This window comes from Amblyraja radiata, chromosome 29, assembly GCF_010909765.2.
Source record: "Amblyraja radiata isolate CabotCenter1 chromosome 29, sAmbRad1.1.pri, whole genome shotgun sequence".
Taxonomy (NCBI): domain Eukaryota; kingdom Metazoa; phylum Chordata; class Chondrichthyes; order Rajiformes; family Rajidae; genus Amblyraja; species Amblyraja radiata.
Window position 1 is genome coordinate 5,441,957 of NC_045984.1, and position 72,089 is coordinate 5,514,045.

General features: G+C 47.3%; 1 long non-coding RNA gene across 1 annotated transcript; it reads right to left on the reverse strand.

Moving 5' to 3' along the window:
• Window positions 1-9,248: 9,248 nt before the first annotated feature.
• Window positions 9,249-35,758, reverse strand: LOC116989265. Its single transcript, XR_004416202.1, has 3 exons — window positions 35,581-35,758; window positions 13,999-14,158; window positions 9,249-9,334 (listed from the first exon to the last, which is right to left on the reverse strand). It is a non-coding gene; the product is annotated as an uncharacterized LOC116989265 (long non-coding RNA).
• Between the last annotated feature and the right edge of the window lie 36,331 nt (window positions 35,759-72,089).

Consider the following 72,089-nt stretch of genomic DNA (forward strand, 5'->3'; position numbering starts at 1 on the left):
TAGTCCCACTTGCCTGCGTTTGGCCCATAGCCCTGTCCCACGGTACGAGTTCATTCCAAGAGCTCTCCCGAGTTTAAAAAAAATCAAACTCATGGTAAGCACGGAGAATGAACGTAGCGGGCACGTCGGAGCTCGGGGACGTCTCTTAGCGGCTCGTAACGCTAACGGCAGGAACACGGGAAGACTCGCTAACGGCACGTAAGCACGGGAAGACTCATGAAGATTTTTCAATGTTGAAAAATGTCCACGAGAGCCCCGAGTACCGACGAGTGGCCATTACCGTAAATCTCCGGATTCGAATCAGGGCAAACTCGGGAGAGCTCTTGGAATGAACTCGTACCGTGGGACAGGGCTTTAAACCTGTTCTATCCTTGTACCTGTCTAATTGCTTCTTAAACGTTGTAATAGTCTCTGCCTCAAATACCTCTTCCAGCAGCTCGTGCTATATATCCACCACCCCTCAGATTCCTATAAAATCTTTATGTAACATGGTACTCTGTAAACAATATAATAAACGAGAAAAAAAAGTTCAGTGTGTGTGTTTAAAAAAGTTCAAGTCTGTGTAGTTGAGCTTGTCATGTTTAGTAGCCTGATGGCTGCAGGGAAGAAGCTGTTCCTGAACCTGGACGTTACAGTTTTCGGGCTCCTGTATCTTCTTCCCGATGGCAGGAGTGAAATGAGTGTGTGGCCAGGGTGGTGTGGGGCTCTGATGATCCTGGCTGCCTTTTTGAGGCAGGAAATCCTGTTAATCCCGTCGATGGTGGGGAGGTCAGGACTCGTGATGGAATGGGCAGTGTTCCCACTTGTAACGGAAGATTTTTATATCGTTCAAGAGATTACTCCGTCTAGCCACTTAAGAGACAACATGGCCTTAGGAGAATGTCATATTACGCATGTGAGCTCTCCGTGAGACTTTCAGAGCTTCTCGTAAGATAAATCTTCATAACATAGTCTTTTGATTAATAGTTTCTTTATTGTTGAAGAAAAACAGTAAGATATTCATCTGACCTTCTTCTCTGACGTACACTTTAATCTTCGTCAAACTCCAGCATATCGCTCTTAAACGTTGGAAAACGCCTTGTGTCTCGGCAAAACTCTACATGGTCGAAGGGTGTTCCTACAGCCATGTAACTCTAAAAATAAACTAATACTAAGCTTTTTCGCAGCAAACACGCCCCTGACTGCGTAATAAATCCCACCCACATAATTACGGGCAGACTAATATTTAAACACAAATGCCATAATTAATGACACACAAAATAAGCCAAATGACCACTACACCACATTTTGCAGTTTTCTTCGCTCCTCTAATCCTCTCATGATTTTTTTTAACACCTCTATAAGATCATCCTTCATCCTTCTACACTACAAGGTGACTGGTGCCTGGTCTCTGGTGTTGAATGAAACAAATTGGCTGTGGACTGCGTTCTGTGATGGTGGGAATCTCAGGAGGACCACCGACAATTTATGTATGCTGTTTGAGTTTGAACTAGGAGTAGATTTTGTTCTTACAGTGGCACATAGAATCATGAGAGGAATGCATGGCGTGGAAGCACAGGATGGGGGAAATCAAGAAACCAAGGACATGGGTTTAACATGAGAGGGGATAAATGTAATAGGAACGTGAGGGGCATCTTTTCCACACAGAGGGTGGCGGGTATATAGAATGAGCAGATAAAGATGGTGGGTATGTGGAATGAGCTGCCAAAGGAGGCGGTTGAGGCAGGTACTATAACAGTTAAAAATACAGTTGGACATGTACATACTGTAGATAGGAAAGGTTTAGAGGTTTAGTTTAGTTTAGAGATACAGCGCGGAAACAGGTGCCCACCGAGTCCGCAACGACGAGTGATCCCCGCACATTAACACTATCCTACACACACTAGAGACAATTTTCCTGCAAACCTGTACGTCTTTGGAGTGTGGGAGGAAACCGAAGATCTCTGAGAAAACCCACGTGGTCACGGGGAGAACGTACAAACTCCGTACAGACAGCACCCGTAGTCGGGATCGAACCTGGGTCTCCGGCTCTGCAAGAGCTGTATGGCAGCAACTCTACTGTTGCTCCACCATGGCTGCCCTAGGAGTATGGGCCAAACGTGGGAAAATGGGACCAGCTTAGATGGGGGAACCTAGATCATGCTTCATCACTCTATTACTTTGATCACTCCACGGGTTCCTATTAAATCTTTCCCCCCTCACCTTTAACCCATGTCCTCTGGATTCATTCCCTGAATATAGTTGGAAACATGTTTAGTTTTTAACAATAATCCAGACGTTTTACGGTCACAGTTAAAACATATTATTCCAAAAGTTTCTAATTACATAAATTTAAAGTTGCTAATTCTCAAGGTGGGATTTGAACCCATGTCTGTACAAAAAAGGCTACTTAAAAATATTAAATTATTGAAAGAAAACTAAAACAATTGAAGCAAACAAACCAACTTGCATGCACTTAAAAACAGTTAAGTACATCTAAATAAACCAAATGAAATACAATTCTGCGGGCAGCTGTTACTACCTAGTGATTCTATTTGGGCCATTGGACTTGTGCCAGTCAACCTGGCACGATCAGTGGGCAGGTTTCATAGCTGAGGCAATGGGCAATCTGCTGAAGCCCACGCCATCTGCGAGATGCCCACTGGCATGTCGTTCTGAGGCCGACACATACTGGAAGTGGAGGCTGGATTTTAGCCGATGCTCAGGAAACCCCAAGCTCCGACCCAATTATAGTCAGCTTACAGCACGGAAACAGGCCCTTAGGCATACGGAGTCACGTTCATGCTCATGTTCATGTTTTCGGAGCAGAATCAGGCCACTCGGCCCATCAAGTCTACTCCGCCATTCAATCATGGCTGATCTATCTATCTTTCCCTCTCAACCCCATTGGCGGGGAGAAGGCAGGAGAATAGGAAACAGGGGAAAAGATAGGTCATAAATAAAGATAGATAAAAGATCATAAAGATAGATTAAAGTTCATGTTCATAAATTATAGGAGCAGAATTAGGCTATGTTGTCCAAGGAGTCTACTCTGTCGTTCATTCAGGGCTGATCTATCTTTCCCTCTCAACCCCATTCCCCTGTTTCTCCCCATAACCTCTGACACCTGTACTACAAAAGAATCTATCAACCTCCACCTTAAATATATCCGTTGACCTGACCTCCACTGCCTTCTGTGCGATGACTTCCACAGATTCACCACCCTCTGACTAAAGAAATTCCTCCTCATCTCCTTTCTAAAGGTGCGTCCTTTTATTCTGAGGCTGTGTCCTCTGGTCCTGCTCTACTTTCCTCTCACACTCCAAAGACGTACAGGTTTGTAGGGTTAATTGGCTTTGATTAAGATTGTACATTGTCCCTAGTGTGTGGCATAGTGCTAGTGTACGGGGGTCACTGGTTGGCGTGGACCCGGTGGGCTGAAGGACGTGTTTCTGCGCTGTATATCTAAACTGAACTAAACTAGAAAACTCTCCCCAAATTCTACCACTCATCTACACACAGGGGCAATTTACACAGGTCAGTAAACATACTAACGCACATCTTTGGGAAGTGGGAAGAGCCTGGATCATGTGGAGGAAATCCATCAATTCACAAGTAGAATGTGTAAACTTTGGACGGCACCCAAAGCTAGGATTGAACCTTGGACTCTGGAGATGGTAGGCAGTGACTCTCCTGGCTGTTCCGCGATGGCACCATTCAATGATAAAAGTGGCAGATCCATCTTCTTTTAAGCAGACCATCAAGGCCATGTTTTAACATGTTTTATATGTTGAACAGTTTTCTGAGGGGATACAATCCATACATAAAGTCTTTCTAGATTAATTTAGTTTAGTTTATAGATACAGCACGGAAACAGACCCTTTGGTCCACCGAGTCCACAGCGACCAGCAATTCCCGCACAAATACACTATCCTACACACACTAGGGACTATTTACACTTCTACCAGGTATACAAACCCAAGCCAATTAACCTACAAACCTGTGTGTCTTTGGAGTGTGGGAGGAAACCGACGATCTCGGAGAAAACCCACGCAGGTCACGAGGAGAACGTACAGACTCCATACAGACAGCACCCGTAGTCGGGATCGAACCCGGGTCTCTGGCGCTGCAAGCGCTATAAGGCAGCAACTCTACCGCTGTGCCACAGTTTAATTTAGTTTAGTTTAGTTTAGTTTAGTTTATTATCGATTAGTTTTGTTTCGTCTAGAGACACAGTATGGAAACAAGAACTCTGGGGCACGGAGTTATACTGACCATTGATCGCCCATTCCCACTCGTTCTAGGTTAGTACACTTCATCATCCACTCCCTACACACTAGGCGTAATTTTAGAGGCCATTTAACCAACCAACCTGCATTTCTCTGGGATGTGGGAGGAAACAAGAGCGCCCGGAGAAAACCCAGGTAGTCACAGGAAGAACTGGCGCTGTGAAGTAGAACATTCTAGAACTTGAAGCATATTTTTTCTCTCAGAGGGTCATGTGTTCTTGGACTCTTGCTCAGAGTCAGGTAAACGGAGTCCCTGAATGTTTTAAAAGGCAAGAATTTATACTAGAAAAATTGTCACCAGTTCAACATTCACCCCAGAGGGTCCTTTCCCTCTCAGTTAAAGAGAAACGAGAGGGACAAGCTGAACTGGTGAGACTAATCACTAAGGGTATCATGGGAAAAAACAAAACATGAACCCTTGGAATTTGTGTCAAATATATTCACTAAAACTAAAAAAGATGGTGGGTGTCGCATCATCATTGACTTAACTTCACTAAATATGCTTTGTTAAGTATGTACATTTCAAAATGGAAACGTTTGTTACTGCCAAACAACTGATTTCCAAAGGATACTTCATGGCAAGCATTGACCTCAAAGATGCTTACTATTCAGTACCCATTCACAAGGATCATCGCAGATACCTGAAATTTACCTGGATGGGGCAGATATGGCCCAACCATGGACTACTTGGGCTTCACAATTAACTCAGCCCACATGTCTGTGACTTTGCCAAAAGACAAAACAACTGAATTGGCACAATCATGCAACAATTTAATGGTCAACGAGCGACCAACTATTCGACAAGTAGCAAGCGTAATTGGGGAAATGGTAGCAGCATTTCCGGCTACACAATTTGGACCTTTGCACTATCAAAACTTACAAAGAGCAAAGGTACAGGCACTAAAACGACATGCAGGTCATGACCGGATCATGAAATTACCCACTGAAGCAATATCAGAACTACAGTGGGGGGCAGAAACCGTTTGGCATAGTTTCAGCCCTATCATCATCATTAACCCTACTTTAGTTATCCAAACAGATGCCAGTGCTCAAGGCTGGGGAGCGACTAACTCCATATCCAGCACAGATGGTAGATGGACTAACCTAGAGTCATCATTACTACTTACACTGGGAATTAACTATCTAGAGATGTTGGGTGCCTTTTATGGTTTAAAAGCATATGCATCCAATATGCATCACTTGCATGTATGGTTACAAATAGACAATACTACGGTGGTGGCCTACATTAACCATATGGGCGGCATAAAATCGATATCATGCAACAAATTGGTCAACACAATTTGGCAATGGTGTGTCGAAAGACATATTTGACTATCAGCAACTTACCTGCCAGGTAAGCTAAATACAGTGGCAGACACCAGGTCACGCAAATTTAATGACAACACCGAATGGATGTTAAATCCCAAAGTGTTTGCAAAGATTATTAAACAAAATGGCACGCCAGATATCAACTTATTTGCATTAAGGCTAAATCACCAGGTACCTATGTATGTCGCTTGGGAACCAGACCCTGAGGCAGCAGCGGTAGATGCGTTCGTGCTGGATTGGGGAAATTTCTTCTTCAATGCATTTCCTCCCTTCTGCCTCATCAGCCGTGTACTACGCACAATACAAATGGACTCTGCTTCAGGTATTTTGATAGTACCCGACTGGCCTACACAGCCATGGTTCCCATTACTCCACGACATCCCTCCGAACATCCACAAGAAAACAGTACTTGTCCAGCATCAAAAAGTGGGAGAAGTACTGCTTGGATACAGGGACCACCTACACAACTGCTACAGTTACCAACGTACTGGAATTCCTGGCGAACCTTCACCACGATGAAGGACTCAGCTACAGTGCCATCAACGCAGCTAGAAGTGCCCTGTCTGTCTATTTAAAACAAGCTCCAGGACAACAGGCCATGGGGTCCCACCCGCTGGTGGTCAAACTAATGAAGGGTATTTACAACTCTAACCCCCCTAGACCAAGGTACACCCATATATGGGATGTCAGTGTGGTCCTGACATACCTCAGGGGATTGCCACCAGCCAGATCCCTCAACCTGGAACAATCTATGCTCAAAACACATGTTGATGGCACTTGTATCTGCACAGAGGGTCCAGTCACTACACCTATTGCGACTGGACAACATGATCACAGCTCCAGACCAGATCTCTTTCATTATCCAGGGACTGATCAAACAGAGCAGACCAGGAACACCTAATCCAGTCGTGGAATTCCGGGCTTACTCACCAGAACCACGGTTATGTGCCATGACCCACCTACTGTCCTACATAGACACAACCAAAAATATTCGAGGGAGTGAAAAAGCCTTATGGGTCAGTCATAAAAAACCTTATGGTCGGGTGACGAGCCAAACCATTTCGAGATGGCTCAAGCAGGTGCTAAAAGCTGCTGGGATAAACACTAACATGTACAAATCTCACTCCACCAGGGCAGCATCCACGTCGACGGCTAAAAGAATGGACGTGCCTATAGACCACATCCTAGCTACAGCAGGATGGTCGGGGGAAAGAACGTTCAGAACTTTTTATAATAAGCCATTGGCAAAACCTGCTTTATTTGCAGAATTTTTTTTACAGACTGCAAATATTTAATTTAAGCCCAGGGGAGCAATTTAATTTCTTTGTTGTTATTGTTAAAAAATACCATTGTGTTTTTCTACAAACAGATTCATTGGTTGATTACGATAACACACTTCCTCCCTCAAGGACTTCGGCAGTGAGTGAAGTAATAACTGTTACACGGTTTGAAATCACAGAGCTTTAAAATCTTCACGTAGTCACTAAAGTGATTCCGAAGTAAAATAGTAAGATTAAACGAGAAATTACCAGTTTGAAGTTTGATCTGTATTTTATGAGGAGTTACGATGAGGGATTACGTGACCTCCGCTCCCACTCTCAATAATATGGGTCAAACTGATAACTGATGTCTCCTTTTCTTTACTATGTTTATTTCAATAACTGTGTCTATCTGTGATTCCACACCGCTGCTTTGAAGTATGCCGCGCATGCGTGCTGAGCGGGCTCTTCACGTAATCCCTCATCGTAACTCCTCATAAAATACAGATTAAACTTCAAACTGGTAAGTTCTCGTTTAATCTTACTATTATACAGCCACCAATAATCAATGAGCTAACTGATATTTCTGGGCATTTTAGTTTAGTTTAGGGATACCGCTGGAAACCGGCCCTTTGGCCCACCGAGTCCACGACATCGCCCAAACACTAGTTCTCTGCTGTCCCACACTAGGGGCCATTGAGAGAAGCTAATTCACAAATAAACCTGCACGTCTTTGAGATGTGGGAGGAAACCAAAGCACCCGAGGAAACCCACGCTGTCACGGGAAGAACGTGCAAACTCCACGCAGACAGCCACCGTGGTCAGGTTCGAACCTGCGTCTCTGGCATTGTAAGGCGCCAACTCTACCGTTGCGCCACCGTGCCGCCCCATTGCCACCTTCGCGATGATAGGATGAAATATTCTATGTGGGCGGAGATTATTTTATTTTACAGTGTTTTACAAGGGGCGGCACGGTGGCGCAGCGGTAGAGTTGCTGCCTTACAGCGCCAGAGACCTGGGTTTGATCCTGACTACGGGTGCTGTCTGTGTAGAGTTTGTATGTTCTCCCCGTGACCTGCGTGGGTTCTCTCCGGGATCTTCGGTTTTACTCCCACACTCCAAAGACGTACAGGTTTGTAGGCTAAATGTCTTGGTATAAATGTGCAGGATAGTGTTAATGTGTGGGGATCGCTGTCCAGTGCGGACTCGGTGGGCCTGTTTCCGCACTGTATCTCTAAACTAAACTAAACTAAACTAAACTAAATACTCAACACACCGGTTAAAATAGCAGAGAAATGTTACTCAAACCCATTGGACATTCTTGGGCATTCAGTATCAATGGCAACCTCTAACCTTCAACACTGCAACCTGCCTGATCGCTGTTCCTTTCTGGAACACATCCATTAAGGTTAGACCAAACATCTGTTCACTTCCAAACTCTGGGAGGCGGACAACCATTTTTTAAAAATTAAATGTGTCCTTTATCCCACCTTGGTTAGACTTTATGCATCTCCACATAAAAAAAAAGCAAAGAGCACCGGCATACGGAATGCCTCCAAGAATGCGGCAATATTAATTTCCAACTCCCCAGCGTGACGTATGCCATTGGCGACACATTCTACATGGCGCAGTTTAACCCTCCCTCCCTTCAAAGCTCACTGCCAGACGGAAAATGCCCAATGAATATAAATGCTCACGTTGGCAGTGGTACAGACACAGGTTTGCAACTGTCAGGGCAGTGTAGAGATGCGGAGGAGGTAAAGGCGGGCCGACAGGGGGGAATGTCACATGCTGTTGACACAAGCACTTAAGTGTCTCTGTTGCCAAGCAACTGTGAACCCTGCTGGGTCAAGTGCGCTGGAATCACTTGGGGCCGAGATGTAAACAGGCCTGTAGGCCCAGAATGCGAACAGCAGGCAGACCTGAAAGCAGGCACGCTGTGTGGCAAGGTCACGTCTACCCCTTTGAACAAAGCGGAACGGCATGAATAAAGATGAGCTGGGTATAAACCACACTGCTCAATAAATGTCTATCAATAACGTGCTCAACTACGAACATCTGAACTAAGTCTGAGATGACAACCACTGCACAATTCCCGTGGCTAACTAGAAATTCCGAGTGAGCATAATTAGTATTTCCCTGAACTAAGGTTGCAAAATATACCTGTAAGGCACTATGTTTCAGTATGACTCCGGGGACTAAACAGTAAGTTAACAGCAAGTTAAAAACAAGGGCAGCGTTTGAGATTCACACATAAAACTTTGAGTAAATTTAGTCTCACCCAGGGATGTCTTCAAGAAAGTATCAGTTTCGTGATATTTAATTACGCAAAAGTTTTCATCATAATGCCATAAGATGTAACATGAATCACCAGTGTTTGATAAGTTTCTCACCTTTTACCTTTCTCAAAATGAATTCCAACTCTTCTCAACAAAGGGTATCTTCTTCCTTTGAGGTTGAAGCCAACTTGCTTTCACTCTACAGTAGAAACAAAGAACTGCAGATGTTAGTTAATACCCAAAAGGACACAAAGTGCTGGAGTAACTCAGCAGGTCAGGCAGCATTTCTGGAAAACATAGATAGGTGACGTTTTGGGTCAAGACCCTTCTTCAGACTGGAAAAGGTGACGTTTTGAGTCAAGACCGTTCTTCAGACTGGGATAGTCTGAAGAAGGGTCTCTATCCGAACCCCTGTCACCTCTCCATGTTCTCCAGAGATGTTGACTGGCCTGCTGAGTTACTCCAGCACTCTGTGCCCTATCGTATTCACTCTATCTCTAAGGAGTAGAAGATGCATGAATACGTTGAAGGCAGCTCCGACGGCCACAACCTGGACAGAGGTCTTGGTCGAACAGTGAGGGGGGTCTGAGGCAAATAGGGACCAGGGCCTGTTGTGTCTCGAATGTAGAATGCAGACGGATGTGCCTGTTGACACACACAGACTCACACACACACTGGGTTAACGTATGATGAGCGTTTGACGGCACTGGCCTGTATTCACTGCCGTGAGCAATTTTGGGAACCATATCTGAGGAAGGATGTGCTGACTCTGGAGAGGGTCCAGAGGAGGTTTACAAGAATGATCCCAGGAATGTGGGTTAACCTATGATGAGTGTTTGTCGGCACTGGGCCTGTACTCGCTGGAATTTAGAAGAATAAGGGGGGACCTCATTGAAACTTACAGAATAGTGAAAGGCTTGGATAGAGTGGATGTGGAGAGGATCTTTTTCCACCCGTGGGAGAGTCTAGGACCAGAGATCATAGCCTCAGAATAAAAGGACGTGCCTTTAAAAAAGAGATGAGGAGAAATTTATTTATTCAGAGGGTGGTGAATATGTGGAATTCATTACTGTGGAGGCCAATTCAATGGATATTTATAAGGCGGAGATTGACAGATTATTCTTTTTGTACAGGTGTCAGGTTAGGGGGAGAAAGCAGCAGAGTGGGGGTGAGGGGGAAAGATAGATTAGCCATGAATGAATGGCAGAGTAGATTTGATGGGCTGAATGGCCTAATTCTGCTCCTTAAACCTATAAACTTTTCAGACTGAGCACCAGGAAGATGCCCTTTGTGTTGAGTAGCAACAGGGAGGGGAGAGGTCCTCTGTGTTCTGGCTCACTGTAGGTGCCGACTAATGGTGGTGACCACTCCATCATGGGTACTGACCTCCACACCATCGAAGGGATCTGTAGGAGGCACTACCACAAAAAGGCAGCCAGCATCGTCAGAGACCCACAGCTGCCTGGGCACACTCTCATTTCACTCCTGCCATCAGAAAGAACATACAGGAGCCTGAAAATTGCAACATCCAGGTTCACGAACAGCTTCTTCCCAACAAACATCAGGCTATTGAACACTACAAACTCCAAACTACAAACTGCCTTGATTGCAGGAGGTGAAGGAGATGAGGGGGAAGAAGGTGAGGAAGAGGAAGGTGAGGAAGAAGAGTCAAGAGTGTATTATTGTCATATGTCCCAGATAGAACAATGACATTCTTACGTACAGCAGCACAACTGAATATGTAAACATAGAAGAAGAGGGAGAGAAAGAGAAAAAGAGAGAGTGAAAGAGAGAGAGGGAGAGGGAAAGGGGGAGAGCGAGAGAGCGAGAGAGAGAGAGAGAGAGAGAGAGAGAGAGAGAGAGAGAGAGAGAGAGAGAGAGAGAGAGAGAGAGAGAGAGAGAGAGAGAGAGAGAGATGCCTCCCAGTTAGTTGTGTTCTCCTGGTGCAGGTTCGATGAAGACTGAGCCACTGGGACTACCCCGAGACCACCAGAGCCACAGTATGGTCAAGACTGAGCTTCAGGAAGAAGCCCTGTGCAGCCGGCGTCTCTACCTGAGGCTAAGACTGAGTGGACAGGGCAAGCCTGAGACGCCAGAACCTCTTCCTGCCCACAGACAGGGTAACCAAGATACAGCCAGCGTCGCCTCTCCAAGCCCAAAGCTGATCGGTCAGGAAGAAACCTGTACTGTCAGCGCCTCCTCTCAAGGCAATGGTGGACTGCGATCGCCACGGCTCCTCCTTCAAAGACCAGGACTGAGCTACCGGGACAAGCCCAAAATCACCAGCACCCCCACACATCCACCCTGACGGTGACGGACAGCGCCCCCATGTGGTCATGGACTTTCTTTCCACTGTAAATAGAATAAACCATGTGAGTTCACCTACTGCGAGTGTCAGTGTGTCCCTGACGCCACAGCCTCTATGACCCAAAGAACGCCGATCTTGGGCAGCACTGGGTGCGGGCAACAACTGACCCCTCCCTCAGTTTTCCAGGAGATATCTAACCTACAAACATGTCCAGCCTCCAACTCCCCCCTCGTCCAAAAGGCCCCTTGCAAAGATCCCTCAAACAGACTGATCTGGCACTAAGGCCCTAGGAAGGTTCTAAACTCTTGGGAGGTTGGTGTGGCACAGTAGCGCAGTGGTACAGTTGCTGCCTCACTGCGCCAGAGACCCGGATTCCATCCTGACTACGGGTGCTTGTCTGTACGGAGTTTGTACGCCCTCCTTGTGCCCTGCGTGGTTTTTCTGTGGGTGCTCCAGTTTCCTCCCACACTCCAAAACAATACAGGTCTGTAGGTTAATTGGCTTTGGCAATGGTTGTAAATTGTCCCGAGTGTGTAGTATAGTGCCAGTGTACGGGGCGATCGCTGGCCAGCGTGGACTCCGTGGGCCGAAGGGCCTGTTTCCACACTGTATCTCTAAACTAAACTGAACTAAACTTTTCGTTTAGATGAAATGAAGTCAGCTCATTAGAGTGCCTAATAAGTAGGGTTGCCAACTGTCGGGCCATCCTGTATATTGGGCTAAATTGGTTTGTCCCATACGGGACCGACCTTGTCCCATATTTGACGGCTACTAGCGGGTGCTTCTCAACTTACGATGGGGTTACGTTCCCGATCAATCCATCGTAAATCGAGAATATCGTAAGTCGAAAATGCATTGAATTCACCCAACCTACCATCACCAGAGTGTTCTGGTTTGGACCATCAGGCGTTTGTGGGTTTTCATTCTCTGGGTTAGATCCCCCGACCCCCCCCCCCCCCCGACCCCTACATCTCTCTCCTCTTCAGTCCTCTGCATCTGGGAGTGTTTTTAATTTCCACGTTTTAATTATGAAATCTCTTTGGCGTCTGTCAACCGCCCAGCTCCGGCACTGCAAGTGCTGTAAGGCAGCAACCCTACCTCTGCGCCACCGTGCCGTGCAGTGGAATAACTAGTATGAATGAATGATCAATGGTCAGTATGGACTCAATGGGCCAAAGGGCCTTTCACCATGCTGTATCTATAAACCTAAAAACTAAAACTAAGCAATTTTTTAATTACAGGATTGTACCGGACTCAGTAAAGGCAATGGCTACTATTCTGGCATCTAATTGGGTGGATTACTGCCTCATTTAAACATGGAACTTAGATCAGTACAGCACAAGAACAGGCCCTTCGACCCACATTGGCTATGTTGAACCTTATCTACCTGCACATAATTCATATCCCTCCATTACCATGCATATCCACACACCTATATCCAAAAGCCTCTTAAAGTACACTATTGGATCTGCCTCCACCATCAACCCTGGCAGTGCACTCACCACCCTCTGTGTAAAAATAAACAGTCTTCCCCCGCACATCTCCTTTAAACTTTGTCCCTCTCATCTTAAACCTAGAATCAGTCTGTCTCGTCCTTTCCCTTTGGTGTTTTTCAGTATGTGCTAAATGTATGTTTTATGTTGGGGTCGGGGTGGGGGGGGGTAAACTTATTTAAATCTCTTACCCCGACGGAGATGCGATTTATTTCCGTGTCGGATCTCCGTCCGCACTGCGGCCTAACATCGCGGAGTTTGCGGCCTCTGCTGAAGGCCGACTTCGGGAGCTCCAAACGCGTGAGCCTGCGGACAACATCGTGGAGCTGGCGATGCCTGTCCGGGATTGACCTTAGAGCTCCAACCGAGGGAGCCTGCAGACTTTAACATTGTGGAGCTTGCGGCCCCTGGTTAAAGACCGACTTTGGGAGCTCCAAGCTGTTGCGGCACAATGACGCATTGGTAGTTGCTGCCTCACAGCCCGGGTTAGATCCTGATTACAGGTGCTGTCTGTGAGGAATTTGTACGTTCTCCCCGTGACTGCCTGGGTTTTCTCCCACACTCTAAAGACTTGCAGGTTTGTAGGTTAATTGGTTTTGGTTAAAAATTATAAATCTTCCCCAGTGTGTACGATAGTGCAAGTATATGCGGATCACTGGTTAGAAACATAGAAACATAGAAAATAGGTGCAGGAGGAGGCCATTCGGCCCTTCGAGCCAGCACTGCCATTCATTGTGATCATGGCTGATTGTCCCCTATCAATAACCCGTGCCTGCCTTCTCCCCACATCCCTTGACTCCACTAGCCCCGAGAGTATCTAACTCTCTCTTAAATGGTTGGCGCGGACTTGATGGGCCGAAGGGCCTGTCTCCGCGCTGTATCTCTAAACTAAACTCTACGAGGAACTGATGGGAATGCTTCACGAGCTGGCATTGGCTTGATGGGCCAAATGGCCTCCTTGTGTGCCAAAACAGTTTGACGATTCTTTAACTTAAATGCATGATAAGTAATACGACGCCGTGCCAAACACAGACGTAGAATACATTTCAAAGTGGGTCGTACCGTCCTCTTTCCCCGCATCGAATACTGTGCCTAATATTGGACATCAAGATAAAAGAGAAAAATTCACGACGAACGCAGTTGTGTACATGTCCTCAGGTGGATGTCTGCTGATCAGAGGCTTTGGCGTAGAGCGTAGATTAAAGAAACTGGGATCTTCATCCTTGACAAAATGGCAACCAAGGAAAGATAAGACATTAAAAATAGCTTAAGTGAGGAAAAACCCAGGGAAATACTTCAGATGAATTGAAAACCTGCCCAATCTGTGAGAGCCAATTTTTTGATTGACGTAGATTAGTTTAGTTTGTTTAGTTTATAGCCATGTGAAACCGAGGTACAGTGAAAAGCTTTTGTTGCGTGCTAACCAGCCAATGGAAAGACAATACATGATTACAATTGACCCATTCGCAGTGTACAGATACATGATAAGGGGATAACGTTTAGTTCAAGGTAAAGCCAGTAAAGTCCGATCAAAGTGTTTAAGAACGGTTTCAGCCCGAAACGTAGCTTATTTCCTCTGCTCCATAGATGCTGCCGCACCCGCTGAGTTTCTCCAGCACTTTTGTCTACCAAAGTCCGATCAAAGATAGTCCAAGGGCCCCCGATGAGGTAGATAGTAGTTCAGGACTGCTCTCTGGTTGCAGTAAGATGGTTCAGTTGCCTGATAACAGCTGGGAAGAAACTGTCCTTGAATCTGGAGGAGTGCATTTTCACACTTCTGTACCTCTTCACCCGATGGGAGAGTGAAGAAGAGGGAGTGGCTGGGGTGCGACTTATCCTTGATTATGTTGCTGGCTTGTAAGGAGAAATCTCAGGTTGAAAAAGACTCAACAAAAGTACTTAAGGCTGAAAATCTTTGGGATTGTTTGTGTGGAAGAAATTGTGTGTCGTGAGATGTGTAGGAAGGAACTGCAGATGCTGGTTTAAACCGAAGATAGACATTTAAAGCTGGAGTAACTCAGCGGGACAGGCAGCATCTCTGGAGAGAAGGAATGGGTGACGTTTCGGTAGGTAGTTAGGGTGGCAAGGAAGGAATGTATGTAGCATGCTAGCCTTTATTAACCAGGGGAAGAATATGAACTGAGATGTTATGCTGCAATTTAAATTAAAAGATTTGTTAACAATATTCGGAATACTATGAGAAGGGGTTTTAGAAGAAGGTCCCGACCAGAAACGTCACACATTCCTTCTCTCTAGAGATGCTGCCTGTCCCGCTGAGTTACTCCAGCTTTTTGTGTGTGTTTTGTGTATCTTGGGAGAGGCTTACAACTGCGGTCATATCAAAGCATCATGCAGCTGATCGAGTACTTTTGTGATTGGCAAGAACTGTAGGCTTTTGTTTCGTGGTTAGCTGTAGGATGCTCCACGTCTGTACTGACAAGTGGCACATCTACCTGCTGTGTCAGGGAGCTGCCAGCAGGAGGAGCTATGAGGATTGTCGGTCTAAGGGCAGCACAGTGGAGCAGCAGCAGAATTATGTCCTTACAGCGCCATCGATCTGGGTTCGATCCAGACTACTGGTGCTGTCTGTATGGAGTTTGTACGTTCTCCCTGTGACCACGTGGGTTTTCTCCGGTTGCTCCGATTTTCTCCCACACTCAAAGCCGTACAGGTTTGTAGGTCAATTGGTTTTGGTAAGTTGTAAAAATGTCCCTTGTGGGTGTTGGTTAGTGTAGGGATCACTGGTCGGCGCGGACTCGGTGGGCCGAAGGGCCTGTTTCCGCACTGTATCACGAACCTAAAGTCCAAACACGCTTGAATTTTGTGCTGCTAATTTGGCTGATAACTCAATTTTATCTGAAATGGTCTATTGGAAGATGCTTGCCTGGCCAAATGATCTACTTCCATGAGATGAGAAAATATGAAAAATGAAAAAGCAGGAAGATTTGCAATAAGAAAAATAAAAAAAATTAAATACATTTGTCTTTAAATGATTGTGGTAAAGACAGTCAGAAATGAAATAATTTTAACAAAACATCACAGATGCAAATGGCAAGCAGTATTTGTTTAAAATGTTTAAATTTAATACACCAATAAGTGCCTACATGCACACATTTGTCTTTGATGCAAAATTACAGGCATTGATCAGAACATTTTCCAACACGTTAGCAAATCAAATAATCTTGCTAAAATGGGAAGAGAAACAGATTTAATGATTTAGGTCAATGACCTTTCATTAGAAATAATTTCATCATTTCAGATTTTCAGCTATCACAGCTTTTTTCGTCAATGTTAAAGATTTTAATAACTTCTGTTTCCATCCAATGCAATGGTTTTAGTGAGAAATTTCAAACTAAATCCATTATATCCTGTGAAACAGTACCACTGTTGAAACGAGGAACTGCAGATGCTGATTTACCAAAAAGGATACAAAGTTCTGGATCGAACCCAGCTTGTCTGACAGCATCTCTGGAGAACATGGATAGGTGATGTTTCGGGTCCGGGATCCTTCTTCGGACTGATTGGTGGGGGGTGGTGGGGGTTGGAAGGGAGGAGAGGCAGGATAAAGCATGACTAGTAATAGGTAGACACATGGTTGAGTTGTTGAGGGCGTGGACAAGTTCCAACAAGGTGGTCGAGAAGGTTTTCAATACATTGGCCTTCATTAGTCAGGGTATCGAGTATAGAAGTTGGAATGGTTATATTGCTATTGGAATGGTTATATTGCATTTTGTTAAGCTTGAGAGAATGCAGGGACGATTTGCGAGGATGTGGCATGAACTTGAGGGCACTCGGCTGTAGGGAGCGGTTGAGCAGGCTAGGACTTTATTCACTGGAGTGCAGGAGCATGAGGGGTGATCTTTTAGAGGTGTACAAAGTCAAGAGTGGAATGGATGGAGTATTTTACCCAGAATAGAGGAATCAAAATCAAGAGGACATAGATTTAAGAAGGGAGGGAAAAGATTCAATAAGAACCTGAGGGATCAACTTTTTCACACAGGGAGGTGGACATATAGAACAAGCTGACAGAGTAGGTAGTTGAGGGAGGTGCTCTAAAAAACGTATAGAAACATTTAAACGGGTAAATGGACAGGAAAGGTTGAGTGGGATAGAGGCCAAATACAGGCAGGTGAAACAAGTGGACATGGGACATTTTGGTCAACATAAGGAAAGTTGGGCCAAAGGGCCTGTCTCTGTGCTGAATGACTCAATGACACTATGACATGCTCAAAAGCTCCTCGACTAATTGAAAGATACAGCATAGTAACAGGCCCTTTGGCCCATCGACTCTACGCTGACCATTGATCACCCGTTCACACCAGTTCTATGCTTTCCCACTTTCTCATCCGCTTCCTGCACACGAGGGACAATTTACAGAGGCCAATTACCGACAATCCTGGAAGTCTTTGGGATGTTGAAGGTAATCGGAGGTCACCCACGTGGTCACAGGGAGAAAAGGTGCAAACTCCACACGGACAGCACCTGAGGTCAGAATCGAACCTGGGTCTCTGGTGCTGTGAGGCAGCAACTCCACCAGCTGAGCCACAGTTCCTCAAAGAAATGCAAGCTTTTCCCATTGACTCCAGTGAATCTCTCAGCCATGGCCAACCTGTTAAAGTGTTAGAAAAGCATTCAGGGTAATCTTGAGAGCTTCAAATGCTCACATCAGCAGAGCATAGAACCTCAATGATACCTACCTGACCATCCTCCAGGGACTTCCATCTCTGTCTTTTGGAAGAGTATGTAATTTCTGAGGAAGAATTGGAGGAACAGGAACTTATATTTTGCTTGGGAAGCTTACAACCCAGCGGTATGAATATTGATTTCTCTAATCTCAAGTAACGCCTGCATTTCTGCTCTCTCCATCCCCTCCTCACCCTTGTTGTCCTGTTAGTTTCACTGTTTGGATCCCCTCGCTATCACCTCCTCCTCAGCCAACAATGGACCATTGCGTTTAAGAAAGAACTGCAGATGCTGGAAAAAAAGGTCGACAAAAATGCTGGAGAAACTCAGTGGGTAAGGCAGCATCTATGGGGCGAAGGAATAGGTGACGTTTCGGGTCGAAACCCTTCTTCAGACTATGGACCAATGGACCATTGTGGGCTCATTGGCCATCGGTGCTGACTTTGATTTAGTTTAGTTTAGTTTAGTTTAGAGATACAGCGTGAAAACAGACCCTTCGCCTACCCCCCCCCCCCCCCCCCCCCCCCCCCCCCCCCCCGTACATTAGCCACCCACAAACCTCTATGTCTTTGGAGTGTGGGAGGAAACCGGAGCACCTGGAGAAAACCCACGTGGTCACAGGGAGAACGTACAAATTTCGTCAGGATCGAACCTGGGTCTCTAGTGCTGTAAGGCAGTAACTCTACCGCTGCGCCACCGTGTTGCCCCTGTCCTGTACTTTTTCATACCTCCAGTTTCCCTCTTCCCCGACTCTCAGTTTGAAGGCGGGTCTTGACCCAAGACTTTAAAAAAAATTAGTCCTTTTCCCCGCAGATGCTGCCTGACCCGCTGAGTTACACCAGCATTTTGTGTCTATCTTCGGTGTTCATAAGTTCATAAATGTATACGTGATAGGAGCAGAATTAGGCCATTCAGCCCATCAGGTCTATTCCACCATGACTGATCTACCTCTCCCACCTAACCTAATCCTAACCCAATTCTCCTGCCTTCTCCCCATAACTTCTGGCATCCATATAAACCAAGAATGTAGCTATCTTTGCCTTAAAAATATCCATTGACTAGGCCTCCACAGCCAATTCCACAGATTCACCACCGTCTGTCTAAAGAAATCCTCCTCATCTCCTTCCTAAAGGAACGTCCTTTAATTCTGAGGCTATGACCTCCAGTCCTAGACTGTCCCCACTAGTGGAAACATCTTCTCCACATCCACTCTATCCAGGCATTTTCAGACATCGGCAGTTCCTTCCTACACATGCGATTTCTGCATCAGCCTCATCATTCATCTCAGAGTTGACAAAACCGGTGGAAGCAAATCATCTTCCATCTCCAGGGACTGCCTCTGAAGAAAATCCAACTGACACACTAGTACTCTGCACGTTGAGCTGGAAACATCTTTTAATTTACTAGCTCCATTCACCGTACAAATTGGTTCAGTCATGTTCTGTCAGATCACATATTTTAAGGCAAGCAAGGTTACTGATGGAACAGTGGGTCAGAATATGACAAAACCATAAAGAAATGCAGCCAAACAGCTCGAAATTACAACTTCCTCTTCTATCAATCTAATCGCCTTTGGTCCAAAGACCGCAACAATACCGTGTAGAATTCCGAAGGTCTTCCTTTATTTGAACATATCTGCTTCTTCCTGGTATGTTCCCTTCTGTAACTGTGAATCAATTCCACTTCATCTTCCACTGAACGACTTTTGAAAAAGGTTTCAATCTGCGTTGGGTTTTGTTTCAGATGCACGGGCAGGCTCCGTCACACTCTGAGCTGCTGTGAAGCAACATCAAAACCTGGAGCACTCTCTCTCTCTCTCTTTCGGTAAAGAGATTGCAACATGTAAAACTCTCGCCCATGAATATATTCATCTTGCTTCAGCGGATCAAACCAGCGCGGGCCTAATTATGAGGGAGCCGTGAGCTGAACATTTATGCATTCACAAATTAAAATATACTGTAGATGGAATGAGTAATGGACGAAAGATATATCTCTTTGCCGCAAATACAAATTGACAAATAGAATCTGAGACACATGGACAGCAAGTGCTGGAATCTTGATACATAGAAACATAGAAAATGGATGCAGGAGTAGGCCATTCGGCGTTTCGAGCCAGCACCGCCATTCAATATGATCATGGCTGATCATCCAAAATCAATACATCGTTCCTGCTTTCTCCCAATATCCCTTGATTCCGTTAGCCCAAAGAGCTATCTCTAACTCTCCCTTGAATACATCCAATGAATTGGCCTCCACTACCTTCTGTGGCAGAGAATTGCACAGATTCACAACTCTCTGGGTGAAAATGTTTTTCCTCATCTTAGTCCTAAATGGCCTCCCCCTTATTCTTAAACTATTTTTATGCATATCCCATCAGCATCTGATAAACACCTGGTCCACAAATAGAATTTAGAACTCAATTTCCATTCACTTCTTTGTTGAAGACTGGTGGCGCAGCGGTAGAGTTGCTGCCTTACAGTGCTTAGAGTGCCGGAGACCTGGGTTCAATCCCGACTACAGGTGGAGTTTGTACATTCTCCCCGTGACTGTGTGGGCTTTTTGTCCGGGTGCTCCGGTTTCCTCCTACACTCCAAAGACCACAGGTTCGTAGGTTAATTGGCTTTGGTAAAATTCAAAATTGTCCCTAGCGTATGTAGGATAGTGTTAGTGTGCATGGATCACTAGTTGGCACGGACCCAGTGAGCCGAAGGGCCTGTTTCCCACACCATATCTCCAAAAACTAAAAAAAAAGATTTTGTATAGAGAATCCAAATACAAATTTCCATCAAAATTGGAAGCACAATTTAGTGTAGATGGAGTTGATGGCAGGGAGAAACAAAGACCAGAAGATGCTGCTTTATAGTAAAGATAGACACAAGATACTGGACTAACTCAGCAGGACAGGCAACTCCGCTGGAGAAAAAGGAGAGGTGATGTATGGGGTCGAGACCCTTCTTCAGATTGAAGAAGGGTTCCGACCTGAAACGTCAGCTATCCGTTTCCCCCGGAGATGCTGCCTGACCCGCTGAGTTTCTCCAGCACTTTGTGTCTATCAATAGAGGGGAGGTTGGCTTGCGTGGTGATCTGGGCTGTGTACACAACCTTCTGCAATTTCTTGTGATCCTCAATCACCGTCAAGGGTTAACCAGGTGAATGCAGGAATAGATTCAAGGATGTTCTCAAAGCCTATTTAATAGAGTGCAACATCTTCCCTGATCGGAGCCACTCAGGATGGATAAGGGATGTTTGCGATGGCATTGAGAATGGAAAGTGTGTGCATCAGTAACATACAGAGCCCAGCATTAATGACTGAAGAAATACATCACCTCAGCATCCACCAGCCACATCCAACTTCTCCTACTCCTGTGAAGGTTTGTGGATAGGTTAATGATGGAGGGTGGGGAATCTGTGGAATTCATTGCCACAGGCTGCCGTGGAGGCCAAGTCGGAGATACCTCAGCAACCTTTAAAAGACAATTAGAAAGACACAGAACAGGCAGGAAATAGAGGGATATGGACCACATATTGGCAGCAGGGATTAGTTTAATTTGGTGTCATGGTTAGCACAGACATGGTGGGCTGAATGGCCTGTTCTGTGCTGTACTTCTCTATATTTTCCCAGTTTCCCCTTCCATCCCAAAGACGTGCAGGTTGGTCAATTAATTTCCCTGAGACAGGCGGTAAGTAGAATCTTCGGAGAGTGGATGGAAAAATGGGAGAAAGTAGATTGCATCGAAAAAGGGTTCGGAATACTCTGTGAGCCAGCATAGCGTTGATGGGCTGAGTGACCTCTTGCGATGTCATAATGAGACATGGAAATAAATGAAAAACCCTGTGCAATTCTGCATTCCTACATAGAACTGCCTGACTACATAGATATCCAGCTTCAACTTTTCTAACAATCTTTAAAATTGTTGGCAGCTGACGGGAGGAATTGCTTGGAGATAACACTTATTATGTGTGTGAAAGACCATGCAGATTTTGCTGCTGAATAATACAGGGATAATGGATGCATCAGGTCAAACGCCAACCCAATTTAGCTCATTCCAAAGCCAGAGAGTCAAATCCTTGCCGGCCATAGATGAGCAAGCTCATGCCTGTTCCATCCATCACAACGTGATGACCATCCCACCAGCCCATTGTAGATCTCAAATGATCCCACGCAAAGCTCCGTCATCTGAGCCGCACACACAAGTCAGTAGCTTCCTCCACTCTGAGGCAGAAAGGACGTGTATATTTCGCTGCATCTTCCCAGCTGATAGGAAATGTCATTTCCCGATATAACACAGAGCACCGACTTCAAAAATATATTTTGAAAGGTCAAAACTTCGCTGGGCTACCCAATTTCGCATGCCGCTAATGAACAGTCTTTCAGATAGGTCCCCATTAGTGGCAAGCTGAACGAGATATCTTGGCCGATAATGAATCCATTCCATAGCTTTCATAACTCGGTGACAGTTTCTTGTTCTCGCCGTACCTCAAGGAATATCCATTGCAGGGCAAAGTATGATCATGACAGATTTACAAAGCTCGCACGTAAGTTCATTAAAGCTGAAATGTTTGTCGGTGTGATGCCTCCTCAACTTGCAATATTTTACCCTGTAGAAATTAATACTTTCCATCTTGACTTCAAAACAGCAGTTACTTTGCCATCTGAGAGTTTGGACGGTCTTATTCCATTTTTACTTACATCCACTGTTTAATCTAGTGTCTGGTATATTGGTTGCTTGAAAGATGCAGCATTGAAGCAGGCCCTTTGGCTCATCGAGTCCACGCTGACCATCAATCACCCGTTCACAGTAGTTCTAGGTCTGAAGAATGGTCCCGACCCGAAACGTCACCTATCGAATTTCTCCACGGATACTGCCTGAACTTTTACTTTTGGTCTATGTTACCCCACTTCCTCATCCACTCCCTACACACGAGGGCTATTTATAGAGGCCAATTAACCTACGAACCCACGTGTCTTTGGGATGCAGGAGGAAATGGGAGCACACGGAGGAAATCCATGTGGTCACGGGGAGAATGTGCAAACTCCACACAGACAGCACCCAATGTTTGGACTGAACCCAGTTCTCTGGCGATGTGAGGCAGCAGCTCTACCAGCGGCACCATTATGCTGTCATTTTTTATTTTAGCTTCTCGGTTCTCTCTCTCTCTCTCTCTCTCTCCTTCTTGCTCTTCCTCTCCCTCTCTCTCAGATTTTTCCTCAATTCAAAACTTTTGTTCCTCAGTGTCCTCAGGGTTCCTGATATCTCGCTCTTCTCCACTATCCCACTGTTTCCCACCATCCCACTGTTCCAATATCCCACTGTCCCGGAGGTGCCGCTGAGAAGCCATGGCAGGAGCCTCGCGGGTTGACGATCCCGCGGCCAATGGCCCCTGGGTCTGCGGAGCCCGCGGCTGGGGCCTGGGTCGGCGCCATCTGGAGAGGACCCGGCGGCGGCGGCGATAGTGGAGAGGTCGGAGCGGCGGTCGATGGTGGCGCTGACCGAAAGACGAGGACGGACACGTGGGGGTCAAGACGCCGCTGTTGGGGGAAGGAACAAAGGACGATCTGGCGCGGGGGGGACCGCGTGAGGGAGGGGGTAGGCGGGAAGAACAAAGGGGGACCTGGTGTGGGGAGGAATTTGTAACTTTGTAAACGCCCTTTATGGGCGACTATTTGCATAGCTTGGATATGCAAGCAAAGAATTTCACTGTGACTTGTCACATGTGACAATAAAGTATTCAATTCAAATCAATTCCCATCTCCCACTGTTCCCTACATGGGCAGCACGGTGGTGAAGCGGTAGTTGCTGCCTTCCTGCGCCAGAGACCCAGGTTCGATCCTGACTGCGGGTGCTGTCTGTACGGAGTTCGTACGTTCTCCCCGTGACCTGCGTGGGGTTTCTCCAGGTGCTCCGGTTCCCTCCCTCACTCCATCCTAGTGGCGGCGCGGCTCTGGCTGCAGCGGCTCTCCGGTAGTCCTGTTTGTTTTGTGTTTTTTGGGTTGTTTATTTTCGTTTTGGTTAGTCTAGTTTTGGTTTTTAGTTTGTGTTTTGGGGGGGGGGGGGTTGAAACGGGGCTTGCTGTCTCTCCCTGCGGGGGAATGCGACTTTTTTGTCGTATTCCCCTTCTCTGCCTCCGTCTGCGCTGAGGCCTAATGGCGGAGCTGGCGACCTCGAGGCTCAGGAGGCAGAGCCTGCCAGGACTCGCACTGAGCTCGCTCCCGTGAGGACGGCCCGGCTCGGGGCTGGAACAGGGCTTTCGTGAGGGGTGACGCTACCGTGAGGCGGCCGGCCCGAGGAACGGTGCTCCCGTCGGAGTAGCCGAGCTCGGGGAGGTACGGCGTTCCCAGCCTGAGGGAGGAGCGGCGCCCGGTCGGGGCGGCCCAGCCTGAGGGAGGAGCGGTGCCCGGTCGGGGCGGCCCAGCCTGAGGGAGGAGCGGCGGCCTGGCGCGAGGCTGAGACGGTGGCAGTACTCACGTGAGGGCGATCCGGCTCGGGGCTGGAACGATGCTCCGGGGCTGGGACGGCAGTTCTGGTGGCGGTGGCCTGAGACCGGGGGTTCGGCCGCGGGCCAGCGGCTGCGTCAGCAGGTCTGGTGAGCGGCAGCTTCGACTACCCCGGGCCGCGGTGTTTGAGCCGCGAGGACAGGTTTTAACATCGCCCGGGGGGTATCGCCTCAGCGCAGAAGGAGAAGAGGAGGGAAGAGACTGCAGCCCTAAGACTTTTGCCTCCATCACAGTGAGGAGATGTTGGGTGGACTCACTGTGGTGGATGTTAATATGTGTTTATTGTTGTTTTTTATTGTATTGTATTATATGTATGACTGCTTAAATTTCGTTCAGACTTCGGTCTGGATGACAAATAAAAGGCTATTCTATCTATTCTAAGACGTGCAGGTTTGTAGGTGAACTGGCCTTGGTATAACTCATAACTTGTAACTCGTGTAATTATTAGCCAACATACAAGTTTTGCAACAGACAAGGAATTCGATTTGCCATACAGTCATACCAAAAAAAAACTACATAAAAATTAACATAAACATCCACCACAGCGGTTCCACCACATTCCTCACTGTGATGGAAGGCTATAAAGTTTTATCTTTATTTCCTCCTTTTCTCCCGTGGTCGGGGCAGTTGAACCATCGCAGTCAGGGCGATCAAATCTCCCACAGCTGGCGATCGAAGCTCTCACGTCGGGGCGATCGAAGCTCCCGCGGCCTGGAGTTGCCCGAAGTCGGCTGCCATCGTAAGGCGCCACCACCCGGTACTAAATTGTCCCCATGTAGAACAGCGTTAATGTGCGGGGATCGCTGGTCTGTAGTCGGTAGGGTTGCCAACTGTCCTGTATTAGCCAGGACATCCGTATATTGGGCTAAATTGGTTTGCCCCATACGGGACTCCCCTTGTCCCGTATTTGACTGCTACTACTCGGGTCAAGGGGACTGTCGGGTCTGAGCACCGCGTCCGGCCCCGCCTCACCCGTCCCGACGTGGTGCAGCCCATGGAGTGCAGCAGCAGCAGCGCCTCGCCCGTGGCCCCGTCGGTCGGCAGCCCGGCCAGCTGTCCGATCTTCCGACCTTCGCTTACCACCACCCCTCTTTCTCATGGCCTATCATCGGTTCATGAGTTGGACGGGGTCCCGGGCTTTGAGTGTGACGTCGCGCGGCCCGGGCCAAAATTCCTCAGCTGGCCTGCCGGCTGGGCTTTGTGTGCAGTCCAGCACCCGGGCCAACTCATCATTCACCCAGCCAAGGCCGAATTGGTCAACGAATTGCCGTCGGGAATTTGTCCCTTATTTTGACCTCTTGTCCCTTATTTAGGAGTGAGAAAGTTGGCAACCCTAGGACTCGGTAGGCCGAAGGGCCTGTTTCTGTGCTGTATAACGAAACTACAAACTAAAACACTGCCACCATCTTCGATTATTTAGCAATACCCTATCCAAAAACAGAAATGGAAAATATAAGCCAATTCGCAATTAACAATCAAGGAATTACCATTTTCAAATTGTTATGCAACATAAAATTTTATTTTGGGGACAGGGTACTGAAATTATATATTTCCTGTGGGGTCTGCGATGCACAAATCTCCAGAATTTAATTTATTAATTTCAATGTGCTTCATTTCATGCTCATGTGTATTCACGCAGAGATTGCCAGCTCATTAATTTCTTAATCAGTAACAGAAAATCCAAACCTTGCATTCAATTGTTAATATTTGACAGTAACTAATTTTCCAGTTCTGAGCTCGTATGAATCAATTCGCCATCACAGTTTAGTCAATTCTGCTTCGTTAATGGCCTTCAAATCAATAAACTAAGCAATTTTGATGTATCAACTACATGGTTCCAAATTGTTAAAAAATGATTTAACATAAATAATCTGAAAATCAATCAACTCTTTCCACCATCTAGTTTATTTTAACTATGTTGTGATGCGTGGCTCAATTAATCTACCTTACATTAAAATTCATTTGTTCAATAAACTAACTCAACCATGCTAAGGCGTTTTTTCCCCCGTATCTCTCATTCTTCACTCACATTCCTACCTTCCCACAGAATACTTTGCTATTGTGCAGTTTTGGTCCCCTAATTTGAGGAAGGACATTCTTGCTATTGAGGGGGTGCAGCATAGGTTTACAAGGTTAATTCCTGGGATGGCGGGACTGTCATATGCTGAGAGAATGGAGCAGCTGGGCTTGTACACTCCGGAGTTTAGAAGGATTAGAGGGGATTGTAGATGGTTTATGCATGCAACCTATAATGTAGCTACCTCATCACCACTAACCACGCCCCATCATATTAGTATAACTGTAGTATCCTCCCTTTGTTCCTCCCACTAGGTCCCGGTACGCCTGAAGGCTGGATGCAGTCAGTGCTGGGACGTGTGTGCCATGTGCTATAATAAACTCCTAGTAAAGGTTAGAGTGTGTCAGTAATCAATCCTTTACATGGTGTCAGAAAGTTAAACTCGCATCTCCCGTTTACCGGTTTTCTTTTATTAGTCCCCTGAGTGCCCAGTGTTGGGTTTCCTTTGATATGGCATCCTCATGCCGAAAGCCATCTCCCCTTGTCTTTGACGCTGACATTGCGGAGCGATGGTCGACTTTTGTGATGGACTACACTCACTTCGTCAATATTGCGCACCGGAACGACCCAGCCGCGGTCAAAGCCTCACTCCTGCTCAACCTGGCCGGTCCCGACGCAATGAAGAGAACTCAGCTATTCCATGGGAGATGCAAGTGTTTACACTCTCCTCCACAGCCGATCTCGCCTCCCCGATCCATCTGTGCTCATTACTGTGAACAACAGGTCCTTCTCTGCGAAGCTGGATACGGGGGCAAAAGTGAACGTAATGTCAACATCACTGTTCAACAAGATAAGGAATAATGAGCTGTTAACTGCAGATTGCTCTGTTTTGCGTGCCTATGGGGGAGAGGAGCTATCACCTGTGGGGAGGGCGACCTTCCATTGCGTGCTACAGAAATCTTCCCGTGACCTGTCGTTCTTTATTCTGGATTGCGACTGTGTAACTTTACTGAGCAACCAGGCCTGCCAGGATCTTGGTCTGGTGTCCTTTGACTGTACGGTCCACGAGGTGCAAGCCGTGATGGATCCACTATCCGAGTACCCGGACCTGTTTGACGACAAGTTGGGGAAGCTGCCACTGGTGTATAAAATCGCAACTGACCCATCCGTGGTGCCTGTGATCCGTCCACCCCATAGAGTGTCATTCGCCATGAAGGGCAAGGTGGAGGCCATGCTGAAGGACATGGTCAACATGGGAGTGCTGGAAGCTGTCAGCGATCCAACCCTATGGGTCTCCACCATGGTGGCCACAATGAAGAAAGGGAAGAATGAAATACGGGTATGCATCAACCCTAAGGACTTGAATCTGGCGATTAAACGGCCCCACTACCCTATGAGGACTGTTGAAGATGTTGCCGCCCAGGTCGGACAAGCCACAGTGTTCTCCGTCCTCGATGCCAGAAGTTCGTTTTGGCAAATACCCCTGGACAAACGTTCCACGGACTTAACCACATTCGGCACGCCCTTTGGCAGGTTTAAGTTCTTGCGGATGCCGTTCGGCATCAACTCCGCCAGCGAGGTATTCCAGCGTTCTAAGGAACAACTGTTTGCAGGTCTGCCATGTGCTATTATTGTGGATGACATTCTGGTCTATGGAAGGGATGTGGCCGAACATGACCGCCACCTCCGACGGATTCTGGACCGTGCACAGCAGATCAATCTAAAGCTGAACCAGTCAAAATGCAGGTTCCGGGTGCCTGAGGTCACATATGTTGGCCACATTTTCACGGCCCACGGGTTAAAGCCTGACCCGCAAAAGATCAGCACCATCTCAGAGCTGCCTGCCCCGACAGATGTTATCAGTCTACAGCGCTTCCTGGGTATGGTCAACTACCTGGGCAAGTTTATCCCTGACCTCAGCGAGTTGAGCGCACCCCTGAGACAACTCACTAAAAAGGACATTGCTTGGTCATGGTTTCCACACCACCAGCAGGCGTTTGACCTGCTAAAGACGAGGCTGATCAGCACACCAACTCTGAAGCTCTTTGATCTACTGCGTCCGGTCGTGGTCACTTGCGACGCTTCTCGTTTTGGACTGGGTGCTGCTTGCCTGCAGCCCCATGATGGTAACTCGCTGCTGCCTATCTCTTATGCCTCCAGGACCATGACGGACACAGAGCAGCGCTATGCGCAAATAGAGAAGGAGCTGCTGGCGGTGGTGTTTGCGTGTTCAAAGTTTAAGGACTTCCTATTTGGCACCAGGTTCACCGTTGAGACGGATCACCAGCCACTGGTGACGATACTTAACAAGCCCATACACTGCGCTCCAGCCAGGCTACAGCGGATGATGCTGCAGCTACAGCGGTTTGACTTTAAAATCGTGTATAAGAGGGGCACCGAGATGCATGTGGCTGATGCACTGTCCCGGGCCCCACGTGCCTCCTGCGACCAGCACCCCTTCGAGCAGGCAGACCTACAGGTACTGAATGTTAACTTCGTCCCTTCCAAGCAACTACAGTGCTTGGTTGAGCATACCGCTAACGACCCCGACCTGCAGCAGCTTGCTGCTGTCATTAAGCGCGGGTGGCCTACCAAACGGACTTCATTGCCTGCTAGCGTCCACCCCTATTTTTTGGTCCGCGATGAGTTGGTCCTCCGGGACGGTATTATTATCAAGGGACACAAAGTGGTCGTCCCTGCCTCGCTGCATGGTTTGTACTTCGACGCCGCCCACATGGGGCATCCCGGGGCTGATGCCACTATCTCGCATGCCCAGGAACAATATTACTGGCCGGGCATGGCAAAGTACATCAAGGCCAGGGTGGATTCCTGTCCGGACTGCAACTCTCTTGCCCCGCATCAGCAGAGACAGCCGCTTCTACAACAGCCTGCCCCTGACATGCCCTGGTCTTCACTGGCTGCCGATATTTTCGACTGGCGTGGGAAGCAGTACCTTGTGCTGGTAGACTCTTACTCGAATTGGTTCGAGGTGGACCTTCTCCCTGCCATCACCTCGAGATGGTGATCAGTAAGCTACGCCGTCACTTTGCCACGTTTGGTTCCCCTGTTCGGTTGCAGACAGACAACGGCCGCCAGTTCACTAGCGCCAAATTTCAAGCTTTTGCTGCAAAGTGGAACTTCAATCATTTCACCAGCAGCCCGGAGTACCCGCAGAGCAATGGACTGGCTGAACGGGCGGTCCGCAGCGCTAAGCACTTGCTTGAACAATCCCGTCTCTCCAACGGGGATTTCTATCAGGGTCTCCTGAACCTTCGGAATATTTCCAGAGACAGTACAATGCGATCCCCTGCCCAACGACTCATGTCCCGAGTTATTCGCCCTCCGATGCCGATCGCCCAGCAGTCCCTGATGCCCAAAGTCCTGCAGCCTGCTGATGTCCAGCAACGAATTGCCCAGAAGCACGAAATCCAGCGCCGCTCGCATGACAAATCCTGCCACCCCCTATCCCCACTGCTGCCTGGACAGGTCGTCCGTTTGCAGACGTCTACCGGTTATTCCCGACTTGCCACCGTGGTCGGGTTCGACAGCGCGCCACCTGGTGGATTTTGAGGGGACTGTATACCGACGCAGCCGCCAGCACCTGTTGGCGGTCAACGAGCCCAAACCACCTCCTGCGATTCCGTATACCCCTCCATCGCGTGTCGAGCCTTCCTCAACTAACTTACCCTCTGCTCCCTGCATGCCCCAGTCGGTCCGTTTGCCTCAGTCTCCTCCCCCTGCTCTTCCTGGGTTCGCTCCCCAGGCCCTGTTGTCCCGTCAGGTCTTCTCTCTCTCCGACTTCTGCTCATTCTACCCCTTCTGTTTCACCTGGCTCACCTGTGCCTCTCAGTTCCCCTTCCAAGCTTGGTCCTCCACCCACCTTCTCTCCCCCTCCTGTTTCTGTTCCTGTCCCTCCTCCTATTCTTTCGGGTGGGGAGGGTGAGGGTGCTGTGCGCACTCGCTCGGGTCGGATTGTAAAACCTCCGGCTCGCTACGGAGAGTTCGCTTAGCTTTGCAGGTACTGTATAACCAACCTGCCACTGCTGTAACTTGTTTAATTTGTAAGGGGAAGGATGTAGATGGTTTATGCATGCAACCTATAATGTAGCTACCTCATCACCACTAACCACGCCCCATCATATTAGTATAACTGTAGTATCCTCCCTTTGTTCCTCCCACTAGGTCCCGGTACGCCTGAAGGCTGGATGCAGTCAGTGCTGGGACGTGTGTGCCATGTGCTATAATAAACTCCTAGTAAAGGTTACAGTGTGTCAGTAATCACTCCTTTACAGGGATCTTATTGAAACATATAAGATTGTTAAGGGTTTGGACACGCTGGAGGCAGGAAACATGTTCCCGATGTTGGGGGAGTCCAGAACCAGGGGCCACAGTTTAAGAATAAGCCATTTAGAACGGAGACGAGGAAACACTTTTTCTCGCAGAGAGTGGTGTCTGTGGAATTCTCTGCCTCAGAGGGCGGTGGAGGCAGGTTCTCTGGATGCTTGCAAGAGAGAGCTAGATAGGGCTCTTAAAAATAGCAGAGTCAGGGGATATGGGGAGAAGGCAGGAAAGGGGTACTGATTTGGGATGATCAGCCATGATCACATTGAATGGCTGGTGCTGGCTCGAAGGGCTAAATGGCCTACTCCTGCACCTATTGCCTATTGTCTATTATCTATTTCGGGTAAAAATAAAGAATGACAGGCAACTGAACCATCCTTTCAACATATAGACAATAAATTCTCTCTACAATAAATTGAATTGTATTGTAGAGAGCGGTCCGAGCTACTATCTACCTCACTGGAGACCCTCGGACTATCTTTAATGGGACTTTACTGGACTTTATCTTGCACTGAACGCTATTTCCATATCCTGTATCTGTACACTGTGGACGGCTCGATTGTAATCATGTACAGTCTTTCGGTTGACTGGTTCGCAATCAACAAAAGCTTTTCACTGACAATCAACTAAATTAAACTAAACTAGTATAGCAAGGAACTGCAGATGCTGGGTTACACCGAAGAAAGACAGAAAGTGCTGGAGTAACTCAATCGATCAGGCAGCATCTCTGGAGAAAAAGAATAGGCGACGTTTCTGGTCAGAAGCCTTCTTCAGACTGAGAGTAGGGAAGGGGGAACTGGCGGTCAGAGAAAACCACAACAAAGCAGGGCCGGCAACAGATGACCAAGGAAGGGTGGAGCCTTAAATGGGCCATTGTTGGCTGAGAAAGATGTGATCAAGGAGGGATACAGAGGGGCTGGTAGGTTAACTAAGGTGGGGGAGGGGGGGGAGAGAGGGAATGCAGAGGTTATTAGAAATTAAATAGATCAATATTCATACCGCTGGATTGTTAGTTGCCCAAGCAAAATATGATGTATTGTTCCTCCAGTTTGCATTTACAAGAATCCACTAATTTAATGCTCGTCTTGGTTGACCATGTCCAACAGTGATGGAAATTTGATGATGGATACAAAGTGCTGGAGTAGCTCAACAGGCCAGAGAGCATCTCTGGAGAAAAGGTGACACTGCAGGTTGGAAACCTTCTTCAGACTAAAAGTAGAGTGGGGGCTGGGGGAGGGGGGGGGGGGGGGAGGAAGGTTGGGGAACTGGAGGTAGGAAAAGGCCAGCAGGAATCAGGGCTGGTAATAGATGTCCAAGGAAGGGTGGAGCCCACAATGGCCCATTGTTGGCTTGGGGGGGGGGGGGAGGGGGTAAGAGGTGATAACGAAGGGATACAGGGATGCCAACAATGGGTAGGACGACAAGGGTGGGGGAGGGAGGAGAGAAGGAGTGCAGGGTTTACTCTCTCCCCGCCCTCCCCCCACCCTAGTCATCCTCCCATTTCCACCGGACGCATCCCTATCATTATCACTTCTTCCCCAGCCAACAATGGGCCATTATGGACTCCACACTTCCATGGTCACCTGTTGCCGGCTTTTCCTACCCCCACCTCTCAGTCTGAAGAAGGGTTCCGACTAGAAACGTCACCTATTCTTTCGAACTAAACTAGATTTGTTCTTGTATCAGCCTTTTGAGATACATTTTAGAGACGTTTGGATAGGTACATGGATATGCAGGGAATGGAGGGACATGGACTATGTTCAGGTGGATAAGAGTTGGTCTTGGCATCATGTTCGGCACAAACATTGTGGGCCGAATGGCCTGTTCTTGTGCTGCATTGTCCTATGTCCTATGTTATATGTAATCCCACTTTCTCATCCACTCCCTACACTTTAGGAGCAGTGTGCAGAGGCCAAGCGTCGTGTAAACCTGTACGTCTTTGGGATGTGGGAGGAAACCGGAGAGCCTGAAGCAAACCAGCGTGGACACCGGGAGAACGTGCAAACTCCACACAGACAACACCCGAGGTCGGGATTGAACCTGTATCTCCGACGTAGTGGGGTAGGCAGTTTTATCCGCCTGAGATCACCCTTTGATACCCCTTCGATATCTCTATGAGTTTCATGACATGCTTTCTCTTTCTGTTTACTCTGAGATTCTATTTGTTTAAACTGTGACTATTAATGATTTCGTTCGAAGGGAGGGGAGCGGAGGGGAGGGGAGGGGAATTTTGGCTGGGAGGGCTTACCCGGCCGAAACAATGTGAGACAGCTGAACATACAGCCGATTCACTTACCCGCTCTTGACTGGATCACCACGGGGTCAAATACTGTTATACCATCTCCAACTCAGGTAATCAGTCCTGCAGGGTCGTAGCCCGAGGGTGCGAAGGAAAGTGCTGTTTCTCTGAAAGACTCGCTGATAACGTCCCGGCAGTGGGCCTGATCCAACTTTGCTCAGCCAGACATGTAGGGGCGGTTTCCGCAAACGATATGACTGAACCCGCCCGTGGCACGTTCAACGAAGGGGAGAACGGGACTTCTACCAAATAGCATGGATTGCAGACTGCCGAATTCTCATCTGGCAGCAGGAACCCCAAAATGCATGGTAAGAATGTCTGTTGACGTATGTATCGCGGAGTCCAACTTTTCACCGCTGGAGTTACTGTGTAATGACACAGTCTTCGATTTGCTTCCACAGCAGCAGTAAATATTAACTGGAAAGCTGTGTGGAAAATCCGTTTGCTGCCAATATACACAAAACATTGCAGACATCAGAATTTGCTTTATTCAAGTTCCCAAAACAACGATTACCCAATTTTTTTTCTCACATGCCAGTGGAAAGTAAGTAGGGTAACGCAAGATGCAGTTGCAGCCCACGTGTGACTGCTCTTCGATGGAGGTTCATCTTTTTTTGTGATCCAAATCTATTCAGTGCCATGTATTTTGAGCAGGCTTTACCAGGCAAGGCACGCTAGTCTTTATGTTTCATGCCTAAAACACCAAGTGCTGGAGTAACTCAGTGGGTCGGGCAGCATCTCTGGAGAACATGGATGGGCAGCATTCTTCAGGCTTCTCCGGAGGATGTGGATTGGCGACATTTAGGGTCGAGGCCCTTCTTTTGATGTTTCGCCAAGTTTGATTATTTTTTTTCTCATTGGCATTTTTTATAATAGCCGACTTTGTTCCCAAGAAAAGATTCCAATGCTGACAATCTTATCGACACAAAACCAGGACAATGCCAGATACAGGGTCAAAACAAATTTATTTTTATTTATTTTTATAAGTCATCCACGACAAGGCATTGCTGGCAAGATCAGCCGTTATGTAATAAAAAGGAACTGCAGATGCTGGTTTATATCAAAGAGAGACACAAAATGCTGGAGTTAAAAGGTTGACCTTTCTGACCTGGGCCTCCTCCACTGTCAGAGTTTGGCCACACGCAAGTTGGAAGAACGGCACCTCATATTTCGCTTGGGCAGCTTACCACCCAGTGGTTTATACGTTGATTTCTCTAATTTTAAGTAAACCCTTCATTTCCTACCTACCCCAACCTAGTTTTCCTACTTGTTCCACTTTAGCATCCTTGTATCCCTTCATTATCACCTCTTCCCCAGCCAACAATGGGCCATTGTGGGCTCCATCCTTCCTTGGTCATCTATTGCAGGCCCTGATTTGTTCTGGCCTTTTCCTACCTCCAGTCCCCCCACCCCCCCCCCCGCCCCGCCCACTCTACTCTCCATCTGAAAAAGTGTTCCGCTCTGAAATGTCACCTTTTCTCCAGAGATGCTCCAGCACTTTGTCTATCATCAAATTTCCATCACTGTAATTTTCCATCAAAGTAGAAATTGCCTATTTATATTTGGAGCTATTGTATTAGTTCAAGGACTCAAGGAATTTCATCCCAACTTAACAAGAATCTTTGCATTTTCCTTAATCCACCCGGTGATAACTTCACATTTTTTAAATTAGTAAATTCACAAACTTTAGTTTAGTTTAGTCCTGCCTTACAGCGTTTGCAGCGCCAGAGACCCGGGTTTGATCCCGACTAAGGGTGCTGTCTGTATGGAGTTTGTACATTCTCCCCATGACCTGCGTGGGATTTCGCCAAGATCATTGGTTTCCTCCCACACCCCAAAGACGTACAGGTGTGTATGTTAATTGGCTTGGTGTATGCATAAATTGTCCCTAGTGTGTGTAAGATAGTGCTAATGTGCAGGGACCGCTGGTCGGTGCGGACTTTGGTGGGCCGAAGTCTTTCAGCACTGTATCTCTAAAACTAAAACTAAAAAAACTAAAGCCCTGTTCCCTATCTTTGCCATGTTTCAAAGCTGTCAAGGACTTAGAATAAAACACAAAGTGCTGGAGTAACACAGCGGATCAGTCAGCATCTCTGCAGGGAAAGGACCGACGATGCTTCGAGCCAGGACCCTTCTTCAAGAAGAGTCTGAAGATGGGTCCCGACTTGAAGCGTCACCTGTCCATTCCCTCCACAGATGCTGCCAGACCCGCTGAATTACTCCAACACTTTGTGTTACATTCCAGTGTCTGTAACTCCTTGTATCTCCCAGTTACACTGCATTTCGTTGTCTCTGTACTGTACACTGACAATGACAATTAAACTTGAATCTGAATCTGAATCTGAATCGGACTTAAAGTAATTAAGAGTGAATAGTCAGAAGGAACTGCAGATGTTGGTTTACACTGAAGATGGACACTAAATTTGTGTCTATTGTTATCACGCTGTCCCCAGCCAACAATGGACCATTGTGGACTCCACCTTTCCTGTCATCGGAGCCAGCTCTGCTTTGTTCTGTAGCTTCCCGTAGCTCCAGTGTGACCCTCCCTGACTCTCAGTCTGACAAAGGGTCTCGACCCGAAACGTCACCTATTCTTTTTCTCCAGAGATGCTGCCTGACCCGCTGAGTCACTCCAACATTTTATGTCTATCTTCCGTACTTGAGAATGACCCTGGCTTTCAGAAGTATACAACAAACTATTGAAAATCAGATAAAAACGTCAATATGTTTAAATTTTTTGATGAAATACTCCTTTAACCAGTGAAAATAAACAATGCAAAGTCTATTAATTTAGGTCATCTAAATTACCTTGTGGTCGTAGCTGTTTTCTTCCCATTTCTTCCCCTGCTGTTTTTACTCCATAAGCCAAGTCCCGTGCACTTAGAGCGAGAGAATTGTCAACCGTTAGGGGATTGCATCAACCTCTTGTCCTGGCACTGAACTCACTGTCCCAACGCAGCCAGCAAGTGTGGAAATCCGTGGAGGAATCCTGAACTTCCTGTGCAGAATAAATGCTGGCAGGGGACACTCAGCGTTTCCCAGCAATATCCAGCCCCCTTATGATGTCAAAATGTTGGACGAATTTACACTGACTGTCCCAGTGTTGCTTTAATATTAGTGACATTTCCTGTAGCAGGAATTTTGTGGCATCTGTATACTTCTTCTTATCGAGCCCACACACAAGATTAGAAGTTGTTCAGCCGGAGCTGAACACACTTCTCGGCATCTGCGTACAATGGCGTCTGCCTTGTCGCTTCTTGCGCTTCTTGTGCGTGGTGGTGGAAAGATTGGTGGAAACAGGGCCGCGACGTGAACGCTCTCTCCTTGACCCCCATCTGTATACTACCATACCACAGATTAGTTTTAGAGTTTTAGTTAGTAAGTCATTAGTAAGTAAGTAATTTTTATTTATATAGCACTTTTAAATCAAATCATGTTGAAGCCAAAGTGCTTTACAGAGAAAAAAACTAGATTACCATACATCCATATAAAATAAAAAAGAAGAAAAAAAAGACACAATGCACTATAGGATTCAACATGAACGTCCCCCCAACAGCAGAATCAACACTTTCCACTGTGAGGGAAGGCACCAAAAAGTCCAGTTCTCCTCCTCCTCCTCCTAGTCCACCTGAGGTTGGGGCCTATTTGAGGCCTCCGCAGCCAGTCACCGCAATGACGGCCCGATGTTATAGGCCCTTTAGATTACATTTCAGATTAGTTTCATCAGTCATAGTATTGAGTAAAGAAGTTGGGAGATCATGTTGCAGTTGTATATGACGTTGGTGAGGCCACGTTAAGAGTATTATGTTCAGATCTGGGCACCGTGCTGTAGGAAAGATGTTGTCAAGCTGGAAAGGGTACTGAGAAGATTTACGAGGATGTTGCCAGGACTAGAGGGTCTGAGCTATAGGCAGAGGTTGAGTAGACTGGGACTCTATTCATTGGAGCGCAGGATGATGAGGGGTAGTTGAGGTGTATATGATCATGAGAGGAATAGATCGGGTAGATGCCCAGAGTCTCTTGCCCTGAGTAGGTGAATCAAGGTCCAGAGGACATAGGTTTAAGGTGGAGAAAAGATTTAATAGGAATCTGAGGGGTAACCTTTTCACACAAAGGGTGGTGGGTGTATGGAACAAGTTGCCAGAGGAGGTAGTTGAAGCAGGGACTATCCCAACATTTAAGAAACAGTTAGTCAGTTACATGGATAGGATAGGTTTGGAGGGATATGGACCAACCGTGGGCAGGTGGGACAAGTGTAGCTGGGACATGTTGGCCTGTGTGGGCAAGTTGTGCCAAAGGGTCTTTTTCCACACTGCAGCAATCTATGACTCTATACAGCGTGGAAACCGGCCCTTCAGCCCACAGAGTCCGCGCCAACCAGCGATCACCCTGTACACCAGCACTGGGGGCGGCACGGTGGCCAACGGTAGAGTTGCTGCCTTACAGCTCTTTCAGCGCCAGAGACGTGGGTTCAATCCCAACTACGGGTGCTGTCTGTATGGAGTTTGTACATTCTCCCCGTGGCCACGTGGGTTTTCTCCGAGATCTTCGGTTTCCTCCCACACTCCAAAGACGTACAAGTGTGTAAGTTAATTGACTTGGTATAAATGTAAATTGTCCCTAGTGTGTGTAGGATAGTGTTAATGTGCAGGGATTGCAAGTCGGTGCAGACTCGGTGGGCCGAATGGCCTGTTTCCACGCTGCATCTCTAAACTAAACTAAACTAAACTAAATGCTATCCTACACACTTGGGGCAATTTACAATTTTACCGAAGCCAATTAACCTCCAAACCTGTACGCCTTTGGAGAGTGGGAGAGTCTAGTACCAGAAACCATAGCCTCAGAATAAAAGCACGTACCTTTGGAAAGGAGATGAGGACCAATTTCTTCAGTCAGAGGGTGGTGAATCTGTAGAATTCATTGCCACAGAATGCTGTGGAGGTCAAGTCAATGGATAAGACCTGATGGGCCAAATTGACTAATTCTGCTCCTATAACTTATGAACTTATGAAACCGGAGCACCCGGAGGAAACCCACGCGATCACGGGGAGAATTTACAAACTCCGTACAGCCAACACCCATATAGTCAGGGTCAAATCCGGGTCTCTGGCGCTGCAAGGCAGCACCTCTACCCCTGCGCACAAAATTAATGTCAACATTTACAGTATTGTGAATACTAACCAATGCCCTTTAACTTGGTAACATGATACTCCATTTAGATGTACATTGGAAGTGTATATGGAACACACTTAAAATAATGAATTGTTGTCATGCTTTGTCCTATTTGACTCTGAGTTTTGGGTTATTCAGTGACATGGCAATTAATCCCAGTGAAGACATAAAGAACAAATTAATTATGTCTGGTTGTTACTTGTTTTTGAATGCTCATGTGCTCTGGTGCATGCCTCAAACTAATTAATTGGATAAAAAGAACATAATATCATTGAAGAAGTATTATGGATAATCTTGTTGGTGCAAAAGAGGATTATTAGACACGAGTGACTGCACTTGCAAGGCAAAAGAAAATGTAATGGTGAATTCGTTTAGTTTAGTTTAGAAATACAGCGTGGAAACAGGCCCATCGGCCCACTGAGTCCGCGCCGACCAGCGATCCCCATGCACCAGCACTATCCGACATGCCAAGGATAAGTTACAATTTTGACCAATGCCAATTGCCCTACAACCTGCACGTCTTTGGGGTGAGGGAGGAAGCCAGAGCACCCGGGGGAAACCCACGCGGTCACGGGGAGAACGTACAAACACCGTACAGACAGCACCCATGGTCAAGACAAGAGACAAGAGACATTTATTGTCACATGCACCAATTGGTACATTGAAATTTGTGGTCACCATTCAGCCATACAAATAACATAAATAACTCAGAACACGATAGTCTTTAACATAAACATCCCCACACAGCAGCATCAAAGTTTCCCACTGTGATGGAAGGCACCAAAGTTCAGTCCTCCTCCTCTGTTGTTCTCTGGATCGAACATGGATCTCTGAAACATAGAAAATAGGCGCAGGAGGAGGCCATTCGGCCCCTCGAGCCAGCACCGCCATTCATTGTGATCATGGCTGATCGTCCCCTATCAATAACCCGTGCCTGCCTTCTCCACATATCCCTTGACTCCACTAGCCCCTAGAGCTCTATCTAACTCTCTCTTAAATCCATCCAGTGACTTGGCCTCCACTGCCCTCTGTGGCAGGGAATTCCATAAATTCACAACTCTCTGGGTGAAAAGGTTTTTTCTCACCTCAGTCTTAAATGACCTCCCCTTTATTCTAAGACTGTGGCCACTGGTTCTGGACTCGCCCAACATTGTGACCATTTTTGCTGCATCTCGCTTGTCCAGTCTTTTATAATTTTATATGTTTCTATAAGATCCCCCTCATCCTTCCAAACTCCAGTGAACTCTGGCACTATAAATGAGCAACTCTACCGCTGCGCCACCGTGCTGAATTCAGGAATGATAAAATAATGGATAGATATCCAAACCAAACTTGTTAATCATAAGTCTGAGCAGTAATTTTTAGTTTAGTTTAGTTTAGAGGTACAGCGCGGAAACAGGCCCTTCAGCCCACCGAGTCCACACCGACCAGCGATCCCCACACATTAACACAAGCCGACACACACGAGGGACAATTTACACGTACACCAAGTATGCAAACCTGAGCCAATTAACCTACAAACCTATACGCCTTTGGAGAATGGGAGGAAACCGAAGATCTTGGGGAAAACCCACGCGGTCACGGGGAGAACGTACAAACTCCGTACAGACAGCACCCATAGTTGGGATCGAACCCGGGTCTCTAGCGCTGCAAGTGGTGTAAGGCAGCAACTCCATCGCTGCCGCCCTTTACAGTCTTTCTCGACACCTTCTCGTCATATGTATAGTCTTTCTCGATACTTTCTTGACACTTTCAGCATACTCAAACTTGGCAACGAGGATCGCCTCCAATACTCACCAGGACTCCGCCTTCACCGACCTTCACCTGCCTACCGATGACGCCCAGCCTCGCCGCCTCAACGGTAACTCGGACTTTCTCCCCCTCGCTGATTCCACCGACCTTTGCCGCCCCCCCGGGACTGCCCAACCTCATCGCCGCACCGGGCCCACCCGACATCGCCGTCCCACTGGGCCCATCCAACATCGTCGCCGGACCGGGCCCACTGAACAACGCCGTCGCACTGGGCCCGCCTAATATCGCCGCCGCACCGGACCTACCGGACATCACCGCCGGACCCGACCCACCGGGCATCACCGGCGGACCGGGGCTCCCCCAACATGGCCACCGCAACTCACCCGACTCATCTCGCCGCCCCGCCGCTTTGGCCGACCCGCCCCGCGCCGCCCCGCCGACCTTCCGCCCACCGGGACCTCCCACACATCGCCCGCGGACCCCGACTCAACTGCCACTGGACTCCCACCATCGGGTCCGTTGACCCGCGCCACTCCACCTCTCTCCAGCAACCCACAGCCGTCGCCCTACATGGAGCCTGGACTCGGCACTGGGCCTGGAGCCTCCACGCTGCTTACTCCCACTCTCCTGGGCTTGACTCCACTGGGTCCTAGTGCCATGCTGCCCAGCCTTGCTAACCTCAGTGGCTGTTCCACTGAGTCTTCCCCATCCCCCTCTAACTATGTGACCCATGCTCTTCCCCACCCACATTACAGCCCTCTCACCCCCCCCCCCATCCCCTGACCACCCACCACACATCACCTCGTCCCCAGTCCACCCACCTGGCTCCCTCCGGCCCCAACCCCCATCCCTGCCGGGTGTTCACCATCCCCCCCGACCTCCCCCTCTCCCACACCGAACGGTCTGTCCTCAGCAGAGGTCTTACCTTTGTCCCCCTCCGTCCCCACCTCAATGAGTTCCGCGCCCACCACGTCTTGGAGCTCTTCTACCGTCGCCTCCGCCTCACAGCGCACTTCCACGGGAAGGAGTCCTCGCCCCCCATTGATGACCCCTTTTCCCGTCTCCAACGCACCCTCTCCTCATGGAACCCCCCTCGTGTCCTCCCGGCTTTGGAACTCTTTATCCAAAACTGCCGTCGCGACATCAACCGTCTCCACTCCCCTGTCTCACTCCAACCCCTGAACACACTGCCATCGAATCATTCCGCAACAACCCAGATTGGGTTATCAAACCAGCCGACAAGGGAGGTGCTGTGGTAGTCCCGCGCGTCGATCTCTACAAAGCTGAGGCCATGCGCCAACTCTCGGACACCTCCTCCTACTTACCCCTGGACCATGACCCGACTGACGAGCACCAGGCCACTATCTCCAGCACCATCACCGACTTCATCAATTCCCACGCCCTGCCCGACCGAGCCTCCAACCTCATTGTTCCCCAGCCCCGCACGGCCCGATTTTACCTTCTCCCCAAAATCCACAAACCTGACTGTCCCGGTAGACCCATTGTCTCTGCTTGTTCGTGACCCACCGAACTCATCTCCACATACCTTGACTCCATACTATCCCCCTTGGTTAAATCTGTTCCTACCTATGTTCAAGACACCTCAGACACTCTCCGCCGCCTCCGCGCATTCCATTCTCTAGGCCCTCACCCCCTCATCTTCACCATGGACGTCCAGTCACTCTACACCTCCATCCCCCACCAGGATGGCCTCAAAGCCCTCCGGTTCTTCCTCGACCAGAGAAGCAACCTATACCCAGCCACTGACACTCTCCTCCGCCTAGCGGAGCTGGTCCTTACCCTCAATAACTTCACGTTTGACTCCTCCCGTTTCCTCCAAACACAAGGCGTAGCTATGGGCACACGCATGGGCCCCAGCTACGCCTGCCTCTTTGTCGGGTACGTCGAACAATTCTTGTTCAATACGTACCAGGGCCCCATCCCCGACCTCTACCTCCGTTACATCGACGACTGCTTTGGGGCCACCTCCTGCACCCACACACAACTGACTGACTTCATCCACTTCACCACCAACTTCCATCCGGCACTGAAATACACCTGGACTATTTCCGACACTTCCCTACCATTCCTTGACCTCACTATCTCCATCGCAGGGGACAGACGCCTGACCGACATACATTATAAACCCACTGACTCCCATGGCTATCTGGACTACACGTCTTCCGACCCTGCCTCCTGTAAGGACTCCATCCCTTACTCCCAATTCCTCCGCCTACGCCGCATCTGCTCCCAGGATGAGGCGTTCCACACCAGGACATCTGAAATGTCCTCATTCTTCAGGGAACGGGGATTCCCCTCCTCCACCATAGATGAGGTTCGCACCAGGGTCTCTTCCATACCCCGCAACACTGCTCTCTCTCCCCATCCCCGCACTCGCAACAAGGGCAGAGTCCCCCTAGTCCTCACCTTTCACCCCACCAGCCGTCACATACAACAGATAATCCTACGTCATTTTCGCCACCTCCAACGTGACCCCACCACTCGCCACATCTTCCCATCTCCCCCAATGTCTGCCTTCCGCAATGACCGCTCCCTCCGCAACTCCCTTGTCAATTCTTCCCTTCCCTCCCGTACCACCCCCTCCCCGGGCACGCTCCGTTGCAACCGCAAGAAATGCAACACCTGTCCCTTTACCTCCCCTCTCGACTCCATTCAAGGACCCAAGCAGTCATTCCAGGTGCGACAGAGGTTCACCTGTATCTCCTCCAACCTCATCTACTGCATCCGCTGCTCTAGATGTCAGCTGATCTACATCGGTGAGACTAAGCGGAGGTTGGGCAATCGTTTCGCCGAACACCTCCGCTCGGTCCGCAAGAACCTACCTGACCTCCCGGTGGTTCAGCACTTCAACTCCCCCTCCCATTCCCAATCCGACCTCTCTGTCCTGGGTCTCCTCCATTGCCAGAGTGAGCAGCACCGGAAATTGGAGGAACAGCACCTCATATTCCGCTTGGGGAGCCTGCATCCGGCGGACATGAACATTGAATTCTCCCAATTTTGTTAGCCCTTGATGTCTCCTCCCCTTCCTTAGCCCTCGAGCTGTCTCCTCCCATCCCCCAGCCCTCGGGCTCCTCCTCCTCCCTTTTTCCTTCCTACTCCCCGCCACCCCCTATCAGTCTGAAGAAGGGTTTCGGCCCGAAACGTTACCTATCTCCTTCGCTCCATAGATGCTGCTGCACCCGCTGAGTTTCTCCAGCATTTTTGTGTACCTTTTAGTTTTGTCACCATTGACCCTAGCTTCCCGATCAAGCGTTCTGTCTTTGCAGGGATAAAATGAGGCTAATTTACAGCACAGTGGCATGGTGATTGAGCTGGTCAAACAACAGGCTCCTCTCTAGCTAACAGCAAGGATGGCACAGTGGCACAGCTGGTGAAACTAGTGTGAACGGGTGTTCAATGGTCAGAATGAGTTGATGGGCCGAAAGGCCTGTTTCCATGCTGTATCTTTTAATGGGCAGCACAGTGGCAGCGTGGTTGAGCTGTTGCCTTACAGCACCGGAGACCCGGTTTCGACCCTGACTAGGGTTGCTGTCTGTGCGGAGTTTGTACGTTCTTCCTGTGGCCTCATGGGTTTTCTCCAGGTGCTCCCGTTTCCTCCCACACTCCAAAGATGTGCAGATTTGTGGGTTAATTGGCTTCTGTAAATTCTCCCTCGTGTGTAGGATAGAATAGCATAGAACGAGTGTTCGGGTGATCGATGGTCGGCATGGACTTGGGGGGCTGAAGGGCCTGTTTCCGTGCTGCACCTCTAAACTAAACTGAATGAATTCAATCGAAAATGTGTGCAGTGTATTTGTATGTGATCATCTTTATTTTATTAATGTCTCCTGCCTCCCCCTACTGTTACCTATTGGTAAGTCAGCGATACGGTAACCCAAAGAAGACAAACAAAATGAGTTGCACAACACAATTTACCATACTCCTTCCTGTAGAATAAACTTGCTTTCGTAAGAAGATGCAGCTTATTCTATAATAATAATAATAATGGATGGGATTTATATAGCGCCTTTCTAATACTCAAGGCGCTTTACATCGCATTATTCATTCACTCCTCAGTCACACTCGGTGGTGGTAAGCTACTTCTGTAGCCACAGCTGCCCTGGGGCAGACTGACGGAAGCGTGGCTGCCAATCTGCGCCTACGGCCCCTCCGACCACCACCAATCACTCACACACATTCACACACATTCACACACAGGCAAAGGTGGGTGAAGTGTCTTGCCCAAGGACACAACGACAGTATGCACTCCAAGCGGGATTCGAACCGGCTATCTTCCGGTTGCCAGCCGAACACTTAGTTGATTCTACTCATCAACCCAGGACATACGTAACAGATCTGAGGAAGGCCTAGGAAGTTTGGCATGTCCCCAACAACAGATAAGCTGTAGAAATCATTTTATCATGGTTTGGGAACAGCTCCATCCGAGACGGCAAGAAATTGCAGAGAATTGTGGACGCAGCCCAGACCATCACACAAACCAACCTCCCTGCCATTGACTCCATCTACACTTCACACTGCCTCGGCAAGGCCAGCAGCATAATCAAGGACCAGTCTCACCACGGTCGCCCCTCTCCCGTCAAGCAAGAGGTCCAGAACTTTGAAAATGCATACCTCCAGATTCAGGGACTGTTTCTTCCTAACTATTATCAGGCCACTGAACTGTTGTCACACCAACTAGAGAGTGGAGCTGAATCTCCATCTACCTCATTGGAGACTTTCAGACAACCTTTAATTGGACTTTATCTTGCCATAACATTATACCCTTGGTCCTGTATCTGTAAGCTGTGGATGGCTTGATTGTAATCATGTATCGTCTTTCTGCTGACTGGATAGCACGCAACAAAAAAGCTCTTCACTGAACCTCGATACACGTGACAATAATAACAAAATAAGCTAAACTAAAGTAGACTGTTCAACACTCAAATAGGAGAGGGGAGAGAGAGGGAGTGGAGAGAGGGAGCGGAAAGAGAAGGTGAGAGAGGCGGGGAGAGAGGGGGGAAGGGAGAGGGATATGGACCAAACACAGGCAGGTGGGATTAGTGTAGCTGGAACATGTTGGCCGGTGTGGGCAAGTTGTGCCAAAGGGCCTGTTTCCACACTATATCAGTCTCCGATTCTATGACTCTAACTGCTCTCACATGTATTATGACCTTGCCTCTTTTGGCCATTGGTTCACAGTGGGTTAACCTGGCATAAGTGAGATAACGATTGTAAACTGGACCTTCATTATTACCTCATCTTTCACTACATTTTTTAAACTATTCCCACACTGCAAATAAAATTGGCAACCTTCATGAGTTCATGTATTGAGAAAAACGAAATATTCAATTTGCAACAACAATTGGCCCTAACTTAAACGAAAAATCGCTGTTTGTGTAAAGCCTTCAGATGTTTGTAAAGAATGAAGTAATGTTTATTTTATAAATACAAATCTATCTCTCCTTCCATCAACCATGTACCTGAATTCTTCAGCTTGCATGTATCTTCAGCCTGCATGTATCTTCAGCCTGCATGTATCTATATGTGATCATAAAAAATCAGGTTTGTTTTCCATCATTAACTGTACTTATCAAGAATACATGGGTTAAAACTTTCTCAGGCAGCTGTTTCCAATCAATTACCAGTCCAAAAACCAACGCTTTAAAGATTTCTAAAGGGAATTGTGTTCAACAAGCTATTGTTATATCTGTTCAAATACACTGCTTAGGTTTCTGATATCTTTCTAAATTGAAGTCCTTTCCTGGGCATTCTTCCCACAGTCAGGCTTCCCCTCCCTACTCATGCTATTTTTTCATTTAGAGATACAGCTCGGCAACAGGCCCTTTGGCCCACCGAGCCCGCGTCGAACCAGCGATCCTCACCAGGGCCCTGTACAACTGCAGCAGGACCTCCTTGCTCCTAAACTCATATCCTCTCGCATTGAAGACCAACATGCCATTGGCTTTCTTTACTGCCTGCTGAACTTGCAAGCTTACCTTCAGTGACTGATGTACAAGCCCACCTAGGTCTCGTTGCACCTCCCCTTCTCCTAATCTGACACCATTCAGATCTGCCTTCCTGCTCTTGCCACCAAAGTGGATAACCTCATGTTTATCCACATTATACTGCATCAGCCATGCATCTGCCCACTCACCCAACCTATCCAAGTCACTCTTGCAGCTTCATAGCATCCTCCTCGCAGCTCACACTGCCATCCAGCTTTGTGTCATCCGCAAACTCTAAATCGTTAATATATATTGTAAACAATTGGGGTTCCAGCACTGAGCCTTGCGGCACCCCACTAGTCACTACCTGCCATTCTGACAAGGACCCGTTAATTCCTACTCTATACTTCCTGTCTGCCAACCAGTTCTCTATCCATTTCAATACCCTACCCCCAATACCATGTGCTCTAATTTTGCGCACTAATCTCTTGTGTGCCACCTTGTCAAAGGCTTTTTGAAAATCCAGATACACCACATCCACTGGCTCTCCCTTATCCATTCTACTTGTTACTTCAAAAAATTCCAGAAGATTAGTCAAGCATGATTTTGTCTTCATAAATCCATGCTGACTTTGACTGAACCCATCACTGGTTTCCAAATGTGCTGCTTTAACATCTTTAATAATCAACTCCAGCAGCTTCCCCACTACCGATGTAAGGCTAACTGGTCTATAATACCCTGTTTTCTCTCTCCCTCTTTTCTTAAAAAGTGGAGTTACATTGGCTAACCCCCAGTCCACAGGAACTGATCCAGAGTTGAGAGAACATTGGAAAATGATCACCGCCGATTTCTAGGGCCATCTCCTTGAGTACTCTGGGATGCAGACCATCAGGCCCTGGGGATTTAAATGCCTTCAGTCCCAACAGTTTACCTAACACCATTTTCTGACTAATGTGGATTCCATTCAGTTCCTCCCTCCCACTAGATCCTCGGTCCCCTAGTATTTCCGTGAGATTGTTTGTGTCTTCCTTAGTAAAGACAGAACCAAAGTACTTGTTTAACTGGTTCTGCCACATTCTTGTTTCCCATTATAAATTCACCTGTTTCTGGCTGTAAGGGACCTACATTCGTCTTCACTAATCTTTTCCTTTTTACAAATAAACTTTTACAGTCAGTTTTTATGTTCCCCGCAAGCTTTCTTTCATGCTCTCCCCCCCCTCTTAATTAACCCCTTTGTCCTCCTCTGTTGAGTGCTAAATTTCTCCAAGTTCTCAAGTTTGCTGCTTCCTCTGGCCAATTTATATGCCTCTTCCTTGGATTTAACACTATCCTTGATTTCACTCGTTAGCCGCCTTCCCAGTTTTATTTCTTCGCCAGACAGGGATGAACAATTTCTGGAGTTCATCCATGCGGTCTTTAAATCTTTGCCATTGCATCTCCACCGTCAACCCTTTAAGTATAATTTGTCCGTCTATCCTAGCCAATTCCCGTCTCATACCTTCAAAGTCTCCTTTATTCAAGTTCAGGACCCTGGTCTCTAAATTAACCGTGTCACTCTCCATCCTAATGCAGAATTCCACCATATTATGGTCACTGTTACCCAAGGGGCTTTGCACAACAAGATCGCTAACTAGTCTGAAGAACGGTCTCGGCTCGAAACGTTGCCTATTTCCTTCGCTCCATTGATGCTGCTGCACCCGCTGAGTTTCTCCAGCATTTTTGTGTACCTGAGATCGCTAACTAATCCTTCCTCATTACACAATACCCAGTCTAGGATGGCCTGCCCTCCAGTTGATTCCTCTACGTATTGGTTTAAAAACCCATCCCGTATACATTCCAGGAAATCCTCCTCCTCAGCACTGCTACCAATTTGGTTGGCCCAATCTATATGTAGATTAAAGTCACCCATGGTAACTGCTGGACCTTTGTTACACGCATCTCTAATTTCCTGCTTGATGCTATCTCCAACCTCCCTACTGCTGTTTGGTGGTCCGTATACAACTCCAACGAGCGTTTTCTGCCCTTGGCGATTTCACAGTTCTACCCATACTGATTCTACAGCATCCAAGCTAATGTCTCTCCTTGCTATTGCATTAATCTCCTCTTTAACCAGAAATGCCAACCCACACCTCCTCTTCCTTTCTATATATCCTTCCTGAATATCGAATACCCCATCAAATAATGTTTAGTTCCCAGCATTGGTCACCCTGGAGCCATGTCCCCATAATTCCAACTGTATCATATCCCTTAACTACTAATTAAGTACTGTTAGGAAATAATTATCAATAATGTCATCTCTCTTGCTGTAAAGCTTCCTGTAATATATTTAATTCCCATTACTAAAGTAACTGCCAGCGTTGGTTTCTAAGAAAAAGAGAGAAGGATTTGTTATAAAGAATGGCTATCCTGTTTCCCCTTCAGCTTCTAAATATAAAATAAAGGAGGCTTCATTATCGGAAGCACAGATTTCACACATACTTACTGTCTTCCTAAAAGCGAGTAAGTTAGAATCTTAAACCACTTCTATTTTGGCTTTCAGATACTGCATTGTTTCCGACCAAGAGCAGAGTAATCATTAACAATGAGAGGTAAAGTTAATTTGTGGTCTTACCGAGGCTCGATGGGCCAAATGGCCTAATTCTGTTCCTATGTCTTATGAGCCATTCCTTGATTGTCTGACCCCTGCCTAATGACGATTTGTCTTTTGTTAGTGTTTCACAGATCCACAGTCTTCATTACACTGATGATCTTAGTAAAACATAGCACAGCTGATGAAGAATGTGCAGCAACAACTCTGGCAGCTCACTATCGAAATGTGATTTCTGTTCTACTGAATGAAACAGTGAGTTCAATTTCTTTACTTCATAGAATGTCTTTCGGGTAAAATCTATTGAATAGAAATTGTAAAGAACTGAATTTCAGAATATAACTCTGTTGTATTAGGGTGGCACGGTGGCACAGCGGTAGAGTTACTGCGCTAGGGAACCGGGTTCGATTCTGACTACTGGTGCTATTTGTATGGAGTTTGTACGTTCTCCCTTGTAAATTGTCCCTTGTGTGTGTAAGATAGTGTAAGTGAGCGGGGACCGCTGGTCGGTGCGGACTCGGTGGGCCGAAGGGCCTACTTCCACACTGTATCTCTAAACTAAGTGAAACTAAACTAAACATCTACCCATGAAAGACACAAAGTGCTGGAGTAACTCAGCAGGTCACGCAGCGTCCCTGGAGAACATGGGGAGGTGACGTTTCGGGTCGGGACTGATTGCATGGGTGGGAGGGGAAGAAAACCACCCATGGTGAGGATTGAACCCCTGTTTATGGAACTCGGGCAGGTCCAATAGCGATATTTAATAGTCATTCGAACGGTACATGGACAGGGAAGATTTAGAGTTATATGGGCATTTGGGGTGGCACAGAGGCATGGGAAACAAACTGCATCCACCTATTACTGCCTGCAGAAGTAATGGAGGAAGGTTCCAATGTGACCCTCAAGATAACATTTTAAGTTTAGTTTATTTTAATTTAGAGATAGAGCACGGAAACAGGCCCTTCAGCCCACCGAGTCCACGCCGACCAACGATCCCCACACACTAACACTGTCCTACACACACTTAGGACAATTTACATTTATACCAAGCCAATGAATCTGTGAATCTGTACGTCTTTGGAGTGTGGGAGGAAACTGAAGTACTCGGAGAAAACTTACACAGGTCACGGGGAGAACGTACAAACTCCCTACTGACAGCACCTGTTGTCAGGATCGAACCCGGGTCTCTGGTACTGTAAGCGCTGTAATGCAGCAACTTTACTGCTGCGCCATGGTGCTGCCCAATATATGACTGAGCAAAAGGCTGTGGAGAAAGGGGCTGGTGTGGTTTTATAGAGTTGCTCCAGTAACGGCCCAGTGTGGATGTGATGGGCCGAATGGTTCTTTCTCGACTGTAATAATTCTATGATTCTTTGGGTAGTTTAGATTTAGTTTAGTTTAGTTTATTGTCACGTGTACCAAGGTACAGTGAAAAGCTTTTGTTGCATGCTAACCAGTCAGCAGAAAGACAATACATGATTACAATCGAGCCATTACAGTGATACATGATAAGGGAATAATATTTACTGAAAGGTAAAGCCAGTAAAGTCCAATCAAAGATAGTCGAAGGGTCACCAGTGAGATAGATAGTACTTCAGGACTGCTCTCAAGTTGGGGTAGGATGATTCAGTTGCCCGATAACAGCTGGGAAGAAACTGTCCCCGAAGGTGTGCGTTTTCACACCTGTACCATTTGCCCGATGGGAGAGGGGAGAAGAGGGAGTGGCCAGGCTGCGACTCGTCCTTGTTTATGCTGCTGGCCTTGCCGAGGCAGTGTGTATAAATGGAGTCAATAGATGGAAGGTTGGTTTGTGTGATGGTCTGGGCTGCGTCCACAATTTGCTACAATTTCTCACGGTCTTGGATGGAAATGTTCCCAAACCAAGCTGTGATGCATCCCAGTAAAAGGCTTTCTATGAACCAGGGGCCACAGTCTTAGAATAAAGGGGAAGCCATTTAAGACTGAGGTGAGAAAAAACTTTTTCACCCAGAGAGTTGCGAATTTGTGGAATTCCCTGCCACAGAGGGCAGTGGAGGCCACATCACTGGATGGATTTAAGAGAGAGTTAGATAGAGCTCTAGGGGCTAGTGGGATCAAGGGATATGGGGAGAAGGCAGGCACGCGTTATTGATTGGGGACGATCAGCCATGATCACAATGAATGGCGGTGCTGGCTCGAAGGGCCAAATGGCCTCCTCCTGCAACTATTTTCTATGTTTCTATGACGCATCTGTACGAGTTGGTGAGGGTTGTTGGGGACATACCAAACTTCTGAAGCTTTCTAAGGTAGTAGAGGTGCTGGTGTGGCCAGGTTTAGGTTTAGGTTTCGTAGTATTCTCACCATGTATACCGAGGCATTGTGAAAAGCCATGCTTTGCATGCTATCCAACCAAATCAGATAATACTATACATAAATACAATCAAGCCAAACTCAAGGACAATAGGTAGAGCATAGGGGAAGATACAAGCGCAGAATATAGATCTCAGTATTCTAATGAATCAGTTCCAGGGTCATCTACCCATGTTCGAAACAGGGTGGAGGCGAATCGGACACAACCCTAATTTATGTAAGAACTGTGCAGAAGCCTGATAACAGAGAGGAAGTAAGTAAGTAAGTAAATAAGTTTATTGGCCAAGTATTCACATACAAGGAATTTGCCTTGGTGCTCCGCCCACAAGTAACAACATGACATACAGTGACAGTTATGGATGACTCACAGTTACGAATTACAGTAACGAAGAAGCTGTTCCTGAGTCTGGTGGTGCGGGTTATCAAACTTCTGTATCTTCCGCTCATTGGGAGCAGGGGGAAGAAGGAATGACCAGGGTGCTTTTCTGAAGCATGTTCCTCATGTGAAGGGAGTTGATGAGAAAGTGGGGTAGCATTAAACTGGCGTGAATGGTTAATCGATGGGTTGGCGTCGACTCGGTGGGCCGAAGGGCCCGTTTCTATGCTCTGTAAACTCACTTGGAATGGTCATCGTCATACAGCATGGAAACAGGCACTTTGGCCCAACTTGCCCACACCGATTAACATGCACCACCTGCCTGCGTTTAGCCCACATCCCTCTAAGCCTGTCCTATCCATGTGTCTGTCTAAATGTTTCTTAAACATTGCGATATACCTGCCTCAACTACCTCCTCCTCCGGCAGCTCGTTCCATACACCCACCATCCTTTCTGTGAAAAAGTTACCCTTCAGGTTCCCATTAAATCTTTAAGAAGGAACTGCAGATGCTGGATAATCGAATGTACACAAAAAATGCTGGAGAAACTCAGCGGGTGCAGCAGCATCTATGGAGCGAAGGAGCTGGGCAATGTTTCGGGCCGAAACGTTGCCTATCTCCTTCGCTCCATAGATGCTGCTGCACCCGCTGAGTTTCTCCAGCATTTTTGTGTACCTCCCATTAAATCTTTCCCCCTTCACCTTAAACTTTTACCCTCTGGTTCCAATTCCCCTGCTCTAAGCAAAAGACTCTGTGTGTTTAACTGATCTATTCCTCACTTGATGTTGTACATCTCGACAAGATCACCCCTCATCCTCCTGCTCTCCAAGCAATAAAGCCCAAGCTTGCTCAACCTCTCCCTATAGCTCAGTCCTTCGAGTCTTGGCAACATCCTGGTAAATCTTCTCTGAACTCTTTCAAGCTTGACGACATCTTTCCCGTAACATGGTTACCAGAAATGAACGTAATACTCTAAATGTGGCCTCACCAATGTCTGATACAACTGCAACATGACCTCCCAACTCCCAACTTCTATACTCATGTAGAGTGTATGCAGAAGCAAGCTTCACAAACCCCCCTGATAGGTTACTTTTGTGTAAATAATTTCACCAAGTGTTACAATTGCATTGTGAAAATCACAATCCATGCAGTAAGTCAAAAGTGATATTTTGTTTTACATGGAACTTGAAACAGATTGACCAAAGAAATATTGTAACGCACTTTCCAAATTCCAAACATCATCTCCTATTAGAGAAACAGCATGGAAACAGGCCTTTCAGCCCATCGAGTCCACGCTAACCATTCATCACCTATTCACAATAGTTTTAGCTTATCCCATTTTCGTAACCAATCCCTACGCACCAGGGGCAATTTACAGAGGCCAATTACGCACCTCTTCGGGATGTGGGAGGAAACCGGAGCACCCGGAGGAAACACATAAGGGCACAGGGAGAACGTGCAAACTCCACGCAGACAGCACCCAAGGTCAGGATCGAACCTGGGTCCATGGCCCTGCAATTGATCTGAACGTCAGCATTTAACAACTTATAGAGTCACAGTCATAGAATTATATAGTGTGTAAACAGGCCCTTTGGCCCAGCTCGCCCACACCGGCCAACAATGTCCCAGCTACCCTAGTCCCACTTAGCTGCGGTTGGTCCATAACCCTCCAAACCTGTCCTATCCATGTACCTGTCCAACTGTTTCTTAAGCGATGGGATAGTCCCAGCCTCAACTACCTCCTCTGGCAGTTTGGTCCATACACCCACCACCCTCTGTGTAAAAAATTTACCTCTCGGATTACTATTAAATCTTTTCCCCTTCACCTTGAACCTATGTCCTCTGGTCCTTGATTTCCCTACTCTGGACTGTGTAACTACCCGATCTTTTCCTCTCATGATTTTGTATACCTCTATAAGATCTCCCCTCATCCTCCTACGCTCCGTGGAATATAGACCAAGCCTACTCAACCTTTCCCTGTAGCTCACACTCTATGTCCTGGCATCTTATGTCCTCTTCCCCTACTCTGGGTAAGTGATGCCCCTGTCCCACTTAGGAAACCTGAACGGAAACCTCTGGAGACTTTGCGCCCCACCCAAGGTTTCCGTGCAGTTCCCGGAGGTTGCAGGTGGTTGCCGGAGGTTGCAGGTAGTGGAAGCAGGTAGGGAGACTGACAAAAGCCTCCGGGAACCTCCGTAAACCGCACGGAAACCTTGGGTGGGGCGCAAAGTCTCCAGAGGTTTCCGTTCAGGTTTCCTAAGTGGGACAGGGGCATGATGACTCTATGCGTCTACCCGATCTATTCTTCTCATGATCTCAACTTCCACATGGTAACATTTATAAACTGTACACACTTTAAGAAGGAAAAGTGCATCCATTGTAACGTGCTCTGAATGTTACGAACGTGTGCATGCAGAATGCTTGCTTCCAAAGTTCAGTTCCACAGAAAATCAACAGTCACATTTTAACGTGTACATGCCGATACTACATTGTATGTTCAGTGCTAACAGCAGGGTCAAATTTCTTTGCTAGAGTACGCTATGTTTCCAAAGCAAGATTATAAAAGATTATAAAAGATTATAAAAGATATTATTATTATTATTATTTTCAGAAGAAGAGTTTTGACCCTGTCCCACTTAGGAAACCTGAACGGAAACCTCTGGAGACTTTGCGCCCCACCTAAGGTTTCCGTGCGGTTCCCGGAGATTGCAGGTGGTTGCCGGAGGTTGCAGGTAGTGGAAGCAGGTAGGGAGACTGACAAAAACCTCCGGGAACCGCACGAAAACCTTGGGTGGGGCGCAAAGTCTCCAGAGGTTTCCGTTCAGGTTTCCTAAGTGGGACAGGGGCATTAGTCTAAAAGTGGCGAGAACTTATTCGTTTTTTTTGTGTAGGAAGGAACTGCAGATGCTGATTTAAACCAAAGATAGACACAAAATGCCGGATCAACTCAGCAGGTCAGACGGCAGATAGACACAAAATGCTGGACTAACTCAGCGGGACAGGCAGCAGCTTTGGATAGAAGGAATGGGTGTCGTTTCGGGTCCAAACCCTTCTTCAGACTGAGAGCCAGGGGAAAGGGAAATGAGAGATTTACTGTCGACGGTGATGTAGAGAGATATAGAACAAATGAATGAAAGATATGCAAAAAAGTAACGATGATACAGGAAACAGGCCATTGTTAGCTGTTTCAGTCTGATCAGTCAGAAGAAGCGTCTCGACCCGATACATCACCCATTCCTTCTCTCCAGAGATGCTGCCTGTCCCGCTGAGTTATTCCAGCATTTTGTGTCTATCTTCGGCTTAAACCAGCATCTGCAGTTTTTCCTACACATTGTCAGCTGTTTGTTGGGTGAGAACGTGTGTGGAGACAATGAGACTCAACAAAGGTAGACAAAAGTGCTGGAGAAACTCAGCGGGTGCAGCAGCATCTATGGAGCGAAGGAAATAGGCAACGTTTCGGGACGAAACGTTGCCTATTTCCTTCGCTCCATAGATGCTGCTGCACCCGCTGAGTTACTCCAGCACTTTTGTCTACCTTCGATTTTCCCACATCTGCAGTTCCTTCTTAAACATGAGACTCGACAAGACGACTTTGAAACTGGGGCGGGGGAGGGACGGAGAGAGAGAGGGAATGGAGGGGCTGCTTGAAGTTAGAGGAATCAATATTCATACCACTTTTTGTTTTTGTTCCATTTTTAGATTGAAGCAGCACACATCATTATACAATTGAAAAATAATGCATCATTGCACCGGAATAAGACTGGGGTATGCACATCTATTTTTACATGTCTGGTGACAGGTGTATATTGAGCTGCTCCTTACATGAGTTTTCTTCAAATGCTATTATTTCACTCCACTGAACTGCTACTTCTGTCTGAAGCATTATTCCAAATCATTAATTCATGCCTCTGAGAACATTGTGCTGATTTTTTTATTTAAATATATCATCTCCATATCATCTAAGCACTAGATGTCTTTATCAGATCTGGCCATGCTGCACAAGCTTGGATATGTAGGATTTGGAAGGTTGTCACTAAGGCTGTTTAGTTTAGTTTAGTTTGGAGATACTGCGTGGAAACGGGCCCTTCGGCCCACCGAGTCCGGGTCGGCCAGCGATCCTTGCACATTAGCGCAATCCTACACACAGTGGGGACAATTTACAATGATACCGCCCCAATTAACCTAAAAACCTGGAGTGCGGGAGGAAACCGGAGATCCCAGGGAAAACCCACGCAGGTCACGGGGTGAACGTACGAACTGCGTACAGACAGCACCCGTAGTCAGGATCGAACCCGAGTCTCTGGCACTGCAAGGCAGCAACACTACCACTGCGCCACCGTGCCGCACAGCAGGACTGGATCATTTTATACATTTAGTTTAGTTATAGAATAATATAGTATGTATACAGGCCCTTCGGGCCACTTGCCCACAACCACCAACATGTCCCATCTACACTACTCCCACCTGCCTGTGGGAAGAAACAGGAGCACCCAGAGAAAACCCACGCAGGTCACAGGGAGAACGTGCAAACTCCGTACAGACAGCACCCGTAGTCAGGATCGAACCCGGGCCTCTGGCGTTGTAAGGCAGCAATTCCATCACTGCGCCACCGTGCCGACTTATTCTGAGTCATGACATCATACAGCAGAAGTTCACATTGGCCCAACTATGTCTGTGCCCCATCTACGTTTGACCCTTCTATCCACATTAGGCCCATATTCTTCTCAACATTTCTTATCTATGTACCTGTCAAAATGTCTTTTAAATGTTGTTATATTACCTCTCAACTACCTCCTCTGGCAGCTCAGTCCAAACACCCACCACACTATGTGTGAACATGTTGCCCGAGCAGTGGGTGAGAAGGAACTTTACCCTATAACCCACACGGTAGCAACAACACAGAAACAAACAGCTGCCATCACATCAAAACCAACCTCTTTTCCTTTGACTCCATTTATACCTCACGCTGCCTCGGCAAGGCCAGCAGCATAATCAAGGACGAGTCCATCTTCTCCACACTCCCATCGACGGGCAAAAGGTATAGAAGTGTGAGAACGCACACCTTCAGATTCAGGGACAGTTTCGTCCCAGCTGTTATCAGGCAACTGAATCGTCCCATCAACAACTAGAGAGCTGTCCTGAATTACTATCTACCTCATTGGTGAGCCACGGACTATCTTTGATCGGACTTTACTGGCTCTATCTTGCACAAAATGTTATTCCCCTATCATGTATCTGTACACTGTGAATGGCTCGATTGCAATCATGCATTGTCTTTCCGCTGACTGGTTAACACGCAACAAAAACGTTTTACTGTACCTCGGTACATGTGACAATAAACTAAACTGAACTGAACTGAACAGATGCTGATTTATACTAAAGGCAGGCACAAAATGCTGAAGTAACTCAGCGGGTCAGGCAGCAGAAAATGGACGGATGGCGTTTTGGTTCGGGACTAGGGTTGCCAACTTTCTCACTCCCAAATAAGGGACAAAAGGTCAAAATACGGGACAAATTCCCGAAGGCAATTCGTTGACCAACTCGGCCGTGGCTGGGTGAATGATGAGTTGGCCCGGGTGCTAGACTGCACATAAAGCCCAGCCGGCGGGCCAGCTGAGGAGTTTTGGCCCGCGCGACATCGCGCGCAACGTCCGGCACCCCGTCCAAGTCATGAGCTGAAGATCGGCCATGAGGAGGAGTGGTGGTGTCGGCAGTAAACGAAGGCCCGAAGGTCGGACAGCTGGCCGGGCTGCCGACAGACGGGGCCACGGGCGAGGCACTGCTGCTGCTGCTGCACTCCATGGGCTGCACTACGTTGGGACGGGTGAGGCGGGGCCGGATGCGACACTCCGAGCCGACAGTCCCCTCAACCCGAGTAGTAGCATTTAAATATGGGACAAGGGCGGAAAACCAATTTGGCCCAAAATGCGGGATGTCCCGGATAATACGGGACAGTTGGCAACTCTAGTTGGGATCCTTCTTCAGACTTCAGCACCAGTACATCAGATTCTGCTTCAGAAATTCTGTTCCATAGAAATAAATCTCCAGTTGGAGCGCAATGAGTTTTTGTCGCACATATATTGTTGTAAAACAAAGAATCAATTTCCAGGCCTAATTGCCTTTGAAAAGTAGTCAATGGTGAGAACTGATTTTGAATGATTGAAAGTAGAATGAAGGAGAGTCAGGAAAAATATTTCCACCAAAGTCTAGTTGGAATTTGAGTTCATCTTCCCAGCTATAAAATGATTGGCAAAGGAACAATTATATAGTCATGGATTTTGTTTTTAACATGCTGAATGGTTAAGGTTAGAAATGCGTTACTGGGGTAAGAAAGGAGGGAATCAACTTAGAAACAAGGAACTGCAGATTTTGTTTAGTTCAGAGCTATAGCGTGGAAACAGGTTCTTCAGCCCACTGAGTCCGCGCCGACCAGCGATCCTCTATACACTAGTTATATCTAGGGTCAATTTACAGAATACAATTAACCTGCAAACCTGCACATCCGTGGAATGTGTGGAAGCTGGAACATCCGAAGAAAACCCAAACGGTCATTGGAAGAACATACAAACTCCGTACCGACAGCACCCATAGTCAGGATTGAACCCTGGTCTCTGGCTAAGGGACCAACATCCCTCCAAACCTGTGCTGTCCATGTACCTGTCTAACTGTTTGTTAAATGTTGGGATAGTCCCAGCCTCAACCACCGCCTCTGGCAGCTCGTTCCACACACCCACCTCCCTATGTGTGAAAAAATTACCCCTCCGATTCCTATTAAATCTTTTCCCCTTCACCTTATACCTATGTCTGGTCCTCGATTCACCTATTCTGGGCAAGAGACTCTACCCGATCTATACACATCTATAAGATCACCCCTCATCCTCCTGCGCTCCAGACAACAACTCTACTACTGTGCCAAGCTGAAAGATTTGCCTAAACTCAGGATCGAACCAGCGACCTTTCGATCGTCAGTCTAACGCTCTCCCAACTGACCTATTTCGATTGTTGTCAGTTGCTGCTGGTTTACTAAAGAAGACATTGTGCTGGAGTAACTCAGCGGGTCAGGCTGCATCTCTGGAGAACATGGAGAGGTGACATTTTGGGCCAGGGCCCTTCTTCAGAAGATAAATCAACATTGCATTCAGAGATTAGCTGGGTAGCCATAGAGAAGGAAAGGATTTGCAAGGGAATTAGGACAGAGCTGGAGAACATGACTAACTTGATTACTTTTGCACAGAGACAGAATGGAAGTAGATGGGCTGAATGGCCTCCTCTGTGCTGTAACTGCAATGATTCTTGGGAAAGTCCTAGGATGCATGAGACCGACAAGCTGGATACAGAATTGGTCTTGCACACTTTGTACATCAATGGCCTTTCCTTCCCACACTTCACCATGAAGGGAGGTTGAGAAGGATAGATAGAGATCACCCATGATTGAATGGCAGAGTAGACTCGATGGGCTGAATGGCCTAATTTTCCTCCTGGAACCAATGAACTTCACCATCGTGGAATGCACAAAGGAAAACTGGTGGGACTGGCTCTGTTGAATGCTGTGAAGGGAGGGGACCACAGTCAGGGGAGAGAAGGACCAAGGGATTCTTGATTAGTACGGGTGTCAGAGGTAATGGGGAGAAGGCAGGAAAATGGGAGAGATAGATCAGCCATGATTGAATGGCAGAGTAGACTTGATGGGCCAAATGGCCTAATTCTCCTCCTGTAACTTATGAAGGGAGAGCTGGGTGTGGAGGGGGCAGTTGGTCGTGGGTATGGGAAGAGGGTCTTTAATTTAGTTTAGTTTAGAGATACAGCATGGACACAGACCCGGTGCCCCACTGAGTCCACGACGACCAGCGAACACACATTCACGCTAGTTCTCTGTCATCCCAATTTTTGCATCCACTACCCACACACACCTGCACAAACCCCACGTCTTTGATATGTGGGAGGAGACCGGTGCACCCGCAGAAAACCCCCCCGGTTACAGGGAGAACATGGAAACTCCACACAATCAGCACCCCAGGGTCAGGATCGAACCCGGGACTGTGGAGCTGTGAGGCAGCAGCTCTACCCGCTGCTCCATTGTGCCACCCAAAGCATCAGTTGCAAGGCTATCAGATACAGCGAGGTCATGTAAGGGTTGCATGGGAGGGGAACTATGGTATGAAAAGGTTGTTTTCAAAAAGACCCTTTTTCTAAATCTTGTTATGATGTTTTTCCTACCTCTAAGTTCCCTCCCCCCTGAATCTCAGTCTGGAGAAGGGTTTCGACATGAAATGCCACCGAATCCTTCTCTCCCTGATGCTGCCTGACCCACTGAGTTACTCCAGCATTTTGTGTCAACTGTGGATAGGTGAAGAAGAAGAGTCCCGACCCGAAACGTCACCTATCCGTTATATCAAGCCCAGTCACTTTCAATGTATACTTACTTGGTTGTCAGGAAAACTTACCCCGTCAACTCCACACAGATGGTCAGTCAGCCATTCATGTGGCTGCCTTCACAATTTCCCCTCACTGTCTTCCCTGTTAAAACAGTCTGTGGACGAGGATATTTTATAAAGAAAATGATTTTTGTCTCCATACAAAATCGACCCAGAAAACTATATTCTTGCGAAAATAAAGTCAGGCGGCACAGTGGCGCAGCGGTAGAGTTAATGCCTCACAGTGCCAGAAACCAGGTTTTGATCCCGACTATGGGTGCTGTCTGTACAGAGTTTGTACATTCTCCCCGTGACCTGCGTGGGTTTTCTCCGAGATCTTCGGTTTCCTCCCACACTCCAAAGACGTACAGGTTTGTAGCATAAATGGCTTGGTACGAACGGAAAATTGTCCCTCGTGTGTGTAGGATAGTATTAGTGTGCGGGGATCGCTGGTCGGTGTGGACTCAGTGGGCCGAAGGGCCTGTTTCCGCGCTGTTTCTCAGAACGAAAAAAAATGGTATTATTAATTTAGATAGAAAATTGAAATTGGTAAAGTTCTTTGAAATAATTAGTGGAGAGTGTTTAATGGCTTCACATGTCACACGGGTGTCGAGAGCAAATCTATTTATAGCAAATGAATTAACAGGGCATTAAATTAGCATAGAATAGAATGTCATGTGTGGAAATTAAAAAATAATTTTCTCACTTACAAGCAATAATTTCTGCCCTGATATTGTTAAGAATTGATAGCAAAGTTGCATTTTCCTCTGGCAAGCTCCCAAATTACTTTACTTCAGACTTTAGCCTTTAGAGATACAGTGCGGAAATAGGCCCTTTGGCCCACCGAGTCCGCGCCGACCAGCGATCATCCCGTACAATAGCACTATCCTACACACTAGGGACAATTTTATGACTTACTGAAGCCAATTAACCAACAAACCTGTACATCTTTGGAGTGTGGGTGGAAACCGGAGCATCCAGAGAAAACCCACGCGGTCGCAGGGAGAACGTACAAACTCCAGGTTTTTGTGTCTATCTTCAGGCAGCTTGGTAGGTCCATTGTTGGCCGGGGTAGGTGTGATCTCAAGAGAAACAATGTGGAGGACTGTGGAACCGGTAAAATGACTTGGATGGAGGATTGGGCCAAAGAGAGAGGGGAATGTAAGATGAAGTTACTTGAAATTACTGAATCGAACATTCATACCGCTGGGTTTGAAGCTGCCCAAGTGAAATATGAGATGCTGTTCCTCCAATTTGCGTGTGGGTGGCCCAGGGCAGAAAGGTCAGTGTGGGAATGGGAAGAGGAGATGGAATGGTTGGAAAGTCAGGAGATCCCGTAGGCCAAGGCGGACATGTGAAGCCATTAAACACTCTCTACTAATTACTTCAAGCAGTACTTTACTAATTTCAATTTTTTAATCTAAATTAATAATACCATTATTTGTGCAAGAAAATCGTTTCCTGGGTAGGTTTTTTAGTTTAGTTTAGAGATACAGCACAGAAACAGACCCTTCGGCCCACCAAGTCCGCGCCGGCCAGCGATCCCCGCACATTAACACTATCCGACACACACTAGGGACAATTTTACACCAAGCCAATTATGCTACAAACCTGTATGTCTTTGGAGTGTGGGAAGAAACCAAAGATCTCTGAGAAAACCCAGGCAGGGTCACAGGGAGAACGTCCAAACTCTGTACAGACAGCACCCATAGTCACAATGGAACCCGGGTCTCTGGTGCTGTAAGGCAGCGATCTCTACCACTGCGCCACCCTGCCGACCCACTGGACCGGATTATTTTATATATTTATTTTAGATACAGAATCTATTTCTGCGTCACTGTGTCACAGAACATTGAGTTGTGAGTTTCAGATGGACTTGAGCTGTTACGTTAAAACCTCCGACATCTCGGTCACCTCCTAAGGATCCCACCACTAATCACATCTTTCCATCTCCACCCCTTTCCGCTATCCGCAAAGTCCGCTCCCTCCACGACTCCTTGTTCACTCATCCCTTCAAACCCAAATCACTGCCTCCCCAGGTACTTTCCCCTGGAACTGCAGGAGATGCAACTGTCCTTATACCTCCTCCCTCCACTCCATCCAGGGACCCCAACAGACCTTTCAGGTTACGCACAGGTTCACAAGTACCTCCTCCAACCACATCTACTGCATCCGGTGTTCCCGGTGTGGCCTCCTATAGATCGGCGACGCCAAACGTAAACTCGGTGACCATTTGGCTGAACTCTTCGGCTTGGTGTAAATATAAAAGTGTCCCTAGTGTGTGTAGGATAGTGTTAGTGCGGAGATCCACCCATATCCCTCTCTCCAGCTTTACTATTCTCTCCTCCTGCACTTTCCTTATTTAATACCATTTTGTCTCCTTTTCACCTCTATCTTTGCCAGGCACTCCACTCGTCTGCTAATCACTCCACCCCCCCTCCCTACCCACCTCTCTTTTCCAGCTCCCACACGTCACCCCCACTCAAAGCAGCCCGAAGAAGGGTCCCGACCCAAAACATCGTCAGTCCATTCCCTCCATTGATACCGCCTGACCCACTGAGTTACTCTAGCACTTTGGGTTTTTGCTCACGATGGTACTTTCCCCTGCACGATGGTACTTTCTTGTTAATTCAATCGTTTATGTACCTTGCATATGGATTCAAACTCTGCATTAATCCTCATTACTGCAGCATTTCATCCATTACTTATTTTCTTGGCTCGAGTTCTGCAACCACTGTGTCTTTTTATCCCATGAAATATATGTTTTACCCTTCGGCCTGTGCACTCATTTTAAAATTGAGGTTATGTTTGTGGTTTTGAATGTGTTTTGTATCCTCCATTCCTTTCCGGTGGGTAACTAAGACCGTTGGGTGCTTTGCCAATCCCACTCTGACAGCAGCTTAGTTTAGTTTAGTTTAGAGATACAGCGCGGAAACAGGCCCTTCGGCCCACCAACCAGTGATCCCCGCACATTAATGCTACCCTACACACACTGGGGACAATTACTACATTTACACCAAGCCAATTAACATACAAACCGGTAAGCCTTTGGAGTGTGGGAGGAAACTGAAGTACTTGGATAAAGTCCATGCAGGTCACGGGGCGAACGTACAAACTCCGTACAGACAGCACCCGTAGTCAGGATTGAACCCGGGTCTCTGGCGTTGTGAGGCAGAAAATCTACCGCTGCGCCACCGTGATCAATGGAGAACTCGCTATCATCTCTCATGCAGTTAAGATGCCGGGGCACACTGAATGATGCTCCGTTACTGCTAACCTCATCACCAACAGCCAAGAGGCTTCCTCCTCCAGTATGAACTCATAAGATGCGCCCGAGAAAGCATTTTATTGGCATGCATCACACAGCATGGTTTGGCAACAGCTCCATCGACACTGCAAAAAATTGCAGAGAATTGTGTAATCAGCCCAGACCATCACACAAACCAGCCTCCCTTCCGTTGACTCCGTCTACACTTCAGGCTGCCTCGGCAAGGCCAGCATAATGAGCGACCAGTCTCACCCTGGTCACTCCCTCTTCTCTCCTCTCCCATCAGGCAAGTGGGTGGGTATATGGAACAAGCTGCCGGAGAAGGCAGGTAGTATCATAACATTCAAGAGACATCTGGATGTACATGGATAGGATAGGTTTAGAGGATTATGGGCCAAACGCGGGCAAGTGGGACTAGTGTAGATGGGACATGTAGGTCGGCATGGGCAAGTTGGGCTGAAGGGCCTGTTTCTACACTGAATTACTCTATGACTTTATTTTTCTGTTTTAGAATGTGAGAATGAAATCCATCACACGGACCAGATTTCCAAATTCACCTCGTGACTTCAAATCTTTGGTATGTATGACTGCCAGAATCCTTTTTTTTAAATTATCTTCTCTCAAATGCCTCTCTTAATCTGAAAAAAAACCCCCACTCACAGCGCCATATTTACAAGTACAGGTCCACCACCGATTTTCCGGCACCCTTGGTTCCAGAGCCTTGCTGGATCATCCATTATGCTCGACCAACAGAGGTCACGGCCTCCGAGAGAAGCCCACCAATACCGGAACAATCCACCTAGGCCACAGGGTGGTCGAGATACCAGTCGGCTTCGGAATGTTGGCTGGGGCATCGGATCTGCCGGTTCCGGCCGGGCCAGAGTTCCAGAGCCCCGGCCGTAGGGGGCAAATTCGGCCCGCCGATCAGCCGCGGAAGTCCCGATGAGGTCAAGATCGGACATCTCACCCAGCCTAGGTGCTACATTATCGGGAAGACATCCGGGGGGAGGGGGGGGGGTATTCTAATGGATTGAATCGTTGATAAATTGCCTTCCCATGTTAACTTCCCATTTAAACTAAATCGATTATAACCTCCGCAAAAGGAGTAGTGTTACTGTAAGGCGCAGCGGTAGTGTTGCTGCCTTACAGTGCCAGAGCCCTGGGTCACGGGTTCGATCCTGACTACTGGTGCTGTCTGTACAGAGTTTGTATGTTCTCCCTGTGACCGCGTGGGTTTTCTCCAAGATCTTCGGTTTCCTCCCACACTCCAAAGACATACAGGTTTATCAGTTAATTGGTTTGGTTTATAAATGCAAATTGGCCCTAGTGTGTGTAGGATAGTGTTAATATGCGGAGATCACTGTACCTCAAAACTAAACTAAAAATAAAATAACTTAAGATTGTGCTGCTTAGAAATTTTTGTGCTCCCTAAATATTAAATAGTCGCTACATTTGTCATTGACCAATAATTAATGTTCATTAATGATTACAAAATGTCATGCAATGTTTCATGTTTCAATACTAATATTCCACTGTAGTTTTAATTTTACTTTGAGAGATGTAGTGTGGAAACAGCCCCTTCGGCTCACCAGCAATCCCTGTTGTACCAGAACACACTGCACACTAGCGACAATTTACAATGTTTACCAAAGCCAATGAACCTAGTACATCTTTGGAATGTGGGAGGAAACCGGAGCACCCGAATAAAACCATTGCAGGTCACGGGGAGAACGTACGAACTCTGAACGGACAGCACCCGTAGTCAGGATCGAACCCGTGTCTCTAGTGTTAATGCAACTCTACCGCTGCGCCACTGTGCCGCCCTGTCTTTCAATTTTTGTTCAAGGGATAAATGGCTTTCACCTGTGTCATGACAATTCTGGCGTAGAAACAAGAATCTGCTGATGCCGGTTTATAGCAAAGATAGACACACTGTGCAGGAGTAACTCAGCGGGTCAGGCAGCATCTCTGGAGAAAATGGATGGGTGATATTTTGGGTGTAAAGAGGCGAGAAAAGAGGAGGATAATCAGGGCCGGCCACAAATGACGGGGTCAGGTGGGGTGGTGCCTGGTAGGTCCATTGTTGGTGAGGGGAGGTGTGATCTCAAGAAAAATATGAGGTGCTGTTCCTCTAATTTGCGTGTGGCATCATTCTGGCAATGAAGGAGGCCCAGGTCTTCCCTCCCCCCCCTTGCCCATTCATCCCCCCCCCCCCGCCCCCCGCCCCCCCCCCCCCCCCCCTTCCCTCCCCCCCTTGCCCATTCCTCCACCCGAGTTGTTTTACCAGTTCCACAGTTCACCACATTGTCTCCGTTTTGAGATCACACCTTCCCCCGCCAACACTGGACCTGCCAGGACCCGAGGTCATTTGTTGCTGGCCCACAAAGAAGTGGATGGCTTAATTCTGCCCGTATGTCTTATGAAATTATGGACTTATGAACTTGACATGAAAATAGTTTACCATTCTTTGCAGGAATCTCATCATGCCAATCAACAGCACCAACTTATGGTAATACACACCAAGTGCGTGTGTAGTGCCTCCAGCCCTTAGAGCCCCCTCCCCTAGCTCCGACTCTGGAAAAAGGATAACTGGCGTTTTGGGTCGGGACCCTTCTTGAGTCAAAGTCAGAGGTGGGAGGGAAGATAAGATCAGGACCAATCGGCACCGGAGATTTCGGAGACAACCCACGCAGGTCACGGGGAGAACGTACAAACTGTACAGGTAGCACCCGTAGTCAGGATCGAACCTGGGCCTCTGGCTCTGTAAGGCAGCAACTCTACCGCTGCGCCACCGTGCCGCCCATTGAAGTAGGTGGGAAGCAGAGGTGGCAGAGACCTCGCGGAGCGGGAGGGGGTATTATGCAGAGGTTGGAGTATACGGAAGGTGACCAGCGATCAATGCAGAGTGTGGTGGAGATGGATGGATGTTGACACAAGTTTCATGTTGCCCGAGCTTAAATATCAGAGTGTTGAGGGGGGAGTCTGACTTGGGTGTGGTTCTTTTCTTTGGAGACAGAGGAGGAGATTAAATTCGATATGAGGGGTCCGAGACAGAGGAAATAATAACAACAGATTCCTTTTAGCAATGAGCTGAGTGATTGGGTCATTTGATTGAAAAAAGTTAAGAGATCTAAGAAAATAAAATTATTCCATTCAACAATAGGGCGGCACGGTGGCGCAGCGGTAGAGTTGCTGCCTTTCAGCGCCAGAGACCCGTGTTCGATCCTGACTATGCTGCTGTCTGTACAGAGTTTGCACGTTCTCACTGTGACCGCGCGGGTTTTCTCCGGGTGCTCCAGTTTCCTCCCACACTCAAAAGACGTGCGGGTTTGTCACGTAAACAGAATGGAAATGTGCCCTCAGTCAATAAAACCCGCAGATGTAAGGAATTATTATTCCATGCACTTGCAGACAAACAACTTATGAATTCAATGACCCGGGACATAAGATTTTTTTTTACTGCTATTTATAACAGAGGTATTAAGTAACCAATTTAAAATAAATTAGCCATCAATCATATCATATTTTTCTATTAAGGATTTGATGCATTAAGGCTTTTGCAGGGTAATGTTGAAGATGCTAAATTGTCAGTCTACAATCCTCCAAGAATATTGTTTCTTGGGGAAATAGTTTTCCCTGTTACAATATTCATTCATATCAAGGCTTCCAAGATGGCGCCCAACCAAGGCGACTATTTGTGTGTTGCCCACTAAACTAAACTGATATCGCACCAGTAAGCAATCATTATCAATGGAATAACTGACCCATCCACTCCCTACACACTTGGGGCAATTTGCAGAGGGCCAATTAACCTACAAACCGCACGCGTCTTTGGGATGTGGGAGGAAACCACCGGGGTACCTGCGTGCAGTTTGCACGTTTTCCCTGTGACCGCGTTGGTTTCCTCCGGGTGCTCTGGTTTCCTCCCACATTCCAAACACGTGCGGGGTTATAGGTTGATTCCCCTCGTGTGTGTGTGTAGGGAGTGGACCGGAGAGTGGGATAACTTCAACTTGTCTGAGAGTTGTATTGTGGGAAACTCCAGACCGACATCTTTATGTTCTTTAACTTTAATGGATAGAAAACAATAGGTCAGCATGAAACACTCTCCCAGTCTGTGGTACCATCATGTGCCGAGATGCCTTGCAAGCACGGTCACTGCCTTAACAACTATCCAGCGATAATATAGGCGGCACGGTGACCCAGCGGTAGAGCTACTGCCTTACAACGCCAGAGACCCAGGTGCGATCCTGACTACGGGTGCTGTCTGAACGGAGTTTGTACGTTCTCCCCGTGACCACGTGGGTTTTCTCCGGGTGCTCCAGTTTCCTCCCACATTCCAAAGACGTGCAGGTTTGTCGGTGAATTTGCTTCGGTAAATAGGAAATTGTCCCTAGTGTGTGGGATAGTGCTGGTGTACGATGTGGTCACTGATTGGCGAGGACTCGGTGGTCCGAAGATTTTTTTTCTGCACTGTATCTCTAAAGAACAATGAAACTATGTAAGACAGCAACTCTATCGCTGTGCCACCGTGCCACCCTAAAGAAAATTCTCACAGCCTTTCCATCATCTGCACCTCACAAGTCCAGAGTGTGCTGGGTTTCGGCTCTGTATCTCTAAAGTCTAAAGTAAACATGTCTCCATTCTCCAGCTAACTTCCTTGTTTTTTAATTTTTTTATAAGGTATGTGAAATTTTATGGAAAACTAAAGCACTAAATATTACCTGTGAATCGTGTAACGACCTGCAGATGAGTTTTCGCGCCCTGCACAGAAACACAATGTCTGCCTTGGTACGTATACATTATCCAGAATTCAACGCAGCTTGATCCCTCAAGGAACAGATTTAAATGGAATCTTAAGGTTAACAGTGTCACACAAAGGGTGGTGGGCGTACGGGACGAGCTGCCGGAGGAGGTAGTTGAGGCAGGGACTATCATAACTTTGAAGAAATAATTACAGGTACGTGGATGGGACAGGTTTCGAGGGATATGGGCCAAACGCAGGCAGGTGGGACCTGTGCGGATAGGACAAAGACTGTGATTATGAATAAGACTAAGACTGACTATAACTATGAAGATGGCTATGACTATATAACTATGATTAAGACCATGACAATAATTATGAGCATGCAAAGATTTGCCACACTCCAGCACCATCTATGGTTCATTTTGTCCTGTATTCTATGTTTCTTACAGTATGGGAAACTGTGAGAATCTCCATGGGAAATTCCCAACCTCAGAATCCAGGGGCAAGTTGTACGGAAATGCAATGCATCCTTGAAGCCCCACTCGTCTACAATAGATGCACATGGGCATTTGGGCAGAGGGTTGGCCAGTGCTTTGAGCAAGTGAGCTTCCCAGAGAAGAAAACGTTACCAAGGTTAAAAGTTATGTTTTAGGTACAGAATGGTTTCTCTGCGTCTGCAGAAAACGTAGGCACAAAATGCTGGCGTAACTCAGCGGGCCAGGCAGCGTCTCTGGAGAGAAGGACTGAAGAATGGCCTCGACCCGAAACGTCACCCAATCCTTCTCTCCAGAGATGCTGCCTGTCCTGCTGAGTTACCCTAGCATTTTGTGTCTTCCTTCGATTTAAACCAGCATCTGCAGTTCTTTCCTACACACTCTGCATAAGATTTATTTGCTGAGGTTCTGTGGTGAAGAAATAGGGTGAGAGGGGCAAAGCTTCGAGGAGATGTGCAGGGCAGGTTTTTTTACACAGATGGTGGGGAATGCCTGGAATGCATTTCTGGGCGGGTGGCTGTTGAAGTAGATACATTACACTAGGCATTTTAAAGACTTTTGGATAGAACATAGAACAGTACCGCACAGGAACAGGCCCTTCAACTGAAATGTTTGTTACGAACATGATGCCAAGTTCAACTGATCTCAACTGCCTGCACCTGATCCATATCCCTCCATTCTCCGCACTTCCATGAGCCTATCTCAAAGCCTCCTAAATGCCACTATCACATCTGCCTCCACCACCATCCCTGCCACTGTGTTCCAGGCCCCCAACACTCACTCTTGTGTAAAAAACTTGTCCATTAAACTTTTCTCCTCTCAACTTGTAGTCCAAGCTGTTGAGCAAAACTCGGCTGTTGAATAGACTAGGGCTAAGCTTGCGGTACGGAGGGTGTGTGCATTGGATCCCCAGCTGTTCCCTGCAAGTTTCCTGATGATGTTGACCATTGCTTTCAGTTTATCAGCCACCCTCTTCAGGTGTTCACGATAGGTGGGGGTGCGATCCAGGGTGACTCCGAGGTACTTGGGGAATTCTTCATTCTTCACCTGCTTACCACAAAAGGACACTCGGAGCTTTGCATTGGCGAGCCGATTGCTGAGGTGAAGGGCAGTGACAGTTGACTTAGATGGGTTGGGGCAAAATCACCAGATGGTGAAGTACTCCTCCATCCCCTTCAAGACTTGGGTTAGCACTCTGCTGATATCCTCAAGGGCAGCTCCCTGGTAGACAAGGGCAAGGTCATCTGCATATACAAACTTCCTGGATGAGGTAGTTGGCATGTCACTCACATAAATGTTGAAGAGTAGGGGAGCTAGGACAGAGGAGAGACCTGGGGGAGACCATCATTCAGGGTCCTGACAGAGCTGGTCTTGTTCCAAGCAAGACCCTTTGCCACACCTTTCCTATAGCATGGTGCCCAGAACTGAACACAATACTCTAAATGTGGCCTCACCAACATCTTATACAACTGCAACATGACCTCCCAACTTCTATACTCAATACTCTGACTGATGAAGGCCAATGTGCCAAAAGCCTTTTTGACCACCCTATCTACCTGTGGTGCCACATTCAACTAACTATGTACCTGCACTCCGAGATTGCTCTGCTCTACAACACTCCCCAGAGCCCTGTAGTTCACTGCACTGTGTGTCGTTGTATTCATTATAGATCTAGCATCAAGATTGATGCCACAATTTTAATTACCATATTAAACATTTTACAGGGGAACTATAAAAGACAAAAGATCAAAAAATGATTAAGGGAGAAGAAGAATTAGCATAAATAAACTTCCTGGATAATATCAAATTACTTTTACTATTTTAAAATTCATTATAAAGTGAAATATTTTCTGAGGGATTAGAATGTACAAATATAAAATTAGTTTATGCATGCGGGGGAATTTGTTAAAGAGTAATTAAGGATTTATAAGCCGTTAATACGGCTTTGGATCCCACCTAGTCAATTGCAGGATTTTCAGTATTTTCTTTCTTTCAGCGTGATTTGTATAAGAAATACTTTTAAAGATGACAAATCAACTAATTTAGTTTAGTTTAGAGACACAGCGCGGAAACAGGCCCTTTGGCCTAGCGAGTCTGCGCTGAGCAAGGATCCCCGCACATTGACGCTATCCTACACACCCCAGGGACAATTATTACATTTATACCAAGCCAATTAACCTACCAACCTGCACGTCTTTGGAGTGTGGGAGGAAACGGAAGATCTCGGAGAAAACCCACGCACCACGGGAAGAAAGTACAAACTCCGTACAGACAGCGCCCGTAGTCGGGATCGAACCCGGGTCTCCGGTGCTGTAAAGCAGCAACTCTACCGCTGTGACACCATGCTGCCCATTTAACAAAAATATATAGTTTCTCTAGTGTAGCATAACTGGTTTCTCTTCAGCAGACAAAGCTGCTTTTTGATTTCCACGTTAAATTACACATGAGCACAAGCCACAAATATGCTGTAATGAAGATGAACGCTGATGGTTTTGTCAGCATTACAACTACAGATTTGAGGTCTCCACGAAAGCAAGAGCTTTCCAGGCCTTGTAATTGTTCCATTGACAGATTAATAATGCAGATATCCTGTTGCAGATGAATAATGGATTGGTTCAACCCAGAGAGACAGAGAGAGAGAGAGGGGGGGGTTTAGATAGTCAGTTCCACCATGTTTAGTATAAGATTGTAAACAGGAGTCGTGTTTGTTCCCACATGACAACTACACCACATAATGTACTTAGGTGCCTGGAATTTGCTTTGAAAGATCCTGAGGTGATGATAGATGATTGTCAAATGTGCCTCTTTTTTCCCCTCAGGACTTTCGGAAGTAGTACGGAGATAGAAACAATATAACCAATAGTCAAAGTTATGGAATATCTCAGATGGGCGCCACGGTGACACAGCGGTAGATTTGCTGCCTTACAGCGCCAGAGGCCCAGGTTCGATCGTGACTATGGGTCCTGTCTGTATGGAGTTTGTATGTTCTCCCTGTGACCGCGTGGGTTTTCTCCAGGTACTCTGGTTTCCTCCCACACTCCAAAGCCACACAGGTTTGTAAGTTAATTGGCTTCGGTAAATTGTATATTGTCCCTAGGGTGTAGTTTAGTGCTAGTGTACGGGGTGATGGCTGGTCGGCACGGACACGGTGGGCCGAAGGGTCTGTATTCTACGCAGTATCTCTAAACTAAAGTAAACTAAACAAATCCGTTGTGCTTGCCTGGTTCAACCACCACGTGATTCCAAACCCACCAACAAGGTTGACTTTCAATTGCATCTATATTAAAGGGATAAGTCTAAAGAAAATCATTGCGAATCGAAAAGTTGGTAAAGTTATTTTGCATCTTCATGTAATATTTCATGGGCTGATACCATTGTTGACCCTATTACCTCTTTAGGGTATCAACTGATGTGTTGAACAAAAGACTCTAAACCAAAGTTTATTTTAGTTTAGTACAACTTAATCTTTATTAATACTCTGGGTCTGTCCCACTTAGGCGACTTTTTGGGCAACTGCAGGAGACTATTCAGTCTCCACATGGTCGCCACATGTTTGCCACATGTTTGCGGGTGGTTGCCGGGGAGTCGCCTTCATGGTCGTGAGGAGTTCCCGCATTCTGGGAACTAGTCGCAGCCTCATTATGGTCGCCGAGAATTTTTCAACATGTTGAAAAATTAGCGGCGACTAGAATGAAGCCGCCATGGAGAGTAGCGAGAATTCTCGTGCCGTAGGTGGGTCGCCAGGAGGTCATAGTGGGTTGCCAGGAGGCGAAGGTTCTCGTAGGTTCTCGTAGGTTGTAGCCGGTGATGACCGGTAAATTTAATTGGCTCATTGGGAAAGGAAAACGTGAACAGTAGTTTTCAGAACCAAGGATAACCGACCGGTAATGTTAATGTCCGCCGAGCTTCACAGCCGTGGCTTCTTAGAAGTTGTCTCCACTCCTTCTTCCTCCTTCTCCTCACTTCTCCCCCATCCGCCCTAACCCCCCCTTCTTTTAAAGGGCTTACCGTACACTGTGCTTTAGCCGACTTAATTACAGCGCCAACCTTCCTGTTCATCGCGATATCACCTTGGCTTTGCACCGTGTGAATTTCACTCAGACAGCGCTCCCCCCCCCCCCCCCCCCCCCCCCCATTGCCCTGTCCCCCACCTGCATAACGGGCTGGTGAAGGAAGCAATGTGTGCGTGTGTTCCACTCTGACAGTCGCTGTTC